The following is a 72089-nucleotide window of genomic DNA, read 5'->3' on the forward strand; positions in this document are numbered from 1 at the left end:
CCCTCTCAACCTCAGCTTCCTCAATGTTAAATTGGGATAGTTCTAGACCTTGCTTCACAGGATCATAAGAATCAAATGAGATGATGATCACCTAGAAACCATTAGAGCACTATAATGAACTAGCTATCATTGTCTAAGGGCAGAAACTTCCTGAGGTAGAGGAGTGTATGGGCAAATTCAATGAGAAGTCTATAAAGAATTACACAGAAGTGTTGCATGTCATCATCCAATAATGTGAGACCATAAAAGTTGTTTGGATCATTTCCTAGGAAGAGTAAGGGATAAGTAGCCCATCCAATGCTTCCCTGAAGATTATATAATATTAAGAGCAGTTGCATATTGTAATGATAAGAGCTCTGTCTTTGGAGTCAGAGGATCTGGGTTCAAATTTGAGTTATCCATTTATCAGCAGTATGACCCTAGGCAATAACCTAATCAAAAATGAGATGGCTGAATTTAAAAGTTCCTTCCCACACAAAATGTATGATCTTATAAATGAAAACAGGGCTCCTTGCATGATAGAGGTACACCTTATTGTAGGATAACAGTCAGATATGGACAAGAGTCATCCTACAGAGAAGAGTATGAATGAACTTCATTAGGATAACCCGGGCTTGTAGAAAGAAGATGATAGCTTTCCTGTTCTCTGCCATGGTCAAACCACATCTATAGTACTTTGTTTGATTCTAGGCACCATGATCCTGAGAAGGGCAATCACTATAGGGAAGGGTCTTGAGATCATGGGTGAAGGAATAAAGGAAATTTAGTTTGTAGAAGAGAAAACTTGGGAGGAAAGGATATGTCTCCAGGTATTTGAAGGGTTCTCATTAGATAAAGGGACTAGACTTTCCTCCTTGGCTCTGAGTTGCAAAGAACCATTAACAATGTTTGTGAAAGGTATGTATGTTGTTCATATCAGTTATGTGTGTCCACATGACTCTATCTAGATGAAGCTCTTGGGGAGAACCAGATAGATGATTTATCTATGATTTCCTCCACCATCCCCCCTTCTCCAAGGGAAATTTTGACCTTACTGGGATCTGGGGGACAAAGGTTGGAGCTGGAGACTGACTATGCTCTTCTCAGAATGGTGAACTGGACTAGAGTCTGGCCTCTAAATATTTTGATTCTGAAAGAAATATTTTTTGGGTGCAAAGTACAGAGCACTGAGTTGTCAATTTCTCCAAAGGAGGAGAGTTCTATTCAAATGGGCTTGAGCTTCTGGTTATATTTGGAAATTGCAAAGTGGCAGATTAAGGTTGAAATCAGGTGAAGGAAGTCTTAATTAGACTTGATGTCAGGATTAACTATAATAATTAGAATCATTCCCTACTCAGAAGCTAATAATAATAATAAATTAAAGGGGAAAGTGGGGTTAATTGGGGGATCAGCTTGCTCCAATTCAATCCAGAGCCCAGAGGGTCCCTTTTCCCTCCCTCCTTCTTCTGTACAGGGGAGAGACAGGAATGAACTTGAGCTGGGTTGGGGTGGGGGAAGTGTTGCAGAGAGCAATAGAATGATTATGCCCTGTTAATAGATGCCAAAAAGCAGAACAACTTGGCAAATACAGGTGATTACCTACAGCATTCTTGTCATCGTGCCCAAGAGGGGGACTTTCCCAGTGTAAGAGGTGACAACAGCCATGATAGTGGTGATGTATTGAGTTCCTACAGAAGCACATGACAAATAAAATATGGGCTTGCCAGCATCATCAGAGAAGGGAATGCTACCAAAACCGAATATTTAAACTAAGGGGAATCTATATGTCTTAGTGCAATTTTGGAATCTAATTTTCTAAGCAGAGAAAGGAGATTTCTCGAGCTTTCATGCTTTTTTAATTCTTTCAAGTTTTTAGAGTTGTCCTGAAAATAATCCTCAGGTTAAAGAATTTGGGTATTTGAAAGAGATTGTTTTTTCTGGATTCCCTGCATTTTATTTATTTTTTCCTCCTGGTTCTTTTTTCTTTTTTTTTTTCCTTAAGGTTTTTTTTTTTTGCAAGGCAAATGGGGTTAAGTGACTTGCCCAAGGCCACACAGCTAGGTAATAAGTGTCTGAGGCTGGATTTGAACTCAGGTACTCCTGACTCCAGGGCTGGTGCTCTATCCACTGTGCCATCTAGCTGCCCCCTGGTTATTTTTTTAGAAAGATTTTATTTATTTCGAGTTTTACAATTTTCTCCCCATTCTTGCCTCCCTCCACCCCACAGAAGGCATTCTGTTAGTCTTTACATTGTTTCCATTGATCTCAGCTGAATGTGTTGAAAGAGAAATCATATCCTTAAGGAAGAAAAATAAAGTATAAGAGATAACAAAATTACATAATAAGATGATGGGCTTTTTTTTCTAAATTGAAGGTGATAGTCTTTGGTCTTTGTTCAAACTCCACAATTCTTTCTCTGGATGCAGATGGTATTCTCCATTGCAGATAGCCCCAAATTGTCCCTGATTGTTGCACTGAAGGAATGAGCAAGTCCATCCAGGTTGATCATCACCCCCATGTTGCTGTTAGTGTGTACAATCTTTTTCTGGTCCTGCTCATCTCTCTCAGCATCAGTTCATGCAAATCCTTCCAAGCTTCCCTGAATTCCCATCCCTCCTGTTTTCTAATAGAACAATAGTGTTCTATGACATACATATACCACAGTTTGTTAAGTCATTCCCCAATTGAAGGGCATTCACTTAATTTCCAATTCTTTGCCACCACAAACAGGGTTTCTGTGAATGTTTTTGTACAAGTGATGTTTTTACCCTTTTTCATAATCTGAAGAGGGTATAAACCCAATAGTGGTATTGCTGGATCAAAGGGAATGGACATTTTTGTTGCCCTTTGGGCATAATTCCAAATGGCTCTCCAGAAAGGTTGGATGAGTTCACAGGTCCACCAACAATGTATTAGTGTCCCAGATTTCCCACAACCCTTCCAACATTAATCATTGTCCTCCTTTCTGGTCATATTGACCAGTCTGAGAGGTGTGAGGTGGTATCTCAGAGACGCTTTCATTTCTCTATAAGTAATGATTTAGAGCAGTTTTTCATATGACTATGGATTGCTTTGATTTCCTCAGCTGTAAATTGTCTTTTCATATCCTTTGACTGTTTGTCAATTCGGGAATGGCTTGTTTTTTTGAAAATTTGACTCAGTGAAAGAGATTTTTTGTTTTAGGATTTTGTAAGGCAAATGGGGTTAAGTGGCTTGCCCAAGGCCACACAGTTAGGTAATTATTAAGTGTCTGAGACCAGATTTGAACCCAGGTACTCCTGACTCCAGGGCTGGTGCTTCATCCACTGCACCACCTAGCTACCCCAAGAGATTTGTTTTTAAAGAAAGAATATTTCCCAAGTATCATTGCTGGAATCTAGATTATTAACTATCTATATTAAAACCATGATAAGGGGTGCAAGATAGTGGGGGCCTTGCCAACTCTACTATTATAATGGATAATCCCAACAGTATAGACCTGGTAGGAAGAGAGTTGCCTTTCTAGCAACTGCAAAGTAGGTTTGCATTTCAGGAGAAGTCTAAACCATGGAAAGGTAAGACGAATCTTTGAAGAACTGTATCAGAGCCAAGAAGATATAGGACTTCCACCAAAAGGTTGGGTTGTTGTCCAGCTAGCAGCCATAATAAAAGCTAATAAGCATATCCTAATAAGAGCTTAAGACCCTCTATATATTTTCTATATTTCTTTATGTTATTCATGAGTTCTCTGCACTATTTCTATTATTGCTATCTGGAGAAATTGGAATCCTGATCCAATAACATATCCATAACATAACCTTGTGACCAATCAATTACTTCTGGGATAATAGTTATCCTTCACTCTCAATTTAATATGACTTTATAAAGTTCCTATTTTGTTTTAGGCTAGATGTTGGGGATTAAAAAAACAAAGTTAAACAGGGCCTGTCCTCAACCAGCTTTCCTTCTATCAGGGAGACAAAATATGCATATCAGTGTAGCAATCTTGTTTTAGCAGATAAGGATGATCACATGGGGCATACTCATTGTTAGCATTATTAGTTCCAGTCAATGTGGGAATTTTAGAGTCTGCTACTGGCCATGTGTAATTTTGCCATTCAAAATCTTTTTCTGTGGAAATGAAAGAGTGATAACTCAGAGTGTAAAAATCACCTCTATCTCTCTTTGCCTTTCTAGTTATGAATTATATTAAGATGATTTTGAAATGTTTCCCCAGAAGAGAATGTGGGGAAGTACCAAATTATCCTATTGCCATCCCTTCCTATCCCCAACCTTCATGTTGTTATGTAATAGAACATGCCATCTAATACATATGTCCTGGCTAGGCAATCCCGAGTTCGAGTTTAGACTGAGTCTTTTTTGTTTATTCTTCAATTAATTATATTTCTCTCTAGATGGATGGGTCTAGGCTTGGAGACAACTATGTGAGGTCCCACTGAATATATGCTGAATGACAGCAGAGAACAAATCCTTGACAAATACTCTAACACTTTTAAAGATGACAACTGACTAGAGGACTGGCCAAAGTCTGTCATTTTAACTAATAGATATACTGGAAGTAGTGCAGAAAGGAGGTAAAATGTGAAATATCTAATTAGCTGTCTTATAAATTTTTATTTTCTGATAAGGTTTCACTATGAGCCTCCTAGCATAAAAATTCACTGGAGAAAAAAATTAATTAAAAAGCAGAATGACCAAATGGAAAAAGAGGGTACAACAGTTCACTAGAGACAATAATTGTTTAAAAATTATAATTGGGCAAATGAAAACTATGACTGCACAAGACAGCAAGAAACAATTTTTAAAAATCAAAGAATGAAGAAAAGAAGAAAAAGTGAAATGTCTTATCAGAAAAACAAATGACCTGGGAAATAGACTGAGGAGAGATAATTTAAGAATCATTAGACTGGGGCAGCAAGGTGATGCAGTGGTCCTGGAGTCAGGAGGACCTGAGTTCAATTCAGACCACACACACTTAATAATCACCTAACTGTGTGACCTTGGGCAAGTCACTTAACCCCATTACCTTGCAAAAACCAAAAAAGAGAAAGAATCATTGGACTATTGGAAAGTCATGATCAAAAGTGAACCCAGACATTATCTTTCAAGAAATACAGATGGCAAAATAGAAATTGAAAGAATCCACCTCCTGAAAGAGATCTCCAAATGAAAATTCCTGGAAATATTGTAGCCCGAATTCCAGTGCTAGATCAGATAAAGGAAAAAAAAAATATTACAAGGAGCTAGAAGGAAGGCATTAAAATATTGTGGAACTGTAGTCAGGATCACTCAAGATTTTTTTTTTAAAGAAAGATTTTTATTGAGTTTTACAATTTTTCTCCTACTCTTGCTTTCCTACCCCCCACTCCCCACAGAAGGCAGGATGACTCAAGATTTAATAGTTTCTATACTAAAAGAGTAGATGGCTTGGAATACACTATTCTGGAAGGCAAAGGAGCTAGAATTACCTATCCAGCAAAATTAAGCATATTCCTTCTGGGGAAAAGTAGATCTTTAACGAAATATTAGACATTCAAGTATTCCTGATGAAAAAACCAGATGAATGGAAAATTTGATATTTAAACATGAGACTCAAGAGAAACAAAAAGATAAAGATGAAAGAGTAGTCTTCAGGGACTCAATAAAGTTAAACTATTTACATTTCAATATGGGAAGATAACACATATGACTCCTAAGAACTTTATCATTATTAGAGAGTTAGGAGAAATTTATATAGACAAAGAACATGAATGTAAGTTGATTATGTTGGAATAATCTCCCTCCTCCACAAAAAAAAAGAATGAAAGAAGAGAGTGTGTGTGTGTGTGTGTGTGTGTGTGTGTGTGTGTGTGTGTGAGAGAGAGAGAGAGAGAGAGAGAGAGAGAGAGAGAGAGAGAGAGAGAGAGAGAGAGACTGAGGAAAGGGGGGAAGGGAGAAGTAGAATGGGAAAATCTTTTCTTACATAAAAAAGGAATACAAGGAAGAAGAGTTTTATAGTGGAGGGGGAAATGGGGAGTGGCAATATTTGAACCTCACTTTCATCAAAACTGATTCAAAGAGGAAAAAAAAATATGCACCGAGCTAGGTACAGAAATCTGTCTTGCCCAATATAAGTTATGGGGGCAAAGGAAAGATAAGAGAAGGATAGATTAAGTGATGCAGCAATCAGAAGCAAAACAGACTTTTTGAAGAGAGATAGTATAAAAAGGTTAAACAGAAGAAAAGAAGATAGAGGGAAATACTATGAATGTGACTGGGAAGAGCTTACCCATAAAACAGAAGGGGAATAACAGAACAGATTTGAAATTGGAATCCAATAATATGTTGCTTATAAGATACAGGAAGTCACACACATAGTTAAAAGAAAGGACTGGAGCAGAACCTATCATGTAAAGAGACAGAAGTAGCAATCATGATTTCAGACAAAGCAAAAGCAAAAACTGACTTCATCAAAAGAAATATTCAAGGAAATTTCATATTGCTGAAAGATGTCATAGAAAATGAAGTGATATCAAAAATTTGTAGAGTAAGTTTCCCTAAAGATCTTATTTCTCAATACGTAAGGAATTGCGTTAAATTTATAAAAAAAATAAGAGCTATTCTCCAGCTAAAAAATTGATCAAAGGATATGAACAATTTTCAGAAGAAATCAAAGTTAATCATAGCAATATGAAAAAAATGCCCTAATTCTCTATTGATGAAAGAAACAAAAATGAAAGCAACTCTGAGGTATCTCCTCACAGCTATCAGACAAGACAAATGCTGGAAGGGGTGATGGAAAAGAGGTGCACCGTATATTGTTGGAATCATGAGCTAATCTAATCATTCTGAAGAATAATTTGAAATTGTACCCAGAAGGCTATAAAATGTATATACCCTTTGACTCAGCAATAATACTACTAGGTCTGTAAAAAGAAAATCATCTATATATACAAAAATATTTATAGTTCTTTTTGTGTTGGCAAAAAAATGGAAATTGAAGGAATGTCCATTAATTGAGGAATGACTCAAAAAGTTGTGGTACGTGATTGTGATGAAATGTTATTGTGCTATAAGAAAAGATGAGGGGAATGGTCTCTGAAAACCTGATAAGACCTATTGAACTGATACAAAGCAAAGAGAAAAAAGCCAAAAGATCATTATGCATAGTAATAGCAATGTTGTAATGATGATCAAATATGAAAGACTTGGCTACATTGATCAGTACAATTCTTAATACTAAGATCTGGATAGCCAAAGCCATATTTTTTCAGTAGCAATGCATGACTGAGAGAATTGGACTATAAGGAAAACTGAATGCTGCAGAATCAAAACTTTCACATTATGATATTGGAGAAGATTTTTGAGTCTCTTGAACAGCAGGGAGATTAAATCAGTTGATACTTAAGAAATTAACTCAAGCTATTTACTGGAAAATCAAATACTGAAGCTGAAGCTTCAATCTTTTAGCCCCATAATGAGGAGACAGGTCTCACTGGAAAAGACCCTGATATTGGGAAAGGTTGGAAGCAAAAGGAGAAGGGGACAAGAAAGAATGAGATGGATGGATGGTGTCACAGAAACAATGAGCATGAACCTCGATAGACTTTAATGAGATAGTGGAAGATAGAAGGACCTGGAATCCAGTGAGCATGAAGAGTAGGGCATGACTAAATGACTGAACCATAAAAAAACAGTAAATTCAATAATCCAAGACAATTCTAAAGAACTCATGATGAAAAAATACTAAACATCTCCAGAGAGAGAAATGATAAACTCAGTGCAAATTGAAATATCATTTTTTCACTTTTTTCTATTTTGCAATATAACCAAAATGGAAATATATGTATATATTCAAATGAACAATTGAGATACTTTTTTTTTTTTGCTTCTCAACGGGTGGGGGAGGGAAGAAAAAGAATTTGGAATTCAAAATTTTAAAAAAAGTGTTAAAATCAATTTATTAAAAAAAAAGAAAATGAGGTATCCTACCAATTCAGAGGAATACAAACCAAAATCCAAAGAAAATATTTGGTGATTAGGCCATCTTTTTTAAATTGAAGGAATGTATGTGATTTCTAGTTCCATTTATTTTCCTAAATGTTGAATTGGGTTTCTCCTATAGAGCTCAGGATTTCAGATATAATACTCTAACTTGAATGAATCCTACATATTTTTTTCCCTACCTGAATTAATTTTGGCTATAAGCAGAGGCTAAGGGAAAGGAGATTTAAGGAAAATTTTGAGTCTCTGAAATAATGAAAGATCATGTCTTTGACAACCAGGAGAGAGTATTGCTGTGAGAACTGAGCTGTGGGAGGTGTGCTAGTCTGACAGGGTGATTGAGACTGGGCCAAAAGAAAAAAATGCAAATGAAAATCAGCCCTATTCCTGCCTAGGATCAAAGTGTGGGTGATATGGATCACAGTGAGATCACCAAAGGGAAATGGAAGCCTGGAAAAGAAAAAAAAGCCACAATATAAATGGTGACAGGGAAAGACATCAGCTGTGTGAGAGTGGGAGGGTAGAGAAGATGAGGGGCTGGTTATTGAAGCAAAGGGACTTCTTGGAGATCATCCTCAGATCCCTAGGATCATGAGATCAAGCTCAGGCTGAATTAGCCAAGTCAGATGAATAATTCTGCCAAAAGTCAATTGAGTCTTTGCTACCATAGTTGGAGTGGGCATGGAAATGAGGGAGTATTTGGGGTGCTCCTAAGGAAATGTTAATGTTTATGGAGATAAGGAGGGATCTTTGCATTAAAAATTCCCACAAGACTTTCAGTAGGACTACTGCTCTTAAAAGAGTTTTATTTTTAACTTTATTATCGAGCTTTGTTACTATCCAGTTAAATTACAGTAATAACAAAGAGTGGGGGATTGCATCTGACATGCACCTGGTATAAGGAAGGTCAGCATGCCAAAAGTACTGAGAAAAGGGAACAAGCTAAGTGTGTGGGCTAGGTTGTTGAGAGGATGAACATGTGTGGTTACGTTTCTTTTTATCATATTGCCAGTTACTTGTTTCTTCAATATCATTCCACGATGTCACAATGTTGAGATGGGAGATGGTCATGAATAGTACCATACACTTTCATACTTTGGAAGATACAAGATTGTCCAATGAGTTCTCCTTCTGGTGCTTTGTCTTTAAAAGTCCTGGTTAGGGACACATACATGACACATATACCCAGAATTGTGAAGAGGGAATCTCCTCAGCCCCTTCTGTTTTTCCCTATTACCCTGGAGGGTATCACCATCCTCCCAATCACTCAATTTCAATCTTGGCATCATCCACAAATACTCTGATTTAACTCCTATATGCAAACAATTGTCAAGTCCTCACATTCTCTCTCCCACCGGATTTAAGTCACCTCTTGGACAAGGCAATAGCTTTCTAACCAGTCTCCCTGACTCAGTATCAGATCGCAAGTCCTTGTTGGACAATGAAAATTCATCACAACTTGGCGCCTTTCCACCAATAAAGTCTTCTTAAATCTTACTCTTTTCCGTGAGTTCTGTGTACTAGTTATTTTGAACTACTTTCTGCTTTCTTTCTTATACAGGATATTTCACCTTATGCCTTCTACTCTTCCACACCCAGAATGCTGCCTCTTAGAATCTCTGGCTGCTTTTTGGACTTAGTTCAAAAGGAACATTGTAGAGGAGGTCTTTCCCAGCCCTAGATGCCAGAGGCTTCCTCTCTATACTACTATTCATCTATTCTAATATATGTGTGCATTTTGCTCCCATTATTAATATTCAAGTTCCTAAAGGCAGGACACATTTTTTCTTTTCCTTTTCATCTCCAATGTTTTAACATAATGCATGCTACCTACTAAGGACTCATAAATGTTTTTGGTTGGTTTATTGATTGACTGATTGAGGACTGGATAAGAGCTTGTGAAGGATTTATCCTTGTCTAGTCTCCTCTCTTCTAAATAACATTAACTTAGTTACTAAGCCTTGACCTAAGAATGTTCATCTGGCATTAAAAAATGTACTTGGGATCCAATTTCTTATTTTTGCTTCAAAAATGAACAAGGATCTTTTCTCTAAGCCAGCCTAAATTGATATCCAGGCTCTCTGATTCCCAGAGGCATGATTCGATTGCTGAAAACTTAGGAATGCTTGGAAAAATTTGCCTTATTTGCATTTCCTTGTTACACAAAGATGCAAAGGGGGTCAAATGCCCCCCCCCCCTTGAAGATGTCCCTTGGAGAAAATAAAGACATCATCTAAGATTCTCCAGGGGGATTGGAGTTGGGACAGGAGAGCATTGCTGCTCTAATAATCCGGGGTAGTGGGGGAGACTTCATTACCTTATACTCATACCCATCATATCCCTACACTACAGTTCAGGATATTGCTTGGGTGGTGGAGATGCTTGCTGGGTCTGGGAGTGGCAGAGGCCATCAGTGGTACTAAGAGGTAATATAGGGAAAAGTAGTTTGCCAGGGAAGGGACTCCCAGGAAAGAAGATGAAGACTGAGAAAAGGCTATTGGAGTTGGTAGTTGGGAGATACTTGGTAACCTTGGAGAAGTAATTTCATTTAAGTGATGGAATGAGAAGTCAGATTGAGTAGTTGAGAAATGAGTGGGAGGTGAGGAAGTGGAGGCAATGAGGGAAGACAGTTTTTTTCCTAGAAGTTTGGAAGTGGAAGAAAGAAGAAATGAGTATAATTGTGTGAGGGGATGTGGAGACCAAGGGAAGGTTCTTAAAAACAAGGGAGAACCTGGACATTTTTGTATGCTATTCAGAAGGTACCAGTGTTCCACAAGAACCTGAAGGCTAAAGAGAGAGAGGGTATGGTTGAAGCAAGTGAGAGATAGTGTCATGGAGACAAATGAAGGTGATGATGCCTCTTCTGTTAAGACCAGAGAAAACTATGAGAGACTGGAAGATGGTGTCAAAGAGGGTGGAAGTATAGAAGTGGGAAAGAGTTAAGAGTTCTTCATGAAGGGGCTAAACTTCAATTCCCTCTTATGCTGAGAGAGAGAGAGAGAGAGAGATGGGAGAAGGGGGAAGACTGGTGGCTTTAGGATAGAAGAGACAGTTTCAAACAGATGCTTTGTGGGATTTGATAGAGAGGTAAGAGAAAAAGATTTCTATGTAGCAATGAAGTTTTAAGATTAGCTAACAGATTTTGATATATTTATAGTTTATTTATTGGTAGAGTTCAGTCTTGTTTTTTTTTCCCTTTGTGTGCGACTCTTCATGACCCTATTTTGGGGTTTCTTGACAAAGATAATGGCATGGTTGGCCATTTCTATCTCCAGCTCATTGGACAGATAAAGAAACTGAAGCAAAGTTAAGTGACTTGTCCAGGATCACACAGGTAGTGAGTGTTATAGGTCACCTTTGAACTCAGATCATCTGGACTCCAGCTCTAGTGCTCTATACACTGTGCTATTTAGCTGTCCCTAATACATGTATGGTATAGCTATAGCACATTTCTTACAGTTGTAATCAGTGACTATAGTGCTCCTAATTGAGAATTTTTTCTCCATTTTCTTTTGTAAAATATTTCCCCGGTGTGTGAATACATGAATTTTTTAATACTTTATAATGGTGATGGACAAATCCATTGTAATTCATTCATCTCATTTGTTCATTCATTGCAGTTCAGTCATTCTCCAGCTCTTATATATTTAGGTTGTATTCAGATTTTTACTACTGCATATGGACTATGCTCCAGAAATCACATTTGTTTGTTCTAGCATTACCTGAAATATAATGTGGCCACTTACATAGATTTAAATTTAGTCAAAGAAAGCAGGAGCTCTCACTATCCCCTCCCCTGCCCTTTGCAAAGTATTTGGCATAAGGTAACTGCTTAAGAAATATTCATTGACTGGCTCCCTCATTATTCTTGATTTCTAGACCTTTAAACTAGGACTTTTTTAAATGTTTCGTTTTCAGTTACATGTATCTTTCTATATGTCTTTATATAAAACTAATGAACTAAAGAAATAGTTAAATGCATATATAGGGATTCATATGCACACTTACATATACAAACATTTAACTATTTCTTTAGAAATCAGCAAATCAAAGAATCTAGTCAAATTTATGGCTCCCATGCATAGATAGGTTTTTTTAAAAAAAATACCTAAATTTTAGATGTTATGTGTACATATCTGTGGAAAATTTCATATCCATTTAGGCCTATCATTCTAGCTTTCCAGATATAATGGATAGAATCTAACAAATCAGCTGACTTGTCAGCAGTGTGGCCCCTGGAAATATGAAAATCTTTTCATTCTCATCCAAATATTTGATGAAAATACTGAACACAATAAGATAAAGAGCAGCCTATTTTGTGACAGGCTCTGGATACCTCCTTGCAGATGATAATAGATTTGCTAATTAAAACTATTTGGTATGATTCTCCAGTTAGTTACAAACCTATTTGATGATCCTATCACACAGTTGATAGACTGTGCTATTGTGCTATTTTGTCCAAGGTGCCACATGAGATTTTATCAAATACCTGGCTAACCCTGAGATATTCCTTATTTTCCACAATCTCCTCAACCATTCCCTTAGTCAAGAAACTAAGGTTTGGCATGGTATTCTTTGCCTGGGGTGGAGATTACTTGAGTCATAATAGCAAAAAGGTATAACAGAAAGGAACCTTAGAGCTCATCTAGTGTAATCAGTTTACAGAGGAGAAAGCTGAGGCTCAGAGATACCTTGGGTGGGTCACACAGGTAATAAAGAAATGGTTTGAACCCAGATCTTCTGATGCCAAATGCAGAACTCTTTCAATACAATGGTTCTATTAACAATCTAACTGGGAAATTAACTTCTATCAATAATATAATATTAAATACAAAATGGAAGCGATGGATAAAATATAATGTAATAAATCATGGAGCCTAAATTGTAATGTAAAAATTGATAGAGACTAAAAACCATAGGTTAAGGGGCGGCTAGGTGGCGCAGTGGATAGAGCACTGACGCTGGAGTCCGGAGTACCTGAGTTCAAATCTGGCCTCTTAATAATTACCTAGCTGTGTGGACTTGGGCAAGCCACTTAACTCCATTTGCCTTGCAAAATGCTAAAAAACAAAAAACCCCTATAGGTTGTGCCTCTTGAACAAATAATTCAAGTATCATAATTTTAAAAATGCAACACTGGTGACCTCTGGTGGAAAATAAAGGCAATGCAGGAGAATAAGGTGGGATTGTTACTAAGGTTTTATATATATATATATAATATACATATAATTGAAATGTCCTCCAGATAAACTTATCTAAAACATATACTATTATTTTATTGTTGTCAATATAACAAGAATATAACAACTCGTTGAAAACTTTCAAGATGAAGTGATAATAGAAAGTTAAAAAATGAAATAAACTATACTTCATTAATCCTTCATATTGTCCTGATATCATCTTTTTCAATGTAGGAGGTAAGTGACATAGTGGAGCTCACGTGGGAATTCCCTCTATCAATAAAAAAGAATGGAGGATTTAGGATCATAGACTTAAGAGCTAGAGAAGACTATAGAAACTAGTTCAGTCTTTTCATTTTATATATAAATATTGAGGAGCAGAAGCTCTTTAGATTGTGAGCTCCTTGAAAGCAGGGACAATCTTTTGTCTTTTATTGCATTCCTGCTGTTTAGTACAATACATATTAGTAGATGCTTATTAAATATAAAGTTGACTGACAAAGAAGCGAAGGGATTTGCCCAAAGTCCTTCCGGTCTACTAGTCAAGTTAGAAGACAAATATTAAATGCTTCCTATGTTGCCAGGAACTGTGTTAACAGGGAATACCATTACAATTAAAAAAGTCAGTCCCTAGTCCCTAGTTTCCATTCTAATGAGGAGAGACTACCAAAAGTAGAGGGGAGGGAGGAGGGTTGTAGAAGTGTGGAGAATTGGTAGAAGAGCCCTGAGAAGAATGGCAGCAGCGACCGGTAGAGTGGCAGTCCAAATTTGAACCACTCTTTCTTATTTATGAGGTTGTACCCACACAGGTTCCCCAACCTCTCCTTTCTCTTAAACCTTCCAGAGAACCCAAGATGAATTAAGGATGAACAATGAAATTCAAATTCTCTCTTAGGTCATTTAAAAGAAATTCCCAAGATGGTGTAAATTGTGGAAGACAAAAGTAAACATTTGTAAAACAAGTAGACCAGAGTATTGATTTGGAGCCTTTTCTTCTAATACTAATTTATTTGTGCAAAAGCTTTTCAATTCTGTGTAATGTGTCCAAATTTTTTTAGGATTGTCTCTATCTTGTTTAATCCAAAAGAGTAATCTTAATATTCATTCTTATCTATATTCTCAGGGCAGGTTTCAGTTCTGATTATCACTCTCTTGTGTTTTGCCAATTTTCTGTTTCCAATGTAGCTACATTTTGAGACTCTAATTGATTTACAATATCCTCTGAACATTTACTTATTGAAGAATGACTTTTTAAGTAGTGACTTTGAATATTCAACGTTTTTATACATTTTAAACCATGGCTGATTCCACTTTAGACAATTAGCTTACAGAAGTTCAGTCTGTCTTGGCTTCTCTTCAATTCCTAGTCCCCAGATCTGCCCTATTAGTCAAAATCCTTTCCAACAGTCTTTTCTGTTTTTCATGGGTCTTGACTTTCCATGGATTTAATCAATGTTTCTACAGTGATAATTCTCAGATCTGCTTATGCAGCCCTAACTACTTTCAGACTTGCTTGAGACATATTGAGTTGGATGCTCTAGAGAAATTGATTTTGTACTTTTGCAGCATCTCTTGAATACAGTCTCTCTCCTCTGACATTATCATCCCATAGATGAATCTATCTGCCTCAAGTCCCTCTCCACCCCAATCCATCCTCCATTCAGCCCCCAAATAACTTTTAAAATACAAGTTTGACCATGTCATCCCTTTACTCAATAAAGGTTAGGGTTATATATACAATGCTCTGGCATTCAAAACCTTTCACAGGGCGGCTAGGTGGCGTAGTGCATAAAGCACCTGCCTTGGAGTCTCGAGTACCTGGGTTCAAATCCTGTGTTCAAATCCAGTCTCAGACACTCAATAATTACCTAGCTGTGTGGCCTTGGGCAAGCCACTTAACCCCATTTGCCTTGCAAAAACCTAAAAAACAAAACAAAACCAAAAAACCTTCCACAACTGAGCCCTCTCCCTCCTTCCTCCCACACATTGACTCAGTGACAGAGATCCTGACTGCTCCATGAACAAGACCCCCTCTCTAAGCTCCAGACCTCATTTCTGTCTCTACCCTGGGCCTATAAGTCAGTCTCTTGACTTCCCTGGCTTTCTTCAAGTCCCAACTCAAATCTCATCTTCCTCTTGAAGTCTTTCCCAATTCCTCTGAATTCTAGTTTCTTTGCTCCATGATTATTTATTCTGTTTATAGCTTAATTGGACATAGTTGTTTGCATATAATCTCCATTAGTCTGCATATTTCTATAAGAGAGGGGCTTGTGTTTTCTTTTGCCTTTCTTTGTATCCCCAGGGCTTTACAGTGTCCGGATCATGGGAGCTTACTGACTCATTATATTGAATGCTAAATTGTGCAGTAAGGAGTAAAGGGGATGATTCAAGACTGGAATAAAAGGAAGGCTCTTGAGAGTGTGTCTTGGTTGTATAGGTAGGTGCAGGAAAAAGAAAACATTGCAGAGAACAGGAGTGAAAAGGAGAATAGCCTAGCTAGGGCTGCCAAGAGATTGCTCTGAGTTGGAAACTTCAGCAAGACACTTTAACCTCAAGCAAAGACAACTGTTAGGAAGAATTATCAAACTTATTTACCCACTTTTATGCAAAAATCTATTTTATGTTAAGTAGATAATATGTTAAATAGATAAATGCTTTCTAGTAAACTCATTATTTTTGTTTTTGCAAGGCAATGGGGTTAAGTGATTTGCCCAAAGTCATACAGGTAGGGTTATTAAATGTCTGCGGCCGTATTTGAACTCAGGTCCTCCTGACTCCAGGGCTGGTATTCTATCCACTAGCTACCCCTAGTAAACTAATTGTTCATAGGATTATAGAGTTAAAGTAGAAAGTGGATGGGAAACTGAGGCCAAGAGAAATTACATTACTTGTTCACGGTCGCACATCCTTGAACTCCAGAGTTGCCACCTAGATATTGAAGGAATACTAATACCAAGGAGACAAAGAAAAAAGATCCAAATTGACCTTAATGTGGCCACCACCACAAAATCTTAAGAGTTTAAAGCTACAAGGGAACTTTGAAATCATGTAATTCAGCCCTTTCTCAGATCCTAACAATGTGGGGAATTTCCATTAGATAATCAAGCAGTAAAGTAGCAGAAGCAAAATTTTCTGACTCTAAATTCAGTTCTTTCCACTATTCCAGTCTTGGAATACATTGTTAAATTTAAGAGTTTACATATTTAGGACATAAAATTTAGTTACTGGTTATAATGGACACAAACTAAAGCCACAAAATTAACTTTATTTCAAAATTATACAGTTATTTAAGGCTTGATTATAGCACAACATATAAAAAGACATTTTTTAAAAACCAGAATTTTGTTCTCTCAAATAAGAACAGAAAAATCTAAAATACTGTCAGTACAGCTTTTACAGATCCTGATAATAAAAATATTTCAGACTCAAAGAAGTGATATTCTGGGACAAAATGAATTAGTCGTCATATCTGTTGGATTCATTCATATTATCAAAATCTTTTTTAGCTACCCCCAGGAACAAATAAAAATTTAAAAACAAAGAATCCTAATATTTCTCCCTCATTTGGTACATTCATTACCTCCTTACTAAAAGTTTTACTTAAGCTATGAATAAAACACAGGCTGAACACCAGCTATGCTGAGTTAGCACTCAGCCCTGAGTATCTTCTTCCATCTACTGAGCAATGTTGAACTGTGTTTCTGTGCTTATCTACTTTAGCCAAAAACACAATAAAATTAGGAGAAAGTGAATCCTCTCTAATCCATGATGTCAGTCCTATCAAGTATGCACAGAAAGTGGTATAATTATGCCCAGCGCAATGGAGTATTCGTTTGCCCACTTAAAGTTTAATCAATGAAACGAATGCCTCAACTCTATTTAATAAATAGGGAAATTTGATTTGAGAATCACATATACATTATTTTCCTCCCCTTGCCCTTCATTCGCTGACAGGAATTTTGTAGGCCACCATGCTATTTACTTTGTGGATGGTAGTAGTAAAGGACCGAAGGCAAACCTCTTCAGAATTGGCAATAAACTGTGGCCCAGATTCTTCCCATTTTTCAGGGACTACAAGTTCTTTGTCTGTGTAAATGAGTAGATCAAATGCACCTGAATCAGGAGGAAAATAATAGAGTTGGTGAGAAGTTCTTTCCAATGGACACCATGCTTTCAAGAATAGGAGGCCTTGAATTCTATTCATGGTTTTATCATCTCTTAACTAGCTCTAAGATTTATCCAGGTCCTTTTATAAGTGGGAATTCATCCATCATGCTAACAGACTTCACAGCTACTGGTCAAATAATTACATGACCACAAATCTGTAAAATTCCCTAAATCATATTCAAGGGATTATTCAAGTCAAGCAGAAGGTTCCAAAGGGTGGGAACCAAACCCAGAATTATTCAAATGTGGTCAGAGCCAACAAGGTTATACCAAATACTTACAAGCTGCTTCTAATAATGGCAGAAATGTCACGGTAGCTGTAATTTGTCGGATCACTGAACGAATTTCATCTTGGATAGATTTCACTGATTTTTCTCTTGGTGTACTACAAAGGAAACAAAATATATTAGTTCATGATTTTGAATGAATGAAAACTAGAAATGATCTTCTAAGATCATTATAAAATCAAGCAAACATCTGGTAGGAATAAAAAGGTATGGATGGATAAAAGAATAAACAGGCTAGCTCTATTAGTTAATCCTGAGAAAAACTGAGGAAGTCCACTTCCAAAAACAAAAGTCTTCAGATCACACCCCCACTGTTTCAAATTGTACAGTTAAGAGACTCAACTTGCCATATCAGAGTAATTTCTTAAAGTTCAACATTACAATTCTAGTTTCTTTATGTGGATATTTTGGATAATCCAACAAACGACCGTTATGTGCAAGTTAATGAACTGGGTTCTAGGGATACAAAGAATGAAATATGAAGGAGATAATGACTTGACATTGATTTCATTAAAAATAAGTTACTCATTGGGGTAGCTAGATCTGGAGCAGGAAGACTTATCTTTCCGAGTTCAAATCTGGCCTTAGACACTTCTGAGCTGTGAAATCCTGGATAAGTCATTTCATCCTGTTTATCTCAATTTCCTCATCTGTAAAATATGCTGGAGAAGGAATGGCAAACCACTCCAGTATCTCTGCCAAAAACACCTCAAATGCGGTCATGAAGAGCTAGCCACAACTGAAAAAATGAGCAAACAAAAAAGGTAGTAGTCCTCATGACCACCTCCCCAAATCCAGTCTCTTTATTCGTTTCTATTTTTTCAGATCTGGCCACATACCTCCATTCCTGATTGTGGTTATGAGCTTGATTTCTGCTTTGAGGTTTGCACTTGTGACATCATCAGATTAGGAAACTAGCAGCTATCCCTGGAATTATTTTAGGAGGTAAATGGTCTGAGGCACTCAGTGGGTTAAGTGCTGGGCCTAGGGTCATGGAGGGTAGGCCCCCCTCCCTCCCATTCACTATTCTACCTCACTTCCACTGGCAAAAACTATGTTTGGATTCTATCTTCTTAAAATATTGCAAATAATTGCTTAATAAAATTTAGAAGTTAACCTTGTTACTTTTCATAAAGTTCAACTATGTTAAGAAGGAGTATTTCTCAGGTCTGGGGTTATGCTGCTTGAATCCCTGCTACTTGGGGAGACTGAGGCTGCTGGATTGTTTGAGTCTGGGAGCTCTGTGCTGCAGGAGGACTAAAGTCCACTGGGGCTCCACACTAAGATGGGAAGCAGTCTCTGGCAGCTGGGGACCCCAGGCAGGGCCAAGATTAACCTCCTGCACTGAACATTTCTAGCTGAGGCAAAAGGAGACTAAGTCTCAAAAAGAGTTTCACACAAAACAAATGCTATTACCATGTAAGTGTTCCATTCGAGGATATAATGGAAAAAGTGAATTTAAATAAAAATAAACGAATACTTACCTGTCTTCTTTTGCGGTCTTGTCACATTCAATATCAAACTGCCACCGTTCAAGGACTTCATTACTTTCAATATTCGAAATCACCACCACCAATTTCTGAACAGAACAACTGTACAACCAGTCTGCAACATGACAAATTGTCTGGTTTTGTCTGCTGCTAACAGAAGTTATGGCAATATTTTAAGGCAATAAACCGTAACCAATCTTATCACCTGAGGGGGAGGGCATGAACTGAGAAAGAAAACTTGAAGCAAATGGGGGAAAAAAATGACCAAAGGGAGTGCAAAGGTTAACACTGAAATGCACAATCCTGTGGAGGAATATTTTCTCTATCACCTACAGGAATTGGTATTTCTATGGGTAAGGTACAAATGGAAAAAAGAAAACTGGGGCCATAATCTACAAGGTAATAACAAAAAGTGAAGAGGGAACTGAAAACAGGCACCTTAAAAGTTGTAATTCCAAGAGGGATAGAGGGATTAAAGAAGGACTAAATACAAAGGTCCTGAATCTAAGAATAAAAGTCTGGGATAGAAAAGAAAGGTAACTAAGAAAATGTATTTTAAATATCTAAAAAAAAAACACTACAGAAAAGGAAGGAGTTGTTATTAATCGGTTTGTAACTATCTGTCATCCAAAGTCATAGGATTCCAAACCAGATCTTCTGATTCTAAATCCAGTCTTTCTTTGCTCTCTTCATGACTCTACAATCCAGCTTCCAACTCATCTCTTAATACTCTAAAGTGCTAACGATCTCCTATTTGCCAAATCCTCTGGTCTATTCTCAATCCCCAGCCTTTTTGACTTCATTCTCCCTCTGTGACATTAGTTATCACCCTCTTCTTGATCCTTTCTTCTAGGTTTCTGAATCCTGCTTCCTATTTGGCTGACAGCTCCTCCACTGTCTGCTCTCTTCAATCTTCTTCCAAGTCATATTTGATATCTGTGGGTATCCTTGGGTCCAGTCCCAGGTCTTCTCTGCTGTTTCTCACTCTCTTCTCAAAACAATTTCACTTGGTGATCTCATCAAATCCTATAGATTCAATTGTCATCACATGCAGATGATTCTTAAATCTCTTTATTCAACCCCAAATTTCTCTCATGAATTCCAGTTTCAGATATCTAAACTCCTATTGAACATCTTAAACTTAATTCGTTCAAAACTAAACTCATTCTTGCCCCCCCCACCCCCAACCCTCTCCTTCCTCTTTTCAAGTACCTGATACTCTGGAGAGCAACACTATCACCAGTCACTGAGGATCAAAACCAGGGTGCCCCCTCCCCCCCAATTTCTTATTCTTTTAACTCTATATCCATTCAGTTGCCATGTTCTGTTGACCCAAGCTTCATCATATTTCTTGTATTCATGCCCCTTTCTCCTCTGCCCCTGCCCCAGCCAATGCTGGCCCTCATCACCTCATACCTGGATTATTCTGACGGTCTCCTGCCTCAAGTCCTCCATAGCTCTCAAAATTCAATAATCTAGTGTTTTTCTTAATTCCAGGATCAAATAGGAAATCCTCTCTGTGATAATTTTTGTTGTTTAATAACTTTTAAAAATGTTTTTCTCTTGTGATAATTTAACCCCTTTACACCCTGGCAGGACCCTTCCTATTTCTGACACCAGTGCCCCTCACCTCCTGGCTGGTCTTCAGTGAGATCTTCCATGGTTCAGCTCTGCCCTTCTCTCAGGTTGGCCGAATGCCTGATACCCTTTCGCTTTTCGCCTCGGCCTCTTGGATTCCTTTCAGTCTCACCAGAAACCTTTCCCAAGGCCCCTTTAAAGGCAATGCCTTCCTCTGTTAATGATCTATACTGTATTCCGAATAGACTTTATTTGAACATCGTTGTCTCCTCCATTAGATGGTGAGCACCTTGAGAGCAAGGACTTTGGCCTTTCCAGGATACCTAGGATGTACTCATTGAAGAAAGCCTGGCACAGAAATTAGGTACTTAGCAATGTCTGTTGATCTGACTTCTTTCTATTACTTCTTTTTAAAAAAGAGGAGTAGAAAATGCAGGGACATGGGCTCACATTCTTCAGGCTTAAAGAAGGACCGATAATAGATAGATTTCTGTTTCTGAAACACTAATAAGCAAGTTTAAAGAAAAGCAATGTACCCAAGTCTCTTCCATTACTCTGGTCACATAGTCTAAAGTCCCCTCACCAAAAGACTCAATGCCACCCCCCTCCCCCAGATAAGGTCCCTAAGGTCCCCATTGCGGTCCTGCCTTTCTGAATAGGAGATGGACTCTCCCCAAATAACCCCCAGTGCTGGAAGCAAGATCAAATCATCTCTGCCACTCTTCTTGAAGGGGGTATATCCATCCACTCCAGGATGACCTCATCATTCCCATTCTCTCATACCACCTCACAACAATATGGGGCTTGGGGAATTTTATATTTTTAATTTCCCTGAATTCTCAGTGATCATGATTACAAAATCCTAAAGCTAGAAAATAAAAAATACATCCCAATGAATACTCTTAATGGTATTAACAGCTGTTACTTATATAATACCTTAAGGCTTGCAAAGCATTTTTCTCAGTTCACTAATTAGCTTTCTGTGAAGGAGTTGCTATTTTATTATCTTCATTTTATGGATGAAGAAACAGGCTGCCAGAAATTAAATGATAGGCTTGGGGTCACTTATCTGAGGCACTATTCAAACACAGGTCTTCTTGTCTCCAGCTCTCTTTACTGTGCTACCTAATCACCTCTTGCTCATTATAATTAAGTCAATTTTAGACATACTCCCTCTGGCTAACTTCCTCAGGACTATGGAAGTTAGCTCCTAGTGCCTCGGGTTCACAACCTCAGGGGTTATTCCGGATTCTTTGTGTTTCTTTCTCTCTCTCACACACACACCCTCATATCTCAGCTGGTGCCAAGGCCCGCCTATTCCCCTCTGCAACATCTCTCAGCTGTGCCCCCTTCTCTCCCCATCCCTGATCACCGCAGTAGCTGCTGGTGGGGTGAAAGGTGTGTTTGCCTCAGGTCAATGTCCACTCCAATCCATGCTCTCCTCAGCTGATAAAGTGATCTTCCTGAAGGACAGCCTCTAACCATGTTCAGTACACTCCAATGGCTCCCTAGCACTTACAGGATCAAAATTAAAATCCTGGTTCTGTTACCATCACTCCCTACCCCTTCTTTCAGTCTAGGTGGTAAGTAGTGCAGTAGATAGAGCACCAGCTCTGGAGTCAGGAAGAGTCAAGTTCAAATCTGGTCTTAGACACTTGACAGCTACTAGTTGTGAGATTGAGCAAGTCACCTAACCTTGACTGCCTCACATCCAGGGCCATCTCCAGCCATCCTGACTCCTATATGGCCACTGGACTCAGATAGCTCTGGAGGAGAAAGTGAAGCTGATGTTTTAGCATAGCTTCTCCCCCTCAAATCCAATTCATTGCTTGTCAAGGAATCACTTCCCTGATGTCATGGTCTTCTTTGAGAATGAAGAACAAATTACAGTCATCACCACCTGAAACCTCCCTCCCCCAGCATGTGCCCAACTATTCAATGGCACTGGTCTCCGTGCTATTCCTCTAAGACACTCCTGTATCTCCCACTTTCTAAAGAAGACCTTTCCAGATCCCCCTTAATTCTCCTGCCTTCTCTCTTTTGCTTATTTTCAATTTAATCTAAGTACTGAAAAATAAATCTCTTTTTGATTACTTTGACTTTTTGTTTCATTATAAAATTAAGTTTCCTTCTTTATGAAGAACTAGTTTTAAACTAAGTCAGATTTATAGTCTCTTAAGTCTAAGTTACCTATAAATTTAGTAAATAGATTGAAAATATTTTTTATCATTTAGTAGCAGATACTTGAAAAGGATTAAATAATCATAAGATTATAAAGTTTTTCAAAAGGCTAAGACTCCCTTTCTAGCAGAAAGTCGAGTTGACCAAAGGCCAAGTTCCCCTTTCTGGTAGAAAGGTTGGTCTGGTTAAGACCTTTTTCTTTTTCTTCAGCTAGAGTCTAACTTGAATAATGGAGTAAGCTAAGGAAGATGGTGGGGACTGCTAACCAGTGACCACAAGTTTCTTTTTCCCAGTATACTTCTGGTTAAAAAAGGGACAACCTGAAGAAAAGGACATCTGTATTGGATAAAGAAAATTTAGAAGAACCGACTAGTCAGGTGACCTGCCTTGTCCAAATGAATTATGATCAAAATAAGTTGTTTATTATAAAAATCATGTTAATCACTTTCTGACCTTTGAGGAGTCAGGTGACTCGTTTTAATATGCAAGTACTAGCTTTGTAGATGGCCCAGTAATTTTGTCTTCAGTTTACTTCTTATTTCAAACAATCATTTTCAATACTATAGCTTGTTTATACATAGTTGTTGGTCTTCCACTACCTTGAGCCTTTTGAGAACAAGGACAGTCTTATCTTTCTTTAGCCCCCTAGTGCTTAGCACAAGACAGCCCTAGCACACTAGTAGAAATTAATAAATATTTCTTGACTAACCAGACACATGATTTCTCTTTTGCCATCAAAATTTCAAATAGTATGTTAAGGACTGAAAGTACAGGATCTTTGGGACTAAGAACCTAGATATTCCTACATATCTTTTGGCAAGGATTGGAAATAGACAAAACCATTTATATCAGCTCAAATACCTTTCAGCTGGTCCACCACATTATTCAAATATTTTATGAGATCAGGATCGGTTGTTACAAGCAAAGTCAGTCCATATTTCTGTACCCGAGTAAAGGTTTCAGATGGGTATATCCCTCGCTGATATAAGATACTGTTGATGCCAAATGCTGAAAGTAAAAAGAATAGGAATGTGTTGGTTATTTTAAGGTCAGAAAAATGCTTCAACTTAAGTTCAATTTACTATAAAAGAAACCCACAGCTAAAAATAAGATTTTTATACTAAATGCAAACCCACCACTCCTACTTTGATTTTTATGGTCAGTAAACATTTATGGTGTTAATATTCTGCTTAGAGGTATGACCATAAAAATGCCAATTTTCTCACGGTTCTATTTCAAAACAATACTGAAATAATGAAAAATAGAAGTAGCAAATACTTATTATCTTCTATATTTACAGATTTTAAATTCACTTAAAACAAAAGGCATCCCTCATACAGTGCCTGGATGCCTAGGAGGAGCCTTGGCCCTGGAGTCAAGAGGACCTGAGTTCAAATCCTACCTCAGACACTTAATAATTACCTAGCTGTGTGGCCTTGGGTAAGCCACTTAACCCCGCTGCCTTGTAAAAACTAAAAAAAAAAAAAACAACAACAAAAAAAGAAAATTCAGCACTAGGTTGGCACTCAGAGGTTTCCCATACGAGTCAAAGGGGGTACACGTGGGGTGCACTCTGATGGTTGATGGATCCGGTACCAGGAGGCAGCACCCAAGTGGGCCTTTTGGCCCAGGCTGATGAGAGCTCATCCACATCCACCAAGGATGGATGAGCTACTAGGAGTTTGACATCAGCTTGTTTCCTTTTCCTCTGCAAAAATAAAATAAAATAAATAAAACAAGATATAAAATAAGATAAGTAAAAAAAAAGAGAATAAAATAAAACAAATAAAAAAATAAGAATAAAAATAAAATAAAATGGCAGCCCCAAATTGGGCCTAGTACAGTTGCTCGGTTAGTTGGAAATGCCGCTCCTCTGAGGCTGAGTTGAAGGAGTCATTCGTTTCCCACCACGAGACAACGCGCGCACTGCCTCCCTGTGCCGCGTGCCTCGGTTTCCCCGGGTGTGAGGGGCGGGGCCCCGGTCGCCCCACCCCGCTTGCCTCAGTTTCCGGCTCGGTAAGCCGCGCTGGGGAAGGCCCCTCCTTGCCAACGGCGGCATCCCGCGTGGCTCAGGGGAGCGGAGCTGGGGGCGGGGCCTCCTGCCCCGGGGCGGCCCGCGAGGTCCCGGATGTCCACCCCGGCCTCTGCCGCCCGGACCGTGACAGGCGGGGAAACTGAGGCCGCGTTGGCCCCTGGGAAGGGGGAGGGCGGCACTCACAGAAGAACTCGGCGACGATTTCGGCGCTGCCGCGCAGGGTGATGCCCTGGTCCCGGGTGAGCTGCTGCTCCATGGCCGCGGTCACGGTCGCCACGGAGCCGCGGGAGGCCGAGCTTCCCTTCCCACAACTCCGCCGCGGCTTTCAAAAACAACCGCGCCGGGAACGTCACCGCGCGCGCGCGCCTGCGCGAGCGCGGAACGGGGCGGGGCTCCGCCTCGAAGCACGCGCACTTCCGTCCGCCGCGGAGTTCTCACTCTGCGCACGCGCCCCCGGGGCTCGGTAGCTCGCCTTCCGCGGCGGCCCCAACCCTCGCGCAGGCGCAACGGGACATTCTGCGGGTCGGCCGCTTCCCGCCGGTCTTTCGACCTTCGATTGTTGTGGGCGGAAGGACGCCGCCGTTTCACGGCGCAGGCGCAACCCCTCCCTAGGCGTTTCACCACCCCCCCGCCTCTAGCCTGGGACGTTGCGCAGGCGCAATCCTTCCGATTGCGTGGACGGGGAAGGCTAAGAAGCCCCTTGTCCCGGGTGCCCGCCCGATGGGGAAACTGAGGCCCGGGCGTGCATAATTGCGGGGCGCAGTCACCCAAGAAGCGCCTCCTGAGGGCACCTGGCACGCGCCAGCGCTTTAGACATGTCTGTTGACTCTGTGTGTGCTAGAGGCCGGTAAAGCCTCCAGGTACAGGCTGGACCTGCCCCTCCCCTCTCCACCCCCCCCCCAAAGCCTCCAGGTACCCTGGTGACCCTGCCCCCTCCCCCCTTCCCAGTTCCTCCTCCTCTCTCTTGTCTCCCCCTACACTTTGTAAAGGGACTTAAGACCTCCACGTACACGAGTGGACCCTGCCCCCCTCCCCCTCTGTTTGTCCCCTCCCCTCCTAGTTTGTAAAGAGACTTAAAAGACCCGAGGCCTCCAGGTACCCGCTGGACCCTCCCCACCCCTGACGGACCGATGGAAGACCGTGCACCGACTCTCCAGGGTGAGGTCCCATCAGGAGTTTTCTCGCAGAGACCCTGGAGGCGTTCGCCATTTCCTCTTCCAGCTTGTTTTACAGATGAGGAAACTGAGGCAGGCTCAGATTCGCACCCTGTCGGGCCGGTGCCACCACCTAGCGGGTTCACCACGGGCCATGCACCTTCTAATAAACTGACATGAGCAAAGGCCTTTTAAAAAATTAAAACAATGTTTTGTGCCCTTGAAAGTACCTTTGGCTTATCTTGTGGGGAGCAGCGGACAAATAGGTTTAGACCATTTCCATGACTAAGAGCTCTCTGACGTCAGGGACGGGTGCCTAATTATAGTTGAATGACTTGCTGACCATTTCATATCAAAGATCTTGACCTTTTCCAAACATAGTAAAAATCTCCTAGGAATTAGAACAGCCATCGACCTTAAAGCTCACCTTTCCTAAGCCCATCATTTTCTAAAGCAGGAAACAGCTGCAGAATGTTGAAATGATTTGCCCAAAGTCACATATGGAGGAAGTAAATGGCTGAGCCAGAATTTGAATTTAGGACTGCTGACCCCAAATCATTTCTCTTTCAAAGACACCAGCTGATTATTAAAATCATGTGATTACTGTTGTCGTTCTTTGTTCTTAAAAAGGATGGGTGACATCAGCAGGATGACTTGACTTACCAGTGAATTGAGTCCAAGTGAGGACCGGTTGGAAAAATCATCAGCCTCACTCCTCCAGAGTCATTGGAGTTCAGTGGCAAGACAGGTCAGGTTGACTATCCATGACTCCTATTTGGATCAAGAATTTTAAGAGGAAGGGCTTCTGATATAGCCTTAGGTCTGAATTGGAATTATTATGTGTACCAGATATCATTTTAATCTTTTTTTTTACTTCTCATAAAAATCAAACTTTGCTCAAAATAAGATGCAGACATTTCTCCTGTAGACTACATATTTTGTGTACACACACATATACAACTTTATGGAGATGTGATTAATGAAATTCAAATTCATTTAAAAACATTGGGCAGATGGTAGTATGAAGTTAGCATGCTCCTGGAGCTAAATGAAGCCTCTGCACAGACATTAAAGCTACAAATCCTACCAAAAAAAAAAAAAAAACCCAAAGAAGTTTTCAGTTGTAGACATTGCAGAGGATCTTCAGTCTCTTTGGGGGAAAGGGGGAAATAAAGCCCAGGAGGCAGGAGAGCTGGAAAGCCAGTGAGAGGCTTTTTGGCACAGGGCAGTCTAGGTCCTGAAAACTATGGGGGGGAGGCACATCAGGGAGGGCCCCAAACACAAGACAGGATTGGATTGGAACCAACAACTGCATAGGCAGAACCTAGACATGAAGGAGGAAACTAACCTCTCCAAGGATCAGGCCCCAGCATAAAAAACTTGAATCTATACTCCTTATACCCCAGGAGCAGAGCTCAAACAGTAAGGATGAGCAAAACTAAAATTGCTCAGTATTGAAAGTTACTATATAGATAAAGATGATAATGCCATATCAGAAGAAAGCAGTGAAAAATTACAGAAGTTCTAAGAATATGAATTGGACTTAAATTCAAAAGCTGATAGAAAAGCTTAAAAAATAATTTAAAAACCAAAGCTGAGAGGAAGAAGAAAAATGGAAAAAAGATAAGAATTGTGCAAGAAAACTGAAAAATTGACCAAAGAAATCAACTCCTTTAAAAGTAAGTATAACCAACTGGAAAAAGAATACAACTAGAAAGGGATACACAAAAGGTAACTGAAGAAAACTTTAAAAATTAGAATTGGACAAATAGAAGCTAATGAGACTACAAGATTACATCAGACAAGATAAAAAGGCTGAAAAAATTGAAAATATGAAATACCTTTAAGGAAAAACTACCTGAAAAATGGATCCAGGAGAGATAATTTATGAATTATTGGACTACACGAAAGCCTAGATCAAAATGAGAACCTGGAAAACATCTTTTGGGAAATTGTTAGGGAAAACTTATTGAAAGAATATACAGACTTCCACCAGAAAGAGACCCTAGGATAAAAAGTATTGGACAACTAGTGTAGTTAGAAAGATCTGAATTAAGAGTCCAGTTGATTAACTATGTGACTGGGTAAGTCACTTAGCCTCATGTATGGCTATATTGTTGCCCTTCCTCTTGGAATTCTAATATTCTAATGGGGCCATAGCAGTCAATCTTATGTTCTGATGGTCTATAAGATGTGAATCTTATAAAACTTTATAAAAACTGCCTAGTTTTAAGTACTCTATGTCGAATGTGTCAGAAAGTGACCTCAGCAGCTATTTAGTCACAGAATTATATTTGAAAGTTAAGAGGGCCTCTCAGAGGCCATCTGATTTCATTCATTTCTGGATAGGGATGTCCCCACCAGTCCAAATACTAGCATCTAACTTCTGCTCAAAGTCTTCTCTACATGAAAAATCTATCATTTCCTAATTTCATCTTTGGATGGTTCTTATTTCCAATGAGTGACTCTTCATGACCTCAGTTTTTTTTTTCCCTTGTGGTTCTCCATTTGCTTCTGCAGCTTATTTTACAGACAGGACAGAGGCCAACTGGGTTAAATAACTTTCCTAGGGTCACGTAGCTAGTGAGTGTCTGAGGCTAGATTACAACTCAGAGTCTTCCTGACAACAGATTTAGCACTCTAAGCACTACGCCACTTGGTTTTGTATTGTACCAAAACTTGCCTCTATAATTTTTTTACCATCACTCCTAGGCGACTTGGTGGCATAGTGAATAGAGCATTAGACCTAGATTTAGGAAGATCTGAATTCAAATCCAACTCAGATGCTTACTCTGTGACCCTATGCAAATCATGTAAACCTGTTTACCTCAGTTTATTCAACTGTAAAATTAGTATAATAATAGTACACATCCTCCAGGATTGCAATGAAGATCAAATGAAATAATATTTCTCTGACTCTTGGTACAATGCCTGATACATGGAAGGGTCATATAAACATGAGCTATCATTAGTGGCAGTTTTGCCTTTTGGAGTTATTCAAAAGAAATATAATATAGATAATAATTTAATGGTAATATAGATAATAATAGCACATTAATATTTGCAAAGCATTTTACATTTTTGAGTTCATTTGATTTTCTCAACAACCCTGGAAGGTAGATGCTATTATAATATCCATTTCATAGATAAGGAAACTGAAGCTAAGAGAGCTAGTGACGTGATCTGGATAACACAAGTAGTAAATAGCTGGAATTGGATTTAAGTTCAAGGTTTCCTAACTCCAGCATATTGTTTTGTCCACTGACACTCAACTATCTCTTTCAAGTAGTTCTTTTACATGATTTACTTTTTTTTTTTTTGCAAGGCAATTGAGGTTAAGTGACTTGCCTAGGTCACACAGTAAGTGTCAAGTCAAATTTGAATTCAGGTCCTCTTGACTCCAGAGCTAGGGTTTTATCCACTGTGCCACCTCATTGCTCCATAAATGCTTATGTGTTTTCCCCTCCCTTCCCCTGCCAGATCCCCATTCCCCACCTTCTCTGAGCTCACAGTCTAATGGAATAGAGAAAATGCAAAGATGTAAATGGGGTAAATCTGTGGTAATCTCAGAGGAAATGAATTGACTTGAAGTAGGAAGAATAAAGGCAGGAGGCAAAGATGAGAAGGGATAGTTTTCCAGGCATAGTGGAACAGCTAGAGAGAAGTCCCTGAGTCCAGAGATGGTGTGTCTTCTTGATGGAATAGCCAGGATAATGTCATTAGATCCCAGAGTACATGGAAGAGACCTGAGGGGCAATTTCCTGCAGAATTTGTTGCCATTCAGAATCTGAGACCCTTTTTACATAGTTAAATCTCACTATTCTTTCTTTTCTTTGAGACCTGCAAAAGGGGTCCCTAACCCCAGTTAGTACTCTCTGCTGGATAAAGCATCCTAAATTCTCTAGAAATATGTGTCTTGGATTTCCAAAATTTTTATGGGAGTGTTTGAGTGAAATTTCTCAAATCACCCTAGACTAATTTATTGGACTCACCTAGAATGGAACAGAAGTAAGAAATGCCCCAAGAGGCTAAGAGTCATAAAAAAAGGCAACTTGATAGCAATTAGTTAAAATGAAGTGCCTTAAAAAAAATAAACTTAACTGGTCATACTATAAATATAAAAGTGCTTTCATCATACCAAATTAATTGCCAGAGTCAGAATTAAATTGACTGTTAGCACAGTAGAACAGAACCTGGAGTTAGGAGGATCTGAATTCATATTCCACCTCAGATACTATACTATCTGTTTGATCCAGGGCAAGTTATTTAACTTTGCCTCAGTTTCCTTATCTCTAAAACAGAGATAATAATAATAATAATAATAATAATAATAATAATAATAATAATAATAAATCTTCCAATTTTAAAGTTTGAATGAGATATGGTTCATAGTACTTTGTGAACCTTAAAGTCCCTCTAAATCATTACAGTTAATATTTTCCTTCTGTGGACAGTAAAAGGAAATTTTGCTTTAATAGAAATCTTTCTGGAAATTAAAGGTGTTTGACCAGATGATGGCACTGTTTAGCTATCAAACAGGCATCTTTAAAACCTCATTCTAGGTATTTGAAACTAATTTTTTAGAACTAAGGACTCTGGAAGTTGGAGGCTATTAGTTGTGCCCATCTGACACTCTTTCTCCTCTTTCACACTCCTTCCCTCTCCATTTTGCAGAAGAGGAAACAATCAGGAGTAGTATGTGTAGCTCCTGACAATCCACTCATTCTAGTATTTCTAGTTTTAAAATCATTTTCATTTTAGACAGTTCTGCTAACTTCTAATAGTGGTGGAAAACATATCAGGAAGTTATGAATTCATATTTATATATTTATGAAAATTTTTGAATAAAATAATTCATAATATTCCTCTCCTGCCCACCCCTGCTATAGCATCCTCAAATACCCTGCCCCTTCTAAAAAATATAGCTGTGTTGTTTAGTGTTGTGGCTTGCTATCATGGAAAATGGCGTTGCCTAACCATCTTCTGATGTTCTTAGCTCTCTCTATGTAGTGAGATGGATTTTAAATTGAGTCTTGAAGAACAGATCCTGGCTGTCACCTGGCCCATGCTCAAAGGATCATAGATTTAGATCTGGGGGGCCCTTAATAGTCTTCTAATTCAATCACCTTATCTTACAACTGGGGAATTGAAGCCCAGAGAGGAAGAGGAACTTATCCAAAGTCACAGGGGATAGTGACAGAGGTTGGAATTTGAACCCTTTTCCTCTTGTTACTCTTCCCAAAATCTCTATACTTTGGTAGAATCTAGGAAAGCTTTTGTGCCTCTGGTGATGCCTCGTGATATACCAATGAGGCTTTGTTGGTACAGTTGATACACCAATTATATCAGGTCCCAAAACATTACAAGGTATGAAGTCCATAGTCTTGAGGGAGATCTATCTAAATATCCTCACTGTAAAAGGAATGTGGAAGAAAAATACATGTTGCTCAACATGCAGTCAGATGGGCAGCCTCCTGAGTTACTGGACAGAATACATGTGTGTGTGTTTGTTCCTTGCATGACCAGATTCAGAGCCATTGGAAAGGCTAGAGTTTTCTTTCCTGGGAGGGATACAGATTTTCATCTCCTCTCAGAAACTCAGTTTCATCCTGGTTGGTGATTTTTTGGACCTCCATGATTGACTTGAGGGGAGGGCCATAGAATTGAAAGAAATTTCTTTATCCTCCTAGGATCAAATAGCAGACAGAAACAGCTTGGAAATGGAGGCTCAGACAAAATCTAAAGAAATGAGAAAGAGATAATTTTTTTAGCACTCTCAGTCTGTGTTTGAATGACAAATGACAAAAGAGTTCACATTCTCTGAGATTAAAATCCTAAAGAAGCTGATAAAAATCCTTCCTTGGTTTGACTTTGAAAACTCTTCACAACTTGTCCCTTTCCACCCTTTATGGCCTTCTTACCTTTCAGGCCCTTCCCTAGAATCTAGGAACCATGATCCATGATTGTGATATTTCCTTGAATGTGCCTCTGCTCTGGTTGACCCTCATATTCTGGCCCCTGGTATCCAGGGCTGTCTGCAAGAAGCAGCTTAAATTTCACCTATGCCTTTCCTGGTCTTAGCAGCTACTAGTGCCCTCTCTTCTAAGGTTCCCTTCTATCTAAGTCATGTATGGGCCTAGTTATTTATTCTTGTCTCCCTGTTAGAATGGGGTCTTCTTGAGGGCAAGGACAGTTCTTCCCTTTTTTGTATTTTTACAAATTTTCACAGTGCCTAACTGATCATCATTACTTAATGTTGGCTGATTGACTAGACCTTGTTTTGTTTTGTTTTTTAGGTTTTTCCAAGGCAAATGAGGTTAAGTGGCTTGCCGAAGGCCACACAGCTAGGTAATTATTAAGTGTCTGAGACCGGATTTGAACCCAGGTACTCCTGACTCCAAGGCCGGTGCTTTATCCACTACACCACCTAGCTGCCCCTAGACCTTGTTTTAAACCTTGCCTCTGCCTCTTATCACCCATGTGGCTTTGGACAATACATTTAACCCCTCTAGGTCTTCCTCTTCCCCTATTTCAGACTAGATGACTTCTAAGGTCACATTCTGCTCTAGAACTCTACCCTACGAAAGAATATACATATATACATGTATATATATGTATATAGCCTAACACTGCTGTGGATATTCATCTTCTCTCTAGTTATCTCATCACTTTCCATGGATTCAATTATCATTTCTATGCCAATAATTCCCAAATCTATATATCCAGCCCTCTTATCTGTTCTGGGATCCAGTCCAGTATTTCCAGCTGCCTGCATCTATCTCCACCTGAAGGAAGTGTAGGCATCTCAAAGACAACATGTCCAAAACAAAATTCTTTATCTTTACTCCCCAAACTACTCCTTTTCCAAACTTCCCTATTTCTTTGAAAAGCACCACCAGATTGTCAAACTATGATTCATCCTAGATTCTTCAATCTCATTCATCCCTTACTGTCTCCCACTCCCATTAGATCAGTTGCCAAGCCTTGATGCCATTTTTTGACATCTCTCCCATCAATCGTATTCTCTCTCATTCACACAGGAAGTACCCTAGTCCAAGCCCTTATCTCTTTTTATTCCGTTAGCCCACTAATTGTTCTTCCTTATTCCAGACTCCCTCTCCAATTTCTTCATCTAATTCAAACTCCAAGAGTGCATCTTTTTTCTTGCTTTATTGCCTCCCCTAGTGCCTTTAGAACAAACTATCAACTCCTCTCTAGGATTTAAAGCCCTAATAATCTGGCTCCAGTCTCTTTTTTCCAGTCTTATTGCCTATCCCCTCTCCTTCATGCACTATACACCTAACTCAGACTACTCCACTTGTTCTTCCTTTTAAATGATATTCCATCTTGTCCCTCCCTTTTTTTCAACCAACTGTCCCCCATTCCTAGAATACTTTCCTTCCTCACTTCTGAATCCTGGCACAACTAACTCCATTCCAGGCTCCCATCAAGTGCCTCCATCTCTTATATGAGACCTTTGCTGATCTTCGAGATGCAATTCATTTCCATCTTCCACAATCACAGCATATTTATTTTGTATTTATACTTATAACTGGGGACCTGTGCTCTCTCATTTAGAGCCTGCAGGAAGCTAAAAGGACAAGGTGCATACAACAGAGGCCTGGCTAAAGAGAGCAGTCATCTAGGAGTGGAGTCCAGATTAGGGCTAGCAGCTAGTTCAGCTCTGAGGTCTTGGGGAGTAACCTTTAGAACCCAATCTATTGGTAGCTGAATGAGGGACTCATCTACCCTATTTGGACATGAACTAGGTGGGATCAGTGATTGTGTTAAGTCTGAGTTAAGAAACTGAGCAGATAGAAGGGAAAGTTGTTGGAGAAGAACTATTTGTGCTTCTGTGATGGCTATATTTTCAATGTTCATACCCTTTGTAAAAATCTAATTGATGTTAATTGGTTATCTGGGGGGCAGCGAATAGAGCACCAGCACTGGAGTCAGGAGGATCTGAATTCAAATGCGGCCTCAGACACTAAATAATTATGTAGCTGTGTGACCTTGGACAAGTCACTTAACCCCATTGCCTTGCAAAACAAACAAAAAATTAATTGGTTATCTGGAACTGGAATATTATTTAATAGTGCCTAATGATAGGAACACAGTGAAATAGGCATGCAAACTGATAGCATTAAAGACCTCCCTTCCTGATGCCCAATCTCCTCAGTAGTATTCTTTCCTTTGTTTTTTTTAATTACGTCTTATTATGTCTTTCAGATAGATAATTCTTAAATTATTTCTCCTCAATCTATTTTTCAGGTCTTTCATTTTTCTGATGAGTTATCTCACATTTTCATTTTTTGCCAGTTTTTATTTTGTTTTATTGTTTCTTGATATTTCATGGAGTCATCAGCTTCCACTTTTCTAATTCTGATTTTTAAAGAGTTATTTTCTTCAGTATTTTGGGTGCCTCTTTTACCAAGCTATTAATTCTTTCATATTTTGGGGGGTTGCTATCATTTCTTTCCCCAATTTTTCCTCTGTTGTTCTTGGTTGACTTTTAAAATAATTATTCTAGATTCAGACATCTATTATCTAACCCCAATTATCATTTTGTCCAGTCACGTCCAATTCTTCATGACCTCACTTGGGGTTTCTTGGAAAAGATACTAGAGTGGTTTGCCATCTCCATCTCCAGCTCATTTTTATTGATGAGAAAACTGAGGCAAACAAGACTTTAGTTGATTTTAGTAACTTTTGTTTCCTAGGTGATCTCTTTAACTCTTCAAGGAATTTTTGTTAACTTTTTCCCAATCTGCCTTTTGTTTTGTGTCTTAGCTTGTAGATTTTTTTCAAGTGATTTTCTTATGCATTTGTGTCTTGAGCTTCCCTATCACCATAGTAACTTTTCATGGTTACCTTTCCTCCCCTCCCAATCCCCACCTCACCCCCACCCCCAGGCCATTTGCCCGTTTTTTCCAGCCTATTTATTGACTTTTTATGTTAGAACTTTGGGCTCTGCTCACTTCTGGAGATTAGGAGATGTCTGGCCTGAGTTTCTGTCTTTTATGAGTTCCTGTTACTTTTATAGCTCAATGAATACCTATAAGTTTTCAGTGCTCCCAAAGTGTTGGAATCTGAGTGGGGATCTGGTCACTACCTTTCTGGGCTATGCTTTTGTCCTTATATAGGTGAAAGCCCTGCTCCCTCCTGATCTCTTAGAACTGGGACCCAGAAGCGGGTAATGGGCATTTCACTTGACAAGTGGTGCATTCCCAGTGCTGATACAGGAGTTTCCTGGAATTTCTTTCTGACCAGGTGTTCATTCCCCTTACCAGCCCTGTATTCTCTGAGTGCTCCTAGTGCCATGGCAGCTGCTAGTTCAGTACCACCTCTCCTTTTAATTAAAATATTAGTGGTATTTTATTTTTATTTCAATTACATATAAAGATACTTTTCAACCATCATTTTTGTAAAATTTTGAGTTCCAAATTTTTCTCCCTTCTTCCTTCCCTCCCCTCTCCCCAAGAAAGTAAGCTATCTGGTTGATGTAGATTATATGTATACAATCATGTTAAATGTACTTCCATATTAGGACTACCTTTGATACTTTCTAGTTCTGTCATATTCCCAACTAGCCTCTACTCCAGTATAGTAATCCCCTTTTTCTGTCCTTCTAAGCTACCTTAGGCTAGAAAAATGACCCACTATGACTTGCTGTTATTTATCCCACTCAGAATTTGGTTCTACAGGGGTTTTTTTGGGGGGGGTTTGCAAGGTAGTGGGGTTAAGTGACTTGACCAAGGTCATACAGCTAGCTAATAATTAAGCGTCTGAGGCTTGATTTGAACTCAGGTCCTCCTGACTCCAGAGCTAGTGCTGCCCCCTTGACAAGTTTTTAAAAGTTATTTAGAGAGGTATATTGAGAGAGCTTGGCATAAACTCTCACTCTACCATCTTGGCTTTATCCCCTGAATCAATCCTTTTCTGCCAGGCCATTCATACTCTTAACTTAATTTTTTTATTTTATACTTCAAGTCAAGTATAAACTTAGACCAAGTATATATATAGGATAACTCCTAGTCATCTTATTGTATTTACTTAGGAGAAAAAAGTATATTAGGAAGGTGGGGTAGGATAGGATACATATTTATTAAGTCCTTTCTTTGGGGCTGCTTTTGAGTCATCTAAGTTATCCCAAGGAAGCATCTTTTCTGAGTCTCACTCTTTCATTTCTAGGCCCTCTCTTTGTCTCAGGAAGTAGTGGAAAGGGAAAAGTCATAGTCAGTCAAGGGTCAAATGTCTCCATTTCCTGGCTTGAATATGAGGCATCATATATTAAAAAGGTGATTGATCTACTAAATAAGATGGACATCAGGCTTGTAGTTTTAAACATAATTTCATAATATTTAAATATGCAACCCTTCCACAGCTGTCAAAACAATCTTCCTAAGACACAAGTCTGAGCACATGACTTGTTAATAATAAGAGCTAACATTTATATAAAACTTGAGGGTTTGCCAAGTGCTAACAATAGATAATTTCATTTGGCTCTTTCATCAACTCTGTGAAGTAGGTGAATATTATCCTTATTGAATAGATAAACTGCAGTTTACAGAGACAAAGCTAGGGACAGGGTCACACAGCTAGGGAGTGTGTATATGAGTTCTTTGGAACTTGGTTGTTTCAGATCTCAAGTTCGGGGTTCGAACTACACATAACCATGTTATACTCCAGGAACTCTTGATTGCCTCCAAGAAAATGGAAATTCCTTCTCTTGAAAGTTTAGACAGTCCCTCCACAAACTGGTTCCAAACTCCCTTTTCACCCCTACTTCCCAGAATTTCCCTTTGCTTAGTCTATGCCTTGTTAAAATTGGACTTCTAGCTTTTCCTCATCTTCCCATGCCCTTTTCTCCTTTATGTATTTGCAAAAGGTCTCCTTGGGTGGAGTTCTTCCTCATCTGAGGGTTAGAATTTTTAGAGTTGTTCTGTTTTTCTCAGTGATACCTTTCTTGATCCCCAGAGTTGTTGGTAGTTACTTTTACCCCCATCACTTCCTATCCAGCATTTTATGCCCCTTGGTAGAATTTCAGTGCCTTCAGATAAGGAATTTTTATAAATTTGTTTTATAAATACAGATTCAAACATTGCATAGATATGACAGGTTCTTAATAGATAGTGATTGATGAATTGGTTGATTGACTCATTCATTCACTCTATTGTCCCTTTGTTTATTTCTTTTTGATCCTGAACTGTGATTTCACTGGAGGTGAGAACTCTCAGGTAAGGAAATTCTTAAGCACAAATTCTTAAGTAGAAAAGTAACTTTGGAGCCCAGAGAGGTTAAGCTGATTTTCCCAGGGTTACAGAGTTTGTGGCAGAGACAGCTCCTCTTGATTCTACCACCAGTTCACTATTCACTCTCTGTAGTCTCTCATATCTCTTTGTGTATGTGTACATATGTGTGTGTGTGTGTGTTGTGTGTATTACATTCAATTCAATTCAATTGCCAAATCTCATCAAAAGGGCTTAAAGTGGAGAAGAATCCAATGATTGAATGAGGGGCCAAGTGGAGGAAGGGGAACAGAAGGCAGAAGAAGAGGGGAGTGACTGAAGTTAGCTAAAGCTGATACCATAGATTCCTCTTGCTTGAATAACAAACAGAATTCAGTTTGAGGACTAGGATTTCTGTGGATGACCATTTTGTGTGTAGTGATTGCCCAACTTCCCCTCTATCTGCAAGGAAACAATGTGGTTGAACAAGTGTTGCCTTTGGGAGTCAGGACACCTGAGTTTGATCCTGCCTCTGACAGTTTCTTGTGGGTATGTCTCTAATTAGGTCACTTAACCAGAGACTCAATTTCCCCTTTTGTAAAATGATGTGATCATTTTTGGATTAGAGTTGCATAAAGAGTATTGAAGATTCTATTTCATCAGTTTGGGGGTAGTTCCAGTGAGGGTACTCCCTCCTCTGACTCAGCTAGCAGCAAGTCAAAGAAGGAAGGTCCAGGCAATGATCTGAGGCTCCTAAAGATGAGCTGTCTTGTCCAGAATAACATGACTAGTAAATAAAAGATGAGACATCAAAACCTTCATCTAGTTCATCTCTAGGTCCCTTCCACTCTTCACAGCAACCACTCATTGAAGAAGCATTTATTAACCATTTGCCTTGTCCTAGGCATTGCCAAATGTTGGAAACAAAAGAAAAAATCATGATCCATCCCTACCCTTCAAAATTTCTGTAGAAAGCTGTTGAAAAGAAAGGGTTCTTCTTTAGCAGGATATGCATTTTTAATAATTCATTTAATAATTAATATTTAAATGGGAGTTAGTGTATTTAAATTTTTTAATCTGTTTAGGAATACCAGTAAGGTATATGGGGTATTTTCATGGCCACTTAAAGATGCATTACATCAAAACTGAGTAGTGATGCAGGAGCCAGATCCAGGTTCAAGTCTTCCTGCTCCTTTTCCCCCTCTTCTTCCTTTTCTCTCCTTTCCCTTCCTGTCTCATGAGACTTAAGTTACAGAAGTCAACCTGTCATTCAGCTCTAGTTCATCATGAAATTGTCTTGCTCCAGGGACCAGTGCCTATTAGTGATTATAAAAATGATGAGAGTAGGGGTAAAATAAATTTTTCAGTAAATAAATCTTTAAAGGTGACATTACTTTGTCCACTGGTATTTGGCCTTCTTTCCCTCTGGGTTCTATAACATATATGGAAGCACTGTTTCTAATTTAATTTGAGAATCAGGAGATCTGAATTTTGATCCTGAATTTGGCACTAACCTAACTCTCCATAATCATGGGCAAGTTTTTTTTAACCACTTGTGTCTTTTACTTCCTCAATTGCAAATTAAAAGGTTTAAACTCATTTATTTCTATGGTCCTTTTCAGGCATAGAAGAAAACAAAAATTGGTTCATTTTATAACTCTTTATTGGCAAGGAAACAATTTTTCCCAGTAGGACAAGTGGGATCATGGGACAAAAAACACTTAAGAACCTGAAGAGAAGAGGGTCCAGAGACTGGACACACAGTGGCTTGCTGTTTGTAAGTGAAGGATATTGCTGCTGCTGCTGCTGCTTTGCTAGCTAGCATAGGCCGTTAGCTTTCTCTGAGTCTCTGACTGGCTTAAGGAGTGATGTCCTTAATCACAATTTTGCTATTTCCCTACCTGTGCTTTCCTTACCCATGTAGATCCCTGCTGAATTGATCTACTCTTCATTTCTTTTCTGCCTAGAGGACTGGCATCCTTTCCTGGGGAATTTGCTGCTTTCTTTAAAACTTATTTGTTACATGTACTTTTGTAATGGGTTCATCTGCAGATAAAAATGATTTTGATGTATATTCTAAGGGAATGTTATTTTAAAAATGTGAACCTTGGAGTGATGTGGGAGGGTGGGGAGGCCTGAAAGGCAGGACTAACATAACCCTGTGAGACCAATTATCCTAGGGTAAGTCTTTATTAAGTTTTCTCCCCAGGAACATATAAAAATACTTCAATTTCTTAAGAAGTTTTAAGAGAGACAGCATGGTAAAGTGGAATACTCATTGTTTTAGTAGTCAAATTATGCTGTCTCTTAAGCAAACTACAACCTCTTTGATCTTGTTTCTTCATTGCTAAAATACTTGATTCTGGAGACTCCTTCCAATTCTTTATGGGATTCTCCAATTAAATGCAATTCATCAGCAAGTCAAGATATCACTGTTGATGTCATTGTTCTTCAAAAACGAAGGAAGAACATTAACAGGCAGTGTAAAGAATGTAATGGGGCAGCTAGGGCAGAGCACTGACCCTGGAGTAGGAGGACCTGAGTTCAAATCCAGCCTCAGACACGTAATAATTACCCAGCTGTGTGACTTTGGGTAAGTCACTTAACCCCATTGCCTTGCAAAAACCAATAAAAGGATGGAATGAATTGGCATATAATTTTTCTCTTTGCTTTTCAGAAATGATTTCTTTGGGGAACTATCTCTTTTATGGTAGATTAACAGCAACAATTTTCTTCTTTCTACCAGCTCGGAGGCTTCTCTGTAGTCTTAATAGTAAGAAAAGGAGCAACTAGGTAGTGCCGTGGATAGAAGGCTAACCCAGGAGTCAAGAGGATCTGAGTTCAAATTCCACCTCAGATACTTAATGATTACCTAGCTGTGTGACCTTGAGCAAGCCACTTAACCCATTGACTTGCAAAAACAAAAACAAAAACAAAAACAACAACAACAACAACAATAATAATAATAATAATAATAATAATGATAATGATAATGATAAAAAGAGATCTCTAGACATATTGGCCAGAAAGGCCAAAAGTGATAAAACTAAAAAGGGGAGAGTAATTGGACATCTCATCCTTCATTCCCTCAGTTTTCTTCATGTATTCTGGCCCTCTTCTTCTGACCTGGTCTCCGAGAAGGGAGCTTTCACTTCATATTTTCTGGAACCAAGTCTCAACACCACTTCCCACCATTTCAAAACTGCTCCATTCCTATGTCCTGACTTTCTGAATCTAGTTCTGTTTTATGTATTATCTTTTCTAATCTGAGCATACTGAGGGCAGTTACTGTCTCACTTGCATGCTTCTGTATTGCCATGGCATTAAATAAACAATTAATGAATGCTTCATTCATTCTTCCATTCACTCATTCTATTTTTATGCTGGAAACTAAAACTCATCATTATACCCGCTAACCCCCACACTTTGACCTAGAGGTCAAGGAACATATTTCCAATAAGCAAACCTGGTTGGCCACTGGGAGAGTAATTTTATCCTATGGACTGGAATCCTTTCCCTTTAGATCCAGACTTAGGGATTTCCTTGGAATAGAGAACAAGAAAGAAAATTCCATTGAACAATATTGATGGATGACTAGCCAGCAACTTCTAGGCCTAGAGATCTACTCAGGGAAAATAATTTGCCCAGGCACACACAGTCAATTTGTGTCACAGAGAGACTTGACTGGAAGATCAAGGAAGACTCAGGTCTTCCTGACTCCAGGGCCAGCCCTCAATCTACAATTTGGCATGATGTTACCATCTCTAAGAATGACTGTTAAGCTTTATAATCTTAATTTATGTAACTCATTGGGAAAATAGGTGCACATATTTGTGTTGAGCTAAAACTTAATGAAAATCCATAAGCTTTCAAGTACTCATTAAGTCTCTCTCATGCCCTCCTTTCTACTTGACTTTTATCTCATTGAAAATTGCAGTTATAATATTAAGTTAGATTCCCCTACTCCGGTGCCTTATTGTACACTTATTCACATGACTTACGAAAAAGTGTACCTAATACTACAGCTCCATTTTTCTAAAAGATGCTACCAGAAATCTAACCATTCTGTTTGATATGTTGTACATACAAATCTATTATAAAGGAGATCAACCTATTCCCTGGATTTTAATTCTTTTAAGATTATCTTGTGGACGTAGGATTTTTGGTAGAAATTGATTATTTGTAATTTATGGTTCTCAATGCTAAGAGTTTAAGAATTAAATGTAAAAAATCTTTTAAAAAAGTTTTCTAGTGTGAAAATTTGTTTCCATGATTGCACATGTATGACCTATATTAAATTGCTTGCCATCTTGAGGAGAATAGAAGGAAGGGAGGGAGGAAACGAAGAAAATATGGGACTTAAAATCTTATAAAAATTATTGTTGAAAATTATCTTTACATATAACTAGAAAAAAGATACAATTTACAAAATAAAATAAAAAGCAAAACTGTTTCTGTAGTTATTAAGAGTTCCTTAATTGTTATCAAACCTTGCACATAATGATATGTTAGAGGAATTCAAACTATAGCATTTTGTTAAAAAAATTGTAGCCTACAAGGTCAGCAGACATGCCCAATTCAACTGGTAATGGTGCAATTATATAAGAATGATCCACTTTTAACTGAAATATATCATATGTAAAAATAAATGTTGCTATGTCCTAAGTTAGTGTGGTAACTTCCGAGAGAAAAATTTCCTTCTGACATTCTCACATGAAAATACTTTTGTCTTGTATAATGAAATGCTATCGGTTAATTTGGGTAATATATTGTTAGTCATTCTCTACAATTCTCATTTTTGATTCAGTTTTGAATCTTATACATAAATATTCCCCAAGAAATTCTTCAGTTTCTAGACTATGTGTGTATATAGATGTGGAGGTATGTGAAAACATATATATATATATATATATATATATATATATATATATATATGCAAGCCCAGATATAAGCAAGCCCAGAAGGGGTGGTTCCCCTCCCTTTGAGTTCTGACAATCTCAGTAGATTTCAAATGAGCATAAAATCTAAAACAGCACAGGGCCCTTCCAGAGCATGCCAGAAATGGAAAGTGCCAAGCTCCTATTAAGTTTTAGTAAGCCATGGTTGCTATTAAAAACAGAAACAAGTAAATTAAACATGTTAACTGGTTTTATAGCTGTACATTAACTATAGCAAGCTAGTTTGCAACCACTATATGCCATTATTTGCATAATTTTAGTGAGTTGTTTCTGGATGCATTACTTGAAGGATCACATTTTCCTCTCTACTTTTGAATAGAGATGGGGAAGTCAGCCCTTTGGAAACCATATAAAAATAAGTACACTCTAGTCAATTTGGGCAGATAAAAAAAATCTTCAAAATTATAGGATACAAAAAAACAGAAATAAAAGCCATAATTTGGGATTTTCCAAAGATACTTGATACTATTTACAATATCATATAGGGTTATTTCCCAGCAGCTGAGTAGAGACTCTGGACAGTATCTTAAAGGAGGATAGACTTGACCTGTGACTTCATTGATAAAGAATTCTTTCTCAAAGGAAGAGATCCTCATACCAGTTTAGGTTGAATCTTCTCTACAATTTATGGAGTTGATTAGAGCACTGAGAGGTTGCTGTTGTTTCAAAGAATCCTTAATTTTTGAAAAGATAAAAGACATCACAAGGATGACGTCCTGCATGTGTGTGAATTGGATTTAAGTAGGGCAGGGTTGTGCAAAGTTGTCAATCTTGTTTTTGCCTCTAGAGCATCAAAGTCCAGTGCAAGGCAAAAGTCAAGATGGCAATGACCCAGGGTGCAGTGGATGTTCAAGGTCATTTCTCAAGTCCCAGGTTTTCTGAGGCAGTATCCATTCAATGACCAAGAGCTAGGTAAAAACTGAAATAGAAAATGATGTAGATTGAGAGGTTAAATGACTGTTCAAGTTTGTGTAGCCAATTTGTGTCAGAAGTGATACTTGAATCCATGTCTTCCTGACTCCAAGGATGTGTCTATCCACTCAGCCATTTTTTCCCACTGGAAAACACGGACAAAAGAGACCTACTGTGTTTAAATTAGATTGTGTAGAGGATAGAGTTCTGTAACTCAGAAATTTAATCTTGAATTTGAAATCTGCTTCAGAAAACTGAAGTGGTATTTTATTTAGGAACTTTAATCTAAAATTGTTGAGCAAAATGAATTAGAGATTGAGGAAGAATGGTTCAGAGAGGGTAGAATCTTCATTTGTGAATGTGGACAGGGAAGGGGAGGATTAAAGGACATTCCTAGCTCTATTAGTTGCAGATCTTGGATGAAGAATCAATGACGAGTAGCCTGGTACTGCCTGCCCTACAACTATTGAGAGTATGGGAAGAAAATTTCACAAGGTTGAGACAATCGACCTTGTTACAATAAGAGAACTGAAAAAAAAAAGCTAACTAATATTAATGGAAAGGCTTTCAAGGAAATATGAAAAGAGAGACTTAGTCCTTTACAGTTGTATCTAAGAACCACATGTTGAACTCATGTAAATATGCATCACTTGTTAATTTTATATATTTTTTAAATCTGTTGTTTTCTTCCCCTAATGTTTCACACCCCTCATTCTCCATGTTTTTCCTAAGGCAAGAAATAATGATAGTAACTGGATCTTTGATCCCCTAGGCATAAGGAACTTGTGGATGAGGAAATTTTTTCTACCAAAGCTAGTTGCACCTCCTTTGCAATTTATATTCATAGTTAGTTACCAGGGGTATAAATTCCATGAGGAGCTAGGTCTTTTGTCACATTTTGTGTGATAACCTGAGACTGAGAAATTGGACATGAAGAACCAATTAGTCTTAGTCATGTGTTCAGCAAATAGGGAGACCACCTGATCCCGAGTCCAGTGCTCTTAACTGCTGCTAAGATTTAGGTGTTAACAGAATTTATTGGCTAGCATTACAACTTGGAGACTCACATCTTCAGCATTCTTTGCCACTGAGGCCCCTCCCTCTGGTTGAAGAGGATGGGAGATGGACCTCTAGGAACTTTTTGTTACCCTACCATTTAAGAAGGATATTCAGGGAATTCTCCTCCTCATTTTCCAATTAGCTGCTTTCTTGAACCTCATCAGAAACTCATCATTTTGCACTCCAGAAGCTTGGAGTATTTATTATTGTACTGAATCAGATCTTGAGAGTGTAAGTCACTGTATGCTTTGCTTATGTCTCCAGAAAATAACAGAAAGAAGGAAAGAAAAGGAAAACTAGCACAGATGAAAAGTTTTCAAAAGTTCTGAAAATCACAGGGTTGACTTGGTTAAGACAGAGATGGATTATGGTAGTTAAATGCAGCAGCAGAGGTTCTTCATTTGGATGTTTTGGAGAATGGAGAGTTTTTACTTCTGTGATCTCTGCTAGATTAATATCATGTCACTGAGTCTATTGATAAGAAACATGTGACTTTGCTGTTTCTTAAAGGTGCCATTTTATCTAATCCAAAGGACTGCTTTTGATTGATGATGTCTCAAGGTAACTAGGACTACCTTGTAATTGGAATTTTGTAATGTTCTTGCCATTTAGATAAATAACTGTTTTGCAACTTCCATTTAAATGAATTTTTAATTGAGTTACCTTTTGTACTCACTAAAATGTGAAAATTTGATGATAAAATCTGCTCTGTGATTAACCATCCTCCCTGGAAAATGCCAACATGTTTTTACTTTAGTATCACACTCATTCAGATCAGATATTCTGTGGAATGGCACCTGAGATGCTTATCTAGTTCAGCCCCCTTCTTTGGCAGAGGAAGAAACTTGGCTCAATGAAGTTAAGGGATTTGGCCAAGGTCATGTTGGTTGGAATCATGCCGAGAAAGTCAACATTCTGACTGTAGCATCCTACTACTTTTAATCATTCCATATTCCTGGAACAAAGCAATAATCCCAATTTCAAGGGAGGCTGAGACTGACAGATCTCTTGAGTTCTGCATTTAAGTAAGTTAATTATTATGTTTGCTCTTCATTCTTTGAGAAGACCATGACATCAGGGAGGTGATGCTGTGAAAAGCACATGAATTGGATTTGAGTGAGGGGGAAGCTGTGCTAAGACACCAACTTTACTTTCTCCTCTAGAGCCATCTGGGTCCAGTTGCCATATATGAATTAGGAGTTGGCCCTAGATGAGAAACAATCAGGGTTAAATGGCTTGCTCAAGGTCACAGGATTCGTAAATGTCCGAGGCTGAATTTGAACTCCTGTCCTCCTGAATCCAAGGTCAGTGCTCTAGAATAAAGTTTGACTCTTACTAGCTGTGTGACCTTGAACAAGTCACTTAACCCTAGTTGCCTCACATCCAGGGCTATCCCCAGTCATCCTGATTCATCTCTGGCCAGTGGAGATTCAGATGGCCCTTGAGGAGAAAGTGAGGCTGGTGATATAGGACAGCACCACCCCCCCCACTCAAATCCAATTCATGTGCTTGTCACAGCATCACCTCCCTGATGTTGTGGTCTTCTTCGAGAATGAAGGACAGATGTTGTTGTTGTTGTTATTATTATTATTATTGATGTTGTTGTTGTTGTTGTTATCATCATCATCATCATCATTAAATAAGTCATCTTGGTTGACCCAGAACGCTCATGTCGGATCAGACTGTGGACTAGCTCTTGATAGGAAGTTGTCGTTCAGTCATTTCAGTTATATCTGACTCTTTCTGACCCCATTTGGGGTTTCCTTGGCAAAGATACTAGAGTGATTTGTCATTTTGTTCTCCAACTTATTTTATAGATAAGGAAAAGAGATTGAAGTGACATGCCCAGGGTCACACAGACATTAAGTGTTTGAGGCCCAAGTTGAACCCACTATGCTGCTCTGTCTCCTAGATAAGGGACTTAGTCTTAAAACAAAAACAAAATCATTCTTCATCTTCTATGACTTTGTGAACCCAGATTTGTTGGAACAACTGGAACAGCCTGGTATTTCTCTGAAAATAATCTTTAAGAAAATAGAAAGATGAACATTGGAGGAAAAAAGCACATTAAATTCATAAAGCTCATTTCCTCTATCATTTGATTCTGCTAACATGTCCTTCAAAAATTCATAATAATAATAATAGTAATAAAAATAATTTAAGATGTTCTGAACTCATCTAAAAAATTAAGGTTTAATATTCTCTGTATTCAGATGAGACAGTCACAGGGTTGTGTTGTTGGTGTGGTTATTGTTGCTGCTGTTATTATTGTTGCTTCTCCTTCCTTCTTGAAGATGACCTTGACATCTGGAAGGGATGTCATGACATGCAAGTGAATTGTATTTAAGAGATGGGGTGCTGTGCAAAGTCATCCTCCTCCTCACTTTCTTTGGAGATGGTCACTGTTGCAGTAGAAGACCTTGATCTTTTTAAGTTAAAGTCTTTCCCAAGTCTCAGTTTGACTGAAACAATACTCATTCATTGGTTAAGCCTGGGTAAAAATGTAGCAAAAGTGACCTCTTTTACCTAGTCAAAAAAAAAATTAGTCTGGAAAGGGAATACCCTTAGGGTTTCTGGAACAAACAGCAACTTCCACTGGGAACCCAACTGGCCAGCTCAAGTTGGGTAGTGCACTGATTTCCTTCCTTTCCAGGTATGCTTGCCAATGTTTGACAACTGACTTTTTAAAGAAAAAAGAAAAGACTGCAGGGCACACTTTTCAATTTAATCTGTATTTTTAACATTTTCCCCATTTTTCTTAAATCTAGATTATCAATAAAATTAAAATTTGTTGATGTTTGCTAATTTCTAAAGTATAAACACTCACAACAGAAAATTTAACAATGGAATCTCATGAATCTGGTCCAACTTGCCTCCAGTATACCTCTGGTCATCAAAGGTTATGAACATTTAATGAGGGAGGAATTAAAAGAATCCTAGGATTTAATATCTTTGCAATGTGTCCAAATGAAGAATTTCCTCTGTTGCATTTGACTATCACAACCCAGCTTCTGTCTTAACCAAGTCAAGCACGTGATGTTAGGATCTTTCAAAGATTGCATCTGTGCTAGTTTTTCTTTTCTTTTCTTTTTTTCTTTTCTTTCCTTTTCTTTCTTTTCTTTTTTTTTCTGGGGGGCATAAGCAAAGCTTTCAATGAGTTATACTCCCAAGATCTGATTCAGTTATAATAATAAATCCTCAGCTTCTGCTCAGAAACTGCTTCCTCTTTCCTTCAATAAATGAGGACAACCCCAAAATTGTTTTATCAGAGATGTTCAAGAAAGGGTAAAAAATAAGCAGAAAAAGTAATTCTTTTTTGAAAAATAGAATCTGGATGCTCTACTAAAATTGCCTTTTTTTCTCTCTGGGTTAAAAATGGCACCATTTGTTACCTTGTTTGTGATCCCTGACTGCCTAGGGTAGTTACCGTTCCTATGATTTATGGTCTATATAAAAGCATAAAGTTTTGCTTAAGCCTTGAGTGAACTTTTTTTTTCTCTAAGCATGACAGATTAGGTGAAAACAAAAGATGGGAACACAAATAGCAGGGGCAGGTCATGAATCTGTTTCTTAGTGGACGGAGGGGGCAGTCCTTTTGGGCCGTGCAATTTCCATGAGAATCTGGGGCCTTTGTCATGTTTTTGGATGGATGACCTGAGTCTGAGATATTGGTGAATAGCATTAACAAAGGTCTGGTTAGCCCCAGCCATGAGGTGATGTCTGTGTTCAGAAAACACTGACACCTCAAAGGCAGGAGCTACATTGAAATGGATACACCCTCGAGATGGCCAGGAAGCTTTCTTTGTGTGAAACAAGTGGGTTTCTTTCCCCCCATCTCTCTTCCCCATCAGATGGAGGCATGCATATTAACACACCTAAAGGAAAGAAAGCAGTTCCATGGCTATGGGGACTTGCTTAATCTCCTTGTCTCCTTTTTCTTGTTTCTAAAATGGGAGTATTGGCTGAGTTGCATATTATGGGAGGATTTTGGCTGGTGCAAAGCATGGTAACGTTCACTACCTTGTTACAGAGTAGAATGTGGCTTGGCCTATTCGCTAAATTTGGGTCTTTTAATATCGCTCCCTTTGCCATCCTTAGAAACAGAATTTATCACCACTTGGGATTTGTTGGCTTTAGTTAAAATTTTGTAAAAACCAGTGAGAATTCAGGAAAAGTCCTCCCCCCCTTTTTTTGCCCCATTTTTCTATTAACCATGCTGTCCAGAGCAGAGAACCATATCTAATCTCCCAATTAGGTCAGGCCCTGGAATAATCAATCTCCTTAACAGCAGATGCCTTGTTTTAGCCAATGAATGCTTGGTTTCCAAAGCAGTTTTGTACTGAAGGCAGAGTGCAGTTTGCATATGGGGTGAGAACACTTTCAAACCAGAGCAAATGCTTCTGGAGACTTTTGCCTGGACTGGATAAACTAAAATGAATGAAAGAGCCATCCATGTCAAAGTGAAAATTGTGATCGGTTTGTCTAGCCTGTCCAAACATCTGCATCAATCCATACAGGGATTTTAAGTCCCAAATCATATCAGGACATGATTTTAAGATAGACTAGAAATAGTGTCTAATTTTCACTTTCCATAAATGTGCATCTTTAGCTTTCATGTGTTTTTAAAAATTTTAGTGGTACTGGTACCTGGTATAATATGCTGAGTTTTGAAAAATTTGTTTTTACTTTTTTGATACCATCATTATGGATGCTTCTTTTGATCCAGTAGATGCACATGGATAGAAAGATAACATTCAGTAAGGAAGTGATTGAATACCACAGTCTGTAAGACAACCTTTTATATTCAATAATAATGAAACTTAGAAATTTGGTTTATTTAATTACAACATTAGGTAGATATTTACTTCTAAATCAAAAATTTTTAAAGTGAGTCATCTTAAACTGTAAAGTTCTCCTTTGGAATTTATTTTCTGACTCCCTGCAGTGTCACTTGTGAATATTAAATAAATAAGGAATCCAGGAGGTCACAGAAGAATGTGTTTATTTCCTTTCTGGATTCCCAAAACAATTAAAAGCAGTCCATTGGAACCTTCGCAAGGTAGCCAAGAAAAACAAGAGAAGAAAAGACTTACTAGAATCATTTGAATGCCATCCCTTCATTTTCTAGGTCATGACTAGACCCAGGGGAGAAGTCTCCTGACAGCTTTCTGTGTAAAAGTCAGATCTGACAAGGATTTTTGTAATGGAAATTACTTCAATCTCATCAAATCTATTGAAGGTTCATTCTTGGTCCTATCTTCTCTCTGCAACGATGGTATTATCCATACCATTCGATTAAACCTTGGGGGAAACATTAAAAACAGATGGGTTGGTAATGTGAGAAGCTTGGCACTAATCATTTGCTAACTTTTCACCAATCCCTGAAATCAAATTACATTAAGTTTATGGAGTTATCTTATTTTTCTAAGTAACTTTTAAAATCTCAAGCTGGTGAGCAAAGAGAAACAATGTGATGTCAAACCTAGACATCTTCCTGGCAAAAGTTGTTTTTTTTTTTTAAAGACACAGACACTTCTTAATAATAAAATCCAAAACCCTGCTAAGAAAGTGACAGTGACCACAGACTTTGACTCAGAGATAGGCACCTATGACACAGAAATCAGTAATAAAAAGAAAGACCTCAAATATATAATATTCATAATGGTAGTAATAGTAGTAATGGTAGTAATAGAATTAGTAACAGAAAACTGGAAACAAATAGCTGTAAATTAGGAACTTTTAAAACAAATTAAGGCACATGAAATTAATGGAATATTTTTTGCTGGGAAACCAATGAGAGTACAGAGAAACACAAGAACATTTATATGAACTAAAGGAAAGTGAAGAAAACAGCTAGGAAAACAATCTATATAATGACTACAATGATGTTTGAGTAATGAACAACTAAAGGTCCTGAACTGGTCCAATGACCAAAATTAACCCTAAGGAAGAAATATGAGAAAATGCTTCCTTCCCTTCTTCACAGAGTTGGGATGCTGTGGTAGGGAATATTATATGTAATATTAGACTTTTATGATATATTTTTATTTTATTTATTGGTTCTTGCAAGGCAATGGGGTTAAGTGACTTGTCCAAGGTCACACAGCTAGGTAATTATTAAGTATCTGAGGTTGGATTTGAACTCAGGTGCTCCAGGGTCAGTGCTCTATCCACTGTACCACCTAGCCACCTGAATTGGTTGATTTTACTAAGCTATTTTCCTATTATTATTATTATTAATTAATTAATTTTGGTTGGGGTTGACTCTTTGGCAGTGGGTTAAGGGAAGGCAATATTGGGAAATGAGAGTGATGTAAAAACTAAAGAAATAAACACAATTTTAAAAGGAAAAACATAGAAGGACACATAGAAAGCTATAGATGGCTGGAGGTAGCTAAGAGGCACAGTGGATAGAGTCCTCAGTCCAGAGTCAGGAAGACCCTAGTTCAAGTCCTGCCTTGGATACACACACACACACACACACACACACACACACACACACACACAAACACATCAACTGTGTGATCCTGGACAAGTTACTTAACTATCTTACTTAATTTTTCCTACTGAAAAATGGGGTTAATCATAACACTTATCTTCCAGGGTTGTTATAAGGATGAAATTAAATACTCTCTGTCAAATTCTTAGTATAGGAACTAGTGCTTAATCAATTCTTTTTTTTCTTACATGGTGGTTCACTTGGGTTTATTCTGACTGATTAAAATAATATAATAGTCTTTTAGTTAAGATTAATGGAGTGCCTTAAATTTGTTTAGGTTGTTGCCAAATTGAGGGTTTGGGGTGGAAGGTACTGTAGCTTAAGGTCCAAATAGAACTTTGGATCTTCAATATAATTCACTTTAATAAAATAGTATTTTTTTCACTTTAATGAAAGAATATTCTTCATTTTAGGGGAGAATCAACCAATCAACAAAGATGTATAAAGTGTCTATTATGTGTCAGACACAAGGTTAGGTACAGAAAATACAGAGATGAAAAACGAAATAGAGAATTCAAAGAGAATTCCTTTGAAAGAGGAAAATTCCCTAGGTTCTATTCCTTTCTTATTATAAAGCAATAACTTAAATTCCCATTTCTATTGTACTTTAGGGTGAACTTTGAGGTTCCTATAAAACTGCTAGGAGGCAGAGAGTGTATATTATTACTATTTTACAGTTGTAGAAACTGAGACTGAGAGATATGACTTTGGAATGAGGAGATGGCAGAATGTGGACCTGAATCTGGATTTTTTCACTCCAAATTCAACTTTCTTTTCTGGTAAGAATTACAGTTAAAAAGTTTTATATTGTTCCTTAATAAATTTTCTCTTATTTTGAAATCTTTTATCCTAGAAACTCAGCTGCCAATTTGTGTCTGTCTCCCTGCAGCCATTTTGAATACTTATGGATTTAGGCAGGGTTCTTCTCTTAGCAAAATGGTGCTGGGTTCAATATGCTGTTCTTGCCTTGGCAGTCACTCAAGATCTCAAATCCAAAAGAAACACCCAAAAATCTCATCACCACGTTTTATAGAAGTACTTTCATAATTCTAAATGGTAAAGGGCCTATTTCACTAAGAGCATTCCAGGAAAATTCCCAAATTACCAATCAGTGGACTCCATCAGAAGAGCAATAAATACACTTCACAGAAACCACATCCTATATAAGATATAAGGTGTTGAACAAATAACCACTAATTCTTTGCTTCAGGAAGAACAAAGTTTATTTCCTTTATTTATGAACATAACATCTATAAAACTGTTCACATGATAATGCTTTCAAAAGTAGACTACTGAGTTCAGTTCAGTGTGAGCCTCTGAGGTATTTAGAAAAAGCCGAAGTATTAGTAGATAATTGATTATCAAAATTATACAGGCAAGCAAGCATAAACCTTTTACAATATTTAGAGGCAGTGGGTTCTCACAGCCCCTCAGGCTATGATGGCCAAGCTCCCCAGAACTATTTGAACTATTGCTGAGTTTCTAGAAGCACAACAACAAAATAATGGACCTAGAATATGGTTGATTTTGCCTCAATCTCATAATTTGCCCTCTCTAGACTTCTAAATTTAACTCAGGTGCCCCAAGGGCATCAGAGAAATCTATGGTGGGATATGACATTCTGAGGGCAGAACAGAATCTTTTAGGTAGTTACAATCCCAAGAATGAATACAGAGACTGGTGTGAAGAAGTGAGAAGGGGTGATGAGCAAGATGGCAACAATGTGAGTGATAATAAGAATTCTGGGGGGTTTTTTTTGGTTTTTATTTTGGAGAGGGATGGAGGGAATTCTGTTAAAGAGTCAATATGGGCATTAAAACTTAGATGCAAAAATGGTGACAGAAGAACCAGGTCTTATTTATACCCCAAGTGCCTCCTCTTCCCCTGACAGTTGTAGTTAAACTATAACCAGTAGACTGAGAAAAAAATGGTGAAATGCTTCAATTTCCTCTCACTCTGCCTCTACATCTACCCGAAATAGCATTTACTCCAAAGTTGCCCTTTAAGCCTGTTTATAATTTCTGATTTAATTAATGTCTTTGAAAGCATCTTACCTTTGACATATGTGCTGCATATCTATATGATAATTACGCACAGTGGTGACTATAGTGGAGTAAACTGATATATGCAGCTTGACACACATATATGAGACTAAATGAGATCAGACTCTGCCTTCCCTCCCTTGTGCATACCTGTTTTGTTTTTGGTTCAAGTGAAACATTTTTAGTCATTTTTGGTGTTCAGGCTCTCATTTGTGTCCCTATTTGGTTACTTTTGGAATCTGGCAAATCATCCAAAAAATTTCTAAGTAAATCCAGGGTAAAACTGTATATATCTGTGTGTGTGTGTGTGTGTGTGTGTGTGTGTGTGTGTGTATGTATGTATGTATGTATGTTTGTGTGTATACATCTATAGCTATAGCTATCTCTCTCTTTATATCTTGGATACCAAGCTTTCTAAGAGAAATTTAATACAAAGATTTTTTTCTCACTCAATTTCTTTCCTTCTTATCTTAGGTGTATTGATTTTGTTTGTGCAGACACATTTCAAATGTAATCAAAGGGAGGTCTTTGATTTTGGGGAGTGATAGATAAAATTGTGGAGAAGCAATAAGTGCTTAGTGATGGTTATTTAAAAAATCCATTAAAATAAACAGAAGAGAGCAGAAGGAATTTCATAAAGATTTTCAAAAGGTCAAGACGGACAGTGTTGGTATTATTAAGTTAAATTTCATACACTTTACAAAAAATTTTGAGGGAATCAAAGTTGAATTTCTTCAATTTTCATTTCTTTGTTTATTGAACATTTTGTACTTGTTCAGTTTGCTTGAGGGCAGCTAGGTGTTTCCGTAATTAAAATTCAGCATCCGGATTTGGGAAAACTAGTTCAAATCCAACCTCAGACATTTACTAGAAGTGCGATCCTGGGCAAATCATGTTTGCCTCATCTGTAAAATGAGGTGGAGAAGAAAACAACTACAATATCTTTGCCAAGAAAACCCCAAATGGGTTCTTGATGAGTCAGATACATCTGAAATAACTGAACTTTGACATTTTTTGCTGACATTTAAAGAAAAAATAAAAACAATTAGGCCTTTTCAAAGATTGAATGTAATTCTGGATGTCTTTGGTCAGGATCTAGGTGACCTTTGGCCACATATGTTGTAATGTGCAGTCGTTTTATAGGTGCAGGTTGGATTAAATAGCTTCTATGCATGGCTCCTTCCAATTTTGAAATTCTATAAATCTGGGCCTCTTCCTCAATATCATTGAAACATGTTGTTCAGTTGTCTTCTGGGATTCTCTGTAAAAGACTTCAAAATGGAGGAGTAGAATGGAGGAGAGTCTATCTATAGATAAATCTAACTCACATCACAAAAGTTGAATCAAATTTCCTGTCCATATGACTTTCATTATCTATTTCTCAGTTGTTTTTTATACTAGAGAACCAAAAAAAAAAAAAACCCTTAACTTTTTCAATGTTCCTGAAAATGGCTCCTGGTAGATTATATCTAGGAGCCTGAGTTAGCTTGAAGTAGATCTTTTGTTATATAATTGCTTACACATACTTGATTTTTTGTTTTCATCTTCTGTACACATAACAATTTAAATATTATGGTATATGCCACAGAGAAGAGAATGGATTTAAGCTTCTAGGAGAGTATTTGAATTTAAATACAATTTAGCTCACAAGAAAAATGATATGAATTTATTTCCAGCAAACTGTGACATTTACAATGATTTGTATTATAGGATTCATGGGGAAAGAAGATGAATTCACATTAGTGCATGTCAGAACATTAAGAGCAGGAAATCACTATTATAAATTTGGCTTCATTGTGCATACAGAATATGCTTTTGAGCTATGAATACATTCTGCATAGATGTGTTATTGCCCTGCTGTGAGATACTTACAAAAACATTTACATTTGTTTCCGTTTTAAAGATGCTACTGTAATTATTCTGCCTTTCCTTACCATGTGGGGGACTCCTGGTGCTGTTGCTATCTTCATAGTTTCCAAGAAAATGAAGGAACCCCAGGCTGATTGCATCAGTCAGCTGGAGCACTCTCTGTACCAATCATACCTTCATAAACTTCAGGGAATTTACAGAGATGGAGACCACTCTGAGCTTGAGATCCTGTTCAAACCTTTCCTGAAATACTTCCATTACTCCTACTTCATGCCATCTTTTTTGGGGGGGGATAGAGTAGTGGAAGGACTTTCCATACATATTATTTCAATGGGAACTCTCCCAAGGAAGAAGTAATCTGTTTACTGATGAAAATGAGTTAGCAGTTTGACTGAGCATATTGTACTAAAGCCAGGCTAACGGAACTTTGGACAGCTGAGTTTTAACATTGATTTAATCCTTAACTAGTTCTGTGACATTGGGAAAGCAGTATCATTGGATGGTTTTATTTTCTTCATTTGAAAAAGCAGGATGTTTGGTTAAATAGATGATGATGATGGTGGTGGTGGTGGTGATAATCATAATTGTAATGACTGATATTCATAGAGCACTCCAGAGATTATAAGGAGCTTATATACACTTTATCTCATCTGAGTCTTACAACAATCCTGGTACTACAGAGATAATTCATATTTTACAGATGAGTAAACTGAGGTTTAGAGAGTATATCATTGTTCATGATCTTAATAAGTGTCTGAGGTAGGATGACCTGATTCCAGTTTTCTGTTGACAAAAGTCAGGTCCCTCCCTGCCAGTTACTTGTTCTGTGACAATACATATATGCAGATAGCAATTGTTAGAAATCAGGGGGACAGGATTATCATTAGGGCAGTGTGTGAACCTGAATAAGTTACAACCTGAAATAAAGGCCCTCTTCCATGTTTCCATACTTCTGTAGAAGAAATTCATGGGAAGCTTTCAAAGCAACCTCCTGAAGCCAAGGAAAGCATAAGCATCATTACTTGTTGGGGAAGAAGTTGGAGCTTAGACAGATAGCAAATATCTTGAGGGTGTAACAAACAAAAAGGGGAGAGTGGGTTTTGGCAGACTGTGGCTAATCAATTCTTCTTTACAATTTATTATTTATTTTTAACATTCTTTTCTTTTTAAATTTTGAGTTCCAGATTCTCTCCCTCTGTCCCTACCCTCTTATTTAGAAGGCAAACAATATATCAGTTATACAGGTGAAGTCATTAAAAAAACTTATTTCCACATTAGCCATACCATAAGAACAAAGGAAAAAAGAAGAAAGAAAATTATACTTCAATTTGCACTTAGAGTTCATCAGTTCTCACTCATCATGATTCCTTTGGAATTTTCTAGGATTGACGTATTGATCAGAGTAGCCAAGTCCTTCAAACCATCCTGGAAGATTGTGGGGCAGAATTGCCATAACCCAGGTTCACCTCTACATGAAGGAAAGTAGAACATGACCTATAGCATCATACTATTTTCCTATGCAAGGATTCTTAACTTAGGGTCCTTGAATCTCCATCGGGGCTGAGGATATATGTATGTGTGTGTGTGTGTGTGTGTGTGTGTGTGTGTGTGTGTGTGTGTGTGTATGTATATATATATATATATACATATATTATATATATATATGTCTGTGAACTTTGATGGGAAAAATGAAATCTTTATTAATCTTTTGTGTGTTTTTGTAATCAACTCGTCATATTGTAAATATTTAAGCAGAGTATTTGAAAAGGCATCTATAGACTTTTTTATATACACGGTCAAACATTGCCATAGACAGAATCCTCTGATCTGTGTTCTGCTAATTACTATAACTCATTATAGTTGGTGCTCTTAATGATGAAGAAAATTGGATGGAAGGAAATCATAACTAAATGGGCTGAATGCACCCATAAAACAGAAGTGGATAGCAGAATGCATTAGGACCAGAATTCAACAATAAGTTGTTTATAAGAAATACCCTTGAAACAGGAAGATGCAAATAGAGTTAAAAATAAAGATATGGAGTAGAATCTATTATGCCCCAAGTGAACTTTCAAAAGGCAGGGGTAGCAATCATGATTTCAGACAAAACAAAATAATAAATTGACATAATTAAAAGAGATAATCACAGCAACTAAATTTTGCTTAAAAAGGTACTATAAAAATGAATATCAAAATTTTGTTCAGCAAGTTCTCATTAAGGTCTCATTTATCAACCATATACTGAGTTTAGAACTGAATCAAATTTATAAAAATATGAACCATCCCCCAATTAATAAATGATCAAAGGATATGAACAGGAAGTTTTCAGAAGAAAGATCCCTTAACATACTGATCACTACAATGATGTGGTTATTGATGTAAGTAAACTGAACTACTGAATCAGACATCCTGGAGAATGAAGTCCAGTGAATCTTAGAGCATATTGCTAAGGATAATGTCAGTGGAGGTGAAGGAATTCTACTTGAACTGTTAAAAATCCTAAAAGGTTATGCTGTTAAAATGTTTCACTCAATATGCCAGCAAATTTGAATATTCCAAAGAGTGTTCAAATTATTAAACAATTTTGCTTATTTCACATACTAGCAAGGTTGTGTTTAAGATTCTTTAAGCTAGGCTTCAGCAATATGTGAACTGAGAATTACCAGAAAAGCAAACTGGTTTTTGAAGAGACAACAGAACTAGAGACCAAATTGCCAACTTTTGTTGAATTGTGGAGAAAGCAAAAGAGTTCCTGACAAACATCTATTCTTCTTGAATACATTAAAGCCTTTGATTGAGTGTTACACAATAAAATGTACCAAGTCTTCAAAGAGAAGGGTATACCAGATCATCTTACTTGTCTCTTGAGGGCCAAGAAGAAACAATTGGAAACATGCATGGTATAACTGGTTTAAGATTGGAAAAGGAGTACAAGATGACTGTGTATTGGCACTTTTTAAATTTAACTTACAAGCAGAGTATACCATTTGAAATGCCATGCTAAGTGAATCTAAAGCTAAAATTAAGGTTTTCAGGAGAAATACCAAAAGTCTCAGATATGCAGATGATATTACTCTGATAGCAGAAAGTGAAGAAGGAATAAGAATCCTTTTGATGAGGGTGAAAGAAGAGAAGGCAGAAGCTGGTTTGAAGCTTAATCTCAAAGTAACTAAGACCATGGCAACTTGTCATATAATTTTCTGGCAAATAGAAGAATAAGAAATGGAAACAGTGTCAGATTTTTATATTCTTCAGCTCAAAGATCACAGCAGATGGTAACTGTAGCCATGAAATTAAAAGATTCTTTCTCCTTGGAAGGAATGCTATGGCAAATTTGGATAGTACATTAAAAAGCAGACATTATCCTGCTGACAAAAGTCTGTTTGTCTGTTTAGTCAAAGCTATGGTTTTTCTAGTAGCAATGTATGGTTATGAGAGTTGGACTAAAAACTGAGAACTGCAGATTGACATTTTTGAATTATGGATTTGGAGAAGACTTTTTAAAGAGTCCCTTGGATAACAAGGAAACTTAATTAGTCATCACTAAAAGAAATTAATTCAGACTATTCACTGGAAGGTAAAATATTGAAGCTGAAGTTTAAATACTTTGACCACATAATGAGAAGACAGGACTCATTGAAAAAGACCCTGACAGGGGCAGCTAGGTGGTGCAGTGGATAGAGCACTGGCCCTGGAGTAGGAGGACCTGAGTTCAAATTCAGCCTCAGACACTTAATAATTATGTAGTGGTGTGACTTGGGCAAGTCACTTAACCCCATTGCCTTGCAAGACCCCCCCCAAAAAAAGAAAAAAAAGACTCTGATGATGAGAAATATTGAAGGCAAAAGAAAAAAGGGTGTGGCAGAGGGTGAGATGGATAGATTGTGTCATGGAAGCAATGAGCACAAGTTTGTATAGACTTCAGGACATGGTGGTGGATAGTCCATGAAGTCTTGAGGAGTCAGACATGACTGAACAACTGATCAACAGAACAACACAATAATAATAAAGTTTTTTCAGACAGATATAATTCTTAGACATTAGTTCAGAGAAGCTATCACATTTCCTTATGTATTTCTTCTACATTTTCAAATACCAAACAGAGAAGAAAATTAGACAAATATTCATCACTAAAAATTTGAAATTGCTAATGCTTTGAGCAAGGAGTGCAAAGCCAGATCCTCAAAGGACTGGGGTAGTAGTATTAATGGTCTTATTATTATTGAGAGGGCTGTGAGACTTGAAGCTTGTATTTGAAAGGCAAGGATAATTCCCTGGGAATTAGCCTTTTTTAAAAAACTGCCTTTCAGTTAGATCCCTGGCAAAGTGGTCTCAGAAGAATGGCACAAATATAATGAGAAGCATCATTTTGAGAAACGATAAAGTCTCATACTTAATAGGAGGAAAAATTCTTGAATTCCAAATCTGTTATCACTTGCTATAATGCACAGAGTTATTCAGGAATTTAATGACAACTACTTACTGTATGCCTGTCTAAAATTCATGGTCCAATAGGAGCTAAGACAATTCCTGGTTTATAGTAGCTATTTAGTGTTGTATGACTCCAATCCCAGAACTTTTTTTTTCACTAGGGATAAACTTGAGTCATTTAAAATGAACTGTAGTTATTTTGAAAAAAGGATTAGTAACTCTGTATGATGATGTAGTGCTAACGTTGTAATATGAGTAGAAGAAACAGTTTCCATTCATAAACTCAATATTTTCAAAAGGTACTAAAGCAATTAAATAAGAAAAACAAGTCTGAATAGTGGAAAGTTTCTCATCTGATGGCTTTAAGAGGAAAAAGAAAGGGAGTTAAAAGAAGAAATACACATATAGAAAGGAGAAAGAAGGGGAGGGAATTTGATAGTATTCATGATTGGCATGCATGAGAAGAGTATAAGATCATGGAGGAAGTGATAAAGGAAGTGGCATCACTCTTATCTGAAAAGGTCAGAATTTGATATAGAAATACATCAATCTCAATAGCGAAACCAATGGTAATGGGTGGGAGGATTTAAATGGAATATTAACACCAGAGAGAGAATTTGTACAAGCAAAATAAATTTATTCATCCTGTAAAGGAGATTAAAAGTGAAATTGTAAAGAAAAATCAAAGAACTAGAATCCAGGGTGGTGGATATCTTAGATTAACTCTGAGATAATTTGGAAATGACTGAACAAATTATGGCACAAAAATTTAATACTATAGGTAGCTAAGTGGTTCAGGTGAGAGAGAACTGAACCTGAAGTTAGGAAGACCTAAATTCAAATCCAACCTAAGACACTTCTTAGCTGTGTGACTCTGAGCAAGTCACTTGATTTCTGAATGCCTCAATTTCCTAATCTCTAAAATGAGAATATCTACCCTCCAAGTTTTTTATGAGGATCAAGCTATGATTGTATGAATCGCAAAACTTAAAAAGTTATATCAATGCCATAATGATGATGATGATAATGGTGCCATAAGAAATGAAGAAAGAGAAAATTGAAGAGAATTCTGAGTAGTATAAATTGATGCAGAGTGAAGTGAATAGGATGAGAAGAAGAATTTATACAAGGTCAAAATTATTGTAAAGAAAAACAGTGGATAGAGCACCGGACCTGGAGTCAGGAGTACCTGGGTTCAAATCCAGTCTCAGCCACTTAATTACCTAGCACTGTGGCCTTGGGCAAGCCACTTAACCCCATTTGCCTTGCAAAAACCTAAAAAAAACTTTGAAAGATTTGATATTTTGATTTATGCAATAGCCAACCACATCTTCAGAGGATCTGTGAACAAATATCAGCTTCCTGATAGGGAGGTGGTAAACACAAGATGTAGAAATATTTGTGGATATGGTTATTGTGTGGAATAGTTATACTTTGATATGCTTATTTGTTAAGAGTTACTTTTTTTTCAATTTTTAATTGAGGAGTACAAGGGAAGAGGGAAAAAGCAATGATGATGTAAAAATGGGCATGGAAACATTTTTTTGAAACATTTGAAAAATAAATGCATAGAAAAGGAATTTCAGAAGGAAACAGAAAAACAGGTTAGTTTTGAAAATAATGTGAATTCCTCATTCTAGATTTTTAAAAAAGAGCAAGTGATATGAAATGGTGATTTGTATTTTCATGTAAAATTATTCTTTTGCATTCTCTTATGTGTATTGAAATAAACTTTTTTGATATTTAAGTTCAGAATAAAAAAAACACAATTAGGGACTGCAGAGGGAGTAGGAAGCAGGAAACGGACAGATGAAATTACAGTTCCATCAGGTGACTGATTGTACTGATTGAGGACCAGCCTGATTTAGCACCTAGACTTGGGTTCATCACCCAGGTTTTTTTTTTTTAAACATTTTTTAATTTAAGGCAATGGGGTTAAGTGACTTGCCCAAGGTCACACAGCTAGGTAATTATTAAGTGTCTGAGGTCAGATTTGAACTAAGGTCCTCCTGACTCCAGGGCCAGTGCTCTATCCACTGTGCTACCTAGCTGCCACCCCCCCCAGGTTTGTTTTTGAGGGATATAATCTTAAGGAATTAGAGTGCGAATCAAACCTAGAATTCTTTGATCCCAACTCCTTTATTTTAAGGGCAGTTAGGTGGCACACTGACCTTGGAGACAAGAGAATAAAAGTTTGACTCCAACCTCAGACCCTTGACTCTTACTAGCTATGTGACCTTGGGACAAGACCTTTAACCTTGATTGCCTTGAATCCATAGCTATCTCTAATCATCCTGATTCATTTCTGTTCGCTAGACCCAGATGACTCTGGAGGAGAAAGTGAGGAAGTGAGTTAGCACAGCCCCCCCCCACTCAAATCCATTTCATGTGCTTGACATGGTATCACCTTCCTGATGTTGTGGTCAGGTTTGAAAATGAAGGACAAAACATTTATTTTACCATTGATGCCCAGAGAGATGAAGGAATTTACTTGAAGTCATACTGTTAGGAAGAAGGCCAAGATAGAGTCTTAAACTAGGTATTCTGACTCCAAAGGCAGCATTCCTATTGGGTGCTGAATTTTTAGACACTTATTCCCTTAAAGACAAACTATGGCATAAATGCAAATCCCCACTTCCAACAAGGAATTATTGGCAGTAATGAAAATAATTTTTTAAAAACAGTCACTTTTGGTGTGTAGATATCTTAAAATTATGATTTTCTTAAAATGATATTTACTTTCCTCCCTCACCATTCCTCCACTTTCCCTTAAACAGGTGGGTACTTATATAACTGTTAAACAAATAAATTTATGAAACCTCTTTTTTTTTTAAGTTTTTGCAAGGCAAATGGGGTTAAGTGGCTTGCCCAAGGCCATACAGCTAGGTAATTATTTAGTGTCTGAGACCGGATTTGAACCCAGGTACTCCTGACTCCAGGGCCAGTGCTTTATCCACTATGCCACCTAGCCGCCCCATGAAACCTCTTCTTAATCCAATAATTTGTATTGCTATTAGGTGGTAGAGTGGATTAAGAACTAGGTCTGGAATCAGAACTTGAGTTCAGATTCCCTTCTAGATAGTTATTATTTGTGTTACCATTGATAAATCACTTCTGTTTGCCTCAGTTTTCTCATTTGTAAAATTGAGATAATAATAGAACATACTTTCCAGGGTTTTAAGGCTCAAATGAGATAAAAATTGTAAAGTGTCTAGCATAATAGCTGTCACACAGTAAGTGCTTTATTATTGTTGCATTATTTTATTAGTTGGAGAGCCCAGGTTTTCTCACAGTCAATGCTAAACCATAATTTATGTAGGTTAAACTCAGTGTAACAAATGTGCTGTAAACACAGTTACCAGTAGATTTTCCATTATTGTTTTTATTTATTCTTTTGCTTTTTTTCAAGGCAATGGAGTTAAGTGACTCTCCCAAGGTCACACATCTAGGTAATTAGTATGTGTCTGAGGTCAAATTTGAACTCAGGTTCTCCTGACTCCAGGGCCTGTGATTTATCCATTGCACTATCTGTCCCATCAGTAGGTTTGAACAGAGTACTGCTGATTATGAATTAAGATGTTTATTCTAGAGACTCTATAAAATCATCAATTAAAGTTTTGTAGTTAGAAGGTACTGTGGAAGCTATCTCATTCAACTAGAAACTAAGGCCTAGACAGGTTAAGTGATTTGTTCAGAGTCATGCAGGTAATATGTGGAAAAACAGGAATTTAAACCCAATTTGTGTGTTTAATTAAACCCAATACTACTTTTCAATTTTAGGCATAGGTGGTTGAATGTATTGAGTTCCTAGTCTTCAGTCACAAAGACTCATCTTTCTGAATTCAAATCTGGCCTCTGTCACTTCCTAGCTGTGTGACCCTAAGCAAATGACTTAAACCCTCTTTCTTTTTCCAGCATCTTTGCTAAGAAAACTTCAAATGGAGTCATGAAGAGTTGATAAAACTCAAACAACTGAACAACAAGACCAATAAAATTTAAAGTTAAAAACTAAAATTATTTAAAAGCAAAAGTACATCATTAAGCCAAAGACAGATGTCTTTTATTTGGAAATGAGTTTATCATATCTGACTTAGGAAGTGATAGAAGTATATTCAAGACTCTCGTTATAGAAATTCCTGCCTAAAGTAGGCTATTTGCACTATTGATAACATTTATGAAACACAGTTAGTTTTTTCCCCCACCACCCTCTAGGAGACAGAACATCATCATCATTATTACTTTTATTATTATTGTTATTTTTATTTTTAGGATCTTGACAAAGAGGACTGATTCTTGTCTTAGGTTAAGGAGTTGCCCTTCCAGTTCATGATTCCTCTCTTCTTTGTCCTGACTTCTTTGTGTTGAGACTTAGAAGGAGGAAAGTCTAGGGGATGGAGGAGAAGCATAGATTTGGGCATGGGTGGAGTTCATATTGAGATGATAAAGCTGCCAGGTGACCAGTGTGCCAACAGTGCTAGTCCCAGGTCTGATGAGCTTCTTGCTACTTTTTTCCACATGTAAAATCCTTCTTGTTGCTGATTTCAATTAAGTGTACTTTACAAAATCTTCATTAGCATAAAATTAACACTTTTCCCTGTAGAGGTGACAGTTTTATGGAGACATTTCCTTGTCTGTTCTCATGCAATTAAAAAAATCCACTGGGCATTCATTTACACCTCTGGAAGCAGCAATAGTCTGGGCTGTGATTCCGGTTTCATTTGCACACCTACTGATCTTGCCATCACTAATTAAAGATTGAATTTAAGGTAATATAAACATTGCTCTTTAGCTGTACTTAAAAGCAATTGTGTGATTTTTTTTAAAGGGAGGAACATTAATTAACTCCATGGATTCATGAAGAAAGACAAACTTCCTGGTAATCTTACTTTTAGGATCTTGAAAGACTGTATTTTTTGCACTATAATAAGCTAGTATTAGCTGGGAGTGTTTCCAGAAAAGAGCCAGGTCTCAAGTATTCAGGGATGGAAACCATATTGAAAAGCAATGTTGTTTAGTGGAAAATCTGACCTTGAATCCTGTCTCAGACACTGACTAGCTATGTGACTCCGAAGAACTGATTTAAAACTCAGTTTCCACATGTGTAGAATGGGGATAATAGCAGCAGTACTATGCCCCACAGGGTGTTGTGAAGCTCAAATAAGATAATGTATGTTAAGTGCTCTGTAAATGATAAAGCATTATATAAATTCTAGCAATCAATATTACTTTGTTAATGATTCAGTTCAGCACGAAAAATACTCCCTTGTATGTTGTTGAGACATTTCTTTATAATTCACTAGAGTACACTCATTTATTTAATGAGGATTTCTTGATTATAAATGCACACTGGTGCCAGTCGCTGTAAGGGAGAGTACTTAGTAGTCACTAAGCACTGTGATATGGAATAGAAAAGCCCTGGGCTGAGTCATTGTTGTCAGCACTCTGGACAAGGGAGATGGGAAAGATTGGGATCTGTAGGTTGTATTATCTTTGAAAGGGACAGTTGAATAATACTTCACCCAGGCTATAGGCATACCTTGGGGAATTTAAAGAGGCCATCTTTAGGGCCTCTTTAGATTGGTCATCTTTGGGGAAGTACATGGTTGTATTAGTTCTTTTCCAAACTAGTTGACTCTCAATTACCTCATCTCTAAAATGAAGGGTGAAGATACTATTTTCTACATTTTTCTGTGGGAGAAGCTTGTTGGAAAAGGTGTGTGGGGGGTGGGAGGAAAGAAAGACTTGAGGAGGGCTTTAAACCAGTGAAATACCTTATTTATCTAAGGTATCCTTTTTCAAAAAATTTGGGTTCTAAGAATGGGGAGCATCTTATACAATGGTTGTAGATGTTTTTACTCATATTTCCCGCTTTTTTGCACCTTTTGTCTTTGTACTCATTGTTTCGAATTTGCTATGGTATATAAGGTTACATTTTGCCACATTCTGCCCAGGAATGGCTCAGAAAAGATTTTCTCCTAGTGCTGAATTCAGGTTCCAAGTGATCCAGTTTGCAAAAGTGAATGGAAATTATGCTGCTAAACATCAGTTGGGTCCTTCTCCAACTGAGAAAACAATCCAAAACTGGCTACAGGAAGAAGAAGCCCAACTGAAAATGCCCCAGAAGAAGAAGGCCATGAGAGGCAATGCAGACAAATGGCCTGAGTTAGAGAGGGAACTGAAGAGATGGATTGAAGAGCAAAGGGCAATTGAAATTTCTGTGTCCACAAAGATAATTCAGCAGGTGGCAAGAATTGCTGATGAAAAAGAAGTTACTGATTTCCAAGGAAGACATAATTGGTGCTTCAGGTTCCTGAAATGGAATGGACTAAGCATTAGTCCATGAACCAGACTTGCCCAAAAGATGCCTAAAAGCTATGAGCTGAAGGTTCTTAAATTTCATGATGAATAAGACTTGTGGTCAATAACTTTATGAAATACATTTTTTTTCAAAATTTTGAGCCCCCAAATTAAGTGCATATATGGGGAAATATGGTAGGTCAAAGACAATGTGGTGAGGTGAAATTTGATAATACTCGGAGAAAAATGAAGAAAATTTGGAGAACAATATCCAGGCCCAGATACTAGTCCAGATTCTATTTTCAAGTGAAAAAGAAACAGGATCAAGGAAAATCACAGAAGATTTAGAAAGATTAAATAGGACAGAAGAACCATGGAGGAGAACTTGAAAAAGAAAGTAGAACCTCAAGAAGAAAAAGGAGAAGGTAGTTGGCAAAACAAAGCAAAAAACAAAACAAAATAAAACAAAAAGGCAGGTAGAACAATTGGAAAGTAAAGCAAGTTAATAAGAATAAATTGTAGGTGGAGACACTTCATGAAACAAAGGAGGATTGTGAAGACCTGAGGTGTGCATGTCTGTGTGCACTGTGGTCCATTCAGGAATATCTGCACCATGTGAAACTGCTTATCTAAGGAAGTGAATGAGGTTATCAAGTTAATAAGAAATGGTATTGATTCTATGAGTATAAATAGGCTCTTAACCTGGGGGCGGTATATGAACTTAAATTTCTTTATTTTTGATAATTATTTTTCAATATAATTCATCTCCTTTATGATCTACCTATTTTTTATTTCATTAAAAGAATCTTATTTTGAGAAGAGGTTTATAGCTTTTATCAGACTAACAAAGATTATTGACCTTCAATTTTAAATATAAACACAAATAAATAGCTTAAAAAGATAGCAAAATCTTAACTAGGAAAGGATAATAGGGAATTTGTTCAGTGACTTGGATGGGGGGTGGGGTATGATATTTGTATTTTTGCCACAGCTGATTGACCACTATCTGTGTTCCAAAGGGAGGCTGATCTCCCTCTTGGAAGGAAAGAACAGATTTTTCAGTGAGGCTTCAGAGGGAAAAAATGGGATCTGAAGTGGAGAGAAGATTACCCTTGTCAGGATGATAGAGAATTGAAAGAGTATAGTGATTTTTAAAATCAGATTTGATACTTTGACTAAAGAAAAGGGAAATGGAAACTATGAGGATGTTGTATGATGTGATTTGGGGATTCTGTGATTTTGTGGCTTGATGACTGCTAAAATTTCTTAAGTCTATGATTCTAAGGTCAGATATTTTTCAGTAGAAAGTTGACTGCGTTTAATCATAGTGCTGAATTGCCAACCATAATTTTCAGTCTTTAGCATGGTTATTTTTGGTATGAATTGAGGCAGGTCATTTAATTTCTCTGTGCCTCAGTTTCTTCATCTGTCAAAGGTTAGAGTTCTGTGATGTCCTTTTCAGTCTTAGATCTTTGATTCTCATTCCCTTCCGTAAGGATTAGGAATGATTCAAGTGGTAAAGAAAGGAACATTCAATGTTTACATACTGATGGGGTGATAATGTAACTTTTAAGTCATACCTGATATAGAGATTATTGAAAACACAGAGGCTGGAATTTGAAGGGAGAGGCCATTGTACATGGAACAGACAGAATCATAGCATTTGAACAACTAAAGGGAAGGTGGAATATGGAGAAGAAGAATGGAAATCATTATCTATCTCTATGTGAGGGCATCAGAAATGAAGGTTATTCAATCAAAGAGGTTGAAGATAGGGTGGAGAGATAGAGACTGTTAAGCCAAATTTTTATCTGATTTATGATAGGTTGTTAAAAAAAGGAAGATTCAATAACAGAAGAAACCCAGATTTGTGTTTTTGGATTGGTAGGAGATGGCAGGGTGTGTGAATATAGGATATAAGTTTGGATTGCTATAAACAAAGGCAAGATTTTTTTTTTTTAGTTTTTGGAGAAGGCAGAATAGTGGAGGCTGTGATCCTATGACCTTATAAAATAAAGGTATGTTATTATAACCAAAAAAGATGCCTTGTGGTACTCTGAAGCAGAGGGGTAGAGGAATATAGTAAAAAGATGGAGGAAAAAACCCAGCATGGAAAATATAAATGTGAATGTTGATGAAAAGAATTCACCAATAAAAACAGAAGTAAAGCAGAATGGATCATATTTGTTGATAAACACACACATATACGTATAAATGTTTTGTAATAATATAATTATATAAAATGAACTTAAAGTGTAGGAAACTCACACTGATACAAAGTCTGCCACCAGATATTGGGTGGTCTCCTCTGATGCCCCCCAAATGTAATTATATAACTATGGAGCCAACATTAAAGTGAAATATCAATACTTCTATTCTTCTTCTGTATTTGCATTGCTAACTCCAGTCTGTTTTCACTTTAAATGATCTTTGTTCTTAGGTATAGACCACCACCACCTGGTTATATTTAAACTCTCTCAAGGGCCTGCAGCAAACTTTGAGAAGCAATGTACTTCCTCCACTCACCACTTTTGCTCTTGAAACTGTTAACTATATTTTCTATCTACTCAGCCAGTCACTCAAAAAGTAATTCCTCCACAAAATGCTTGATAGTTACACAACCAGTCATCACAATAATGACATTGTTTTCATATTAAACATAACCATTTACTTAATAAGGTAATAAAATGATATCACTATGTGAAAGCAGATGCATACATAATAAAATACATGACAATACACTTCATAGCTGGATCACCCTTTGCCAAAAGTGTACCCAAAAAAACTACAGTGAAGAGAGGGGACCTGGTAGGGAAATGCATGAGGGAAGAAATCAGGTGCTTAGGATAGTTTACAGTTCTGGAATGCAGGTTAAATGTCATTGTTCCATTCAGGAACATCAGTACCACATGAAACTGTTTATCCAGTCACTGTTGACTATTAATATTCATCACTCTTTAGCTGGGGGAAATCTTTTTCTGACACATAATCTTTACAAGCTTTTTCAATTACCCATCACCCTTTAAAGTGTGTTTAGAAAGTATTAGCTTCTAATGTGAATAGTAATTCTCTTTAATCCAGAGAACTACTAAGCTTATTAGACAGGCTATGTTTGGTCCAACCAATTATTCCATCACCTGGATACCACACTATCCAATCAGAATGGAATTTACAATAACCCTACCTCACCAGGATACAAAAGGCAAAGGCAAAGTCTCCCTTCCATCTCAAACTAGACGCAACATGCCCTTAAGGAAGGCTTCACTTCATTCTACTTGGCATTAAAGGACTACCATTGTCATTGAAGCTCTTGACCAATGAAATTAGTTTTCTCCAACCAACCAGGAATTACTCAGCTGAAGCCTTTTCTTAGGTGACTGCTTCTTGCTGCCCTAGCTCAGAAATTTCAACTCCCCTAGTGTTTCTTCTATTCCTCTTCCCAAATGTCTCTTATCCTGCTGCTCTATTTCTTCCTCTTTCAGTGCTTTAAATGAGAACATCTTGACTCTCAGTGGGTCACCTTTTACTTAAAAAATTACAACTCTTCAATACTCAGTATCAGTATTCTTCTTGTACATAATCAATCATTAAACATTAAGTGCCTACTATATGCCACTTTGCTAAGTGCTGAGGACACAAAAAGAGGCAAAAGGTAGTTCCTATTCTCAAGGAGCTTATAATCTATTGGGGAAAACAACTTGCAGAAATATATTAAGCAAGCTATATGCAAGAGAAATAGGAAATAATTAATAGAGGAAAGGCACTAGATTTAACATGGGCTGGAACAAACAAGAGTATAGACTATCAATCACAAAATAAAATTCAGAATAGTTTGAAAGAAAAGAAAAATACTGAAGAGGACAAAGCAAATGAAACTTGTTGGGAAAGGAAATGATGGTAAAAGAAAGTCACTTAAAGTAATAGACTGAGGTATAATTAAGGAGGGGTGAAAATTTAGAATCATTGAATCTGTGGGGGGGGGGAAGAAGAGCTCCAAAAGGACAGAAGTAGTTATATGAATAAAAAAAAGATAAATATAATTAAAACAAATAGGAGAAGTAAATAGGAGTAAGAGAAAAATCTTATAATAGATTAACTGAGGATGAATAAGCAAAATTAGTTCTAGGGTCAAATTACTACCTCAAAAGAATAAAAAAATAAATTGAAAAAATAAGTGGAACTAGAAATTGTTCTCTTTGATTGTCCCCCATTCCTGCTCTGCTCTGCTTATTTATCTCTCTGACTTCTTTTAAGTCTCAACTAATATCCCACATTATACAAGAAGCCTTCTCGAACCCATCTTAATGCCAGTGCTTTCCTTTTTTTCTTTTTATGCTGTGTATAGTCTGTGCATATATCCATTTGATGTTGTCTCTCCAGTAGATTGTAAGCTCCTTGAGATCAGTGACTATCTTGCCTCTTTTTGTAGCTCCAATGTTTGGTACATAGTAGATGCTTAATAAATGTTTATTGATTAACTCAGATAACTAATGTTTGACCTTCATTTTTGAAGAAGACCAGAACATCAGGGAGGTGATGCCATGACAAGCACATAAATTGGAGTTTTGTACTGTCAATAACCTCACTTTCTCCTCTAGTGCCATCTGGGTCCATTGGTCAGATATGAATCAGGATGACTGGAGATGACCTTGGATGTGGGACAATCAAGACTAAGTAACTTGCCCAAGGTCACACAGTTAGTAAATGTCAGAGGCTGAATTTCAAACCCTGTCCTCCTGATTCCAAGGCCAAGGCTCTATTCACTGTACCATCTAGCTACCCTGCTGGCAATGGAACCTGAGCAAATCCTTTGACTTCTGCCTGCTTCATTCCCATAATTGTAAAATGGGCATTATAATAGAATTGAACAGGATTGTAAGGATTGAATGAAATAACATATGTAAAGCGCTCTGCATATTGTCTGGCATACAGTGGATGCCTAACAATTGCTTATTTTCTTCATTCTTTGTTTCTTTGCTTCTCTTCCAAGTTTGCTAATAAACAAAGAAACAAATAAAGACTGATAGTGAGGTATTTAATTGACTTAAATACCAATAGGGAATCAAAGCTACTTTTAGATATTTTTTTTCTGGTGATCAGCAGACCTAATAAATACAGAAATGTGGGATATGTGATCTAGCAACTCTGCTCTTATCTGTCACTTATCTTTGTATTGGCTAGAATTTCGTTGTATTCTAAGTAGGAAAGGATTTGGGGAACTTCCAATTCTAAATTATATATTTCTCTAGAACAAAGGACAAGGACAGTGATGTGAACTCTAAAGAGAGGAGTTAAAAAGAAAAAAAAAGCCACATCTTTATTTTAACCAGGTGAACTCTGACTGGTTTTTGTTCACTGTTAACTGTCAGTCTGTGATTAAAGAACTGGAACCTTCCCTTATCAAAAATGGGTTTTCTAGGTGACATACCCTTGTAGACAAGATGTCTTGAAGAGATGAATCAGGCAACACTGTCCAGCAGTGACAATGAGACCACATCCCTTTGAGAAAACAAAGACCAGGAGAGAGCAAAGAAGACCTGGAGACAGTGAGGATCAGGGGACATCAGAAAGTCAACATACATTGAAGGAGTAAAAGAGATACAGTGTGATTGATGCATAGGTACACAGATATCAGAAAACAGTAGTCAACAGGAAACATGCAGCAAGAAGAGCATGATGACATCAATAGCAAAAATTGGCAGCTTGGAAGCATTAAAAGTTCAAGTAGCCTCATATTCCTCAGCACAGATATGATCCTGATGAGTGCCCTTCTGTGTGTGCTTGGGAAACATATTTTTCCTGTGTATATTCTTCAAATTTGGGGGACAGGGGAGTAGGTCAAAGAAAAGAATATTTTACTGCAGTTTTCCTTATTGTTATTCCATAATTTTGAATTACTCATTTTCTTTGATGATTATAAATTTACCCCTTGGTAGAGGTCAAGATTTATATTTTTGAATATATGTTGTAGGAAAGGATACCTAGAATCTGGCATAACTTTTTAGAAGGGCCATAATTAAGGAAGGAGCAACTACCAATAATAATTGTGTATTTGTATACAAAGAGCAGCTTTTAAATAAGGGCATAGAATTAGAGTCAAATAGAATCATGGAGTCCATCTCATACAGCCTCTTTATTTTACAGAAAGGAAATGAAAATTTATTTACATAACCATTATACATTACATAATACCACCTCCTGGTAGTAAGAATATACAAAACACTTTATATGAATTATAATAATTTGATGTCATTTAGTTATATGAGTAACTACTTTTCCCATTCCTCTTAAATTTAACACAGAGTATTTGGACCTGGCTGATTCTCACAGTTCCTAGGTTCCATGGGGACCCTTCCCTTACCAGGTGTTTCCACATTGGGAATATCAGGCAAGAAAAGGAATTGCCTCTCTCTTAGGGTGCCTGTCACCATCCTTAGGTCTCCTGAGCCAGGATTCAAACTCAGGTCTTTTAATTTGCAGCACAATTTTCTCTCCATACCATTATGCTGCCTCAGGAAGAAATCACCTGATTTATTAATTCCTTCTTCCTGCTTTCTAAAGATTTGTTTTTCTTAAAATTATAATACAAAAATTATATTTTGTATAATTATATCTTTTCATATATTTTAATACAAAATTATATTGTCAAGAGATAACCTAGAGCTACATGGACATATAGATCCATTTTCAATTGTATGATTTGCTTGTATGCAAAGTAGACATTACCATAATGTGTTTTTAAAGAATTGTTGAGATTTTA

The 72089-nt window shown here is 37.5% G+C and overlaps 1 protein-coding gene across 1 annotated transcript; it reads right to left on the reverse strand.

Moving 5' to 3' along the window:
* Window positions 1–16406: 16406 nt before the first annotated feature.
* Window positions 16407–25248, reverse strand: MAD2L1 (mitotic arrest deficient 2 like 1). Its single transcript, XM_074228328.1, has 5 exons — window positions 25064–25248; window positions 23707–23853; window positions 19081–19201; window positions 17591–17694; window positions 16407–17255 (listed from the first exon to the last, which is right to left on the reverse strand). Exons 1-5 carry the CDS (start codon window positions 25134–25136, stop codon window positions 17083–17085), a joined length of 618 nt encoding a protein of 205 aa, XP_074084429.1. The 5' UTR covers window positions 25137–25248; the 3' UTR covers window positions 16407–17082.
* Window positions 25249–72089: the final 46841 nt, after the last annotated feature.

Source organism: Macrotis lagotis, chromosome 3 (assembly GCF_037893015.1).
Source record: "Macrotis lagotis isolate mMagLag1 chromosome 3, bilby.v1.9.chrom.fasta, whole genome shotgun sequence".
NCBI lineage: Eukaryota > Metazoa > Chordata > Mammalia > Peramelemorphia > Peramelidae > Macrotis > Macrotis lagotis.

Bases quoted from the DNA above. Each gene is read 5' to 3' on its own strand.
- MAD2L1 (XM_074228328.1), bottom strand. From the start codon at position 25,136: ATGGAGCAGCAGCTCACCCGGGACCAGGGCATCACCCTGCGCGGCAGC. The intron at 23,854-25,063 runs GTGAGTGCCGCC...TTTTACTTTCAG, and splicing joins AATCGTCGCCGAGTTCTTCT to CATTTGGCATCAACAGTATC. The intron at 17,695-19,080 runs GTAAGTATTCGT...TTTCCTTTGTAG, and splicing joins AAGACCGCAAAAGAAGACAG to TACACCAAGAGAAAAATCAG.